Below are 72089 nucleotides of genomic sequence, written 5' to 3'. Positions count from 1 at the left end.
ATTACGTGGTGACTGTAGGCCTCAGTCATTCTCTTAATTGGTCATCTCTCCCTCCGTGTTATTACTCGTGTTTACCATCTTTTGTCCCTAGGATATTTCTCATATTTTCGGCAGATCATCATATTGGTACCCTGGTACTGTAGTCTGTCCCCAGGTCAAGTGCACCTAATCTTCTGCAATCTGACAGTAAGAGGATAAAGAGGGCCATAGTTCCTCTCGCACGAACTTTAGTTGCTGAATTGGGACCTCAGCAGCAGTTCTCGTCACCAGTTGACACCTCGCACTCCTACACGTCGGTCAGAGATGATGATATTTACATTGGAAGGGAATTAGCCTTCTTTTTCAGAGCACAAAAGTTCGCTAATTCTGTAAGTATCATATTAATTTCAGTGGGAAAAACTTGCTTATGTCCTATAGACTCGACAAGGTATGCCTACATTCTTGGACTACCAATTTTACTTTTGAGACAATTAACTGTTTCATTTGTTTTAGAAACTCAGTTTCGCTTGTTTAGTAGGATTTTCTTGCCCTTATCCTCTTACATGAGTACCGGGTACAAGATTTCCTGCGACCTTGATTTATTAATCATTTATCATCTTGAAATTAACATTAATTGTTAAAGATTCCACAGGATAGGTACCAGTTGCCACGTTGTCCTGTTTCTGACATTCACTATATCACAACAGTATATTCGTTGTGCATTTATTTGCTAATTTCACCATGTTTCGTCTCCAAGCTTTCCGTGCAGATCCAGCAGGTGAAATAGGGACCTTAAGTCGTGCCAAGAGGACTGAATTACAAACTCTTGCACATGAGTATCAACTAGATGTTCCCCATGGAGCCAACAAAAATGAACTGTATAACCTGTTACTGGATCATCTCTTAAAGGAAGGTAAGATAGACTCTGAAACTAACGAAACTTACTTTATTGCAGATAAAACTGATTTGGCAACGATGGAACTCAAAAGAGAGCTGGCCAAGATCGAACGCGAACCACAAAGAGAAGCCCTCGAGCAAGAAAGGGAAGCAGCTGCCATAAAAAAGGAAGAAAAGGAACGAGAAGCTGCCTTGAGGAAGGAAGAACAAGAACGTGAGATTGCAATACTCCGTGAGCGGGAACGAATACAGCTTGAAACAAAACAACGCCAATTGGAGATGCAACACGAAAATGACAAACAACAAGCAACTCTGGCTATGGAATGTCGTCAACGAAAATTCGCGTTGGAAACTTCACACCTCGCTCAACGCCAGCAAGCTACCGCCAATCTTCCCGTCTGTTTCAATATATCACATGCAAGTAAGTTAATGCCACCATTCGTAGAGACAGAAGTTGATGTATTTTTTACCACCTTTGAAACCCTTGCTACTCAACTTAGTTGGCCTGCCGACCAATGGGCAACCCTTCTCAGAGTACATCTTACAGGTAGAGCGGCAGTTACACTCAGTACTTTGGCGTCTGAGAATGACTACCAGACTCTGAAACAAGCAGTGTTGGACGCCTACCTTCTCTCCACCGAAAGTTATCGAAGGAAATTCCGTGACCACCTGAAGGCAAGTACCACTACCTTTCTCGAATTTGCTAATACCAAAAAGAGATATTTTATGAAATGGCTGGAAGCAGCACATGTCTCTACCTTTGCAGAACTCGTCAACCTCATGCTAGTTGAAGAATTCTTGAGGCGTGTGCCGCCTCCTGTCCGTCTATATTTAGCAGATAAAGAAGAAACCGACTACCTGAAGTGTGCTAAGTCGGCTGACACTTACAGCCTCATCCACCGGCTGACACCAGAACCATCCTCCAGTAAGAAGTCGTGGTACAGTGTTACGGCCCTCTCGGGACGCAACGGGGTTCTCACTCTGATGTTGTTAGAGGAAGATATATGTATCCGTTCCCAAGCCAGTAGTGGCTATCAAGGGATGAGATCCGTGACGCAAGTAACTTAAAAGGGAGTAGGGAAAGAAAGTTAAGAACTTAATATTATAATGTTCACCATCACCATTTAAATATATAAAAGTAAGACGTACACAAGGGGGAGGGGTATTAACACTTTACAAGGGGATAGTGCACAATCTAGTCTTCTGCTGAAGACTCTTGATCAAGAAGCTAGGTGCTGAGTCCGCGGTGCTTTCTTCGTGGCCTCAAGACGTGTCCTCTGAGAACGCCGAGCCTACCCTGGCCACAGGTCAGCCACAACACAGGTCCACTGGGGGCACCGTCGTGGAGGCCGTCAACCACACGTCCAGCAGGTCTGCTGGCAGGTACTGAGCCACCAAGGCGGGTACGGCCACTCCACGAACGATAAAAGGGGTACGCCCTAGACAGGAGTCTCGTGTGATATCACAAATCACCCTCCTGTCCTCAATACCCCAGTGGATGATCGTCTCCAACAGTCGGTCCCGGGTAAATCCTTTCACTGCCACTCCAATGGCAGGCTAACACACCACAGTGTTCTTCCGGGGGACGACGTCACAACAGCTGCAGCAAACTTCACAGTATGGAGACTGGCTGCCTCGGGTAGACTCACTCAACCTTCGACGCAGTGGTCCCAGGTCGACTCTGTAAACAGACACGTCGTCAATAACAGGGACACTAAAACACCACACTTACGGCCTCAGACACAAACACCTGACGTATCCAGTCCATAGATGGCGCTGTCGTCGGAGCACCACCTCACCAGAGGTCAGGAGCGGCGGTGTTGAACGCTGAACCAGACTGGAAACTGGTCCTCGAGGCCAGTACACGCTGTCCTCACTAGGTGTCGTCGTCCGTTTGGCGGGGGTTTCGGGAGCTGACCCACAGATGGCGTGTTTGTTACTGCTCCAGGCTCGGACGCTGGATCCGGGTTCGTAACACCTCCCCACCAAAAAGAATTTGGTTTGGGGTTCTATAAAAAGAAACACAAACCAAATTAGTACGACGACACAACTCCAAATGGACACGCATGCTTTATCATCTGGAATTACGAGGCTGTCACGTCTACTGAATTGTACTACTGGACAATTCTGGCACAAAGGGAACTCGAAGATCGAAGGCGATGTCTTGCCTGGCGTAACCTTCCACGTCTCCTCTGCGATGTCAAGCAGGGGCATCATCTCACACCTCTCTAGTAAGGATCCGTGTAGACACGATCTTGGGTGACTTGACACTTCTCTGCGTCGTGGCACCGTTGACGGCTGATCACTGACGGCATTTCTGGTGCCGGTCCGATGGTCCTTACTGAGAGCACAAACGAGAACACATACGAGAATCAAACAAAGTATCGCTAAGAAACATGAGGCCAATTGAGGGATAAGCTTCCCGAGCCAGTCATGTCCATAGCCGGCCACATCCACACGCCTGGCTTGGACCGAAGAGGGCACTAGACCTTTTGAACACACCGCACCTACCTCTGACGTCTGGGGAATCTCTGGCTGGTTCACTACACGCTGTAACTTGCCATACCGCAAGCACACATCCGCCTTCGCTCCAGACTCGTTGGTATCCGTGGGTGCCCGCACACAAGGCCTCTCTTCTTGCTCAGGTACCTCTGCCTTCTTAACCTCATGTTCCTCGTCGAGAGAATCAGGAGACACTGCTAGAATATCGTCGATCTGCGGGTGAGAGGACAAATTAAATATGTTTACATCCGGGTCTGTCCTTACCTGGACATTACCATTGCCTGTTACCTCAGACCGTGCTGTTCCGGTAGGCTCGTCCGCAACCTTGGGACTATTGGTGCTCCAATCGGTCACCAAGTCGTTGGCTAGTACCACGTCAATCCCAGCCACAGGGAGGGTATCGACTACTGCCAACGCACATGTGCCGCTGAAATAAGGCGAGTCGAGATGTACTGGCACTAAGGGGGCGATGTACTGCGTCCTAGAAAACCCAACCAGGACAACCTCTTGTCTCCCGTCCACACTTACTCCCTCGGGTAACGAGCTCTTCACGATCAGGGACTGGGCTGCTCCACTATCTCTGAGCACTACTGTTGATCTACCAGTATGATCACTCGTTACATACCCGGTTGAAGTGTGAGGGGCCAACAAACTTGGTCCTTCCTGCGTCGTCGTCGACTGGCTTCCTGCTGGTGGTGTAACACAGCTCATCATCATCACCTCCCTCCGTGCGCTGCCACCTCTTCTGCCTCGGCACCTAGCAGCTATGTGTCCCTTCTGCCCACAAGTCCAGCACACCATGTTCCTCCTCGGACTACGGTGTTTCGGACTACTAGGACTTGTTCTTCGAGGGCTACCTGGGGGCGTCTTCTTAGCACTTTGTGGGACGGGTCTTTCTTCTTCGTCGTGAGGTCTGTCAAACCGGCGCTGGTAATTCCTCGGGACGTACTTAGCAGACGGCCTATGAGTCAGGATATACTCTTCAGCCATGGTGGCTGCTGCACTCAAGGTCTCCACCTGCTGCTCTTCTAAGTATGTCTTGAGGTCTCCAGCCAAACAATCCTAGAAGTCCTCGAGCAGAATCAGCTGCTCGAGGTCTTCCTTGGTCTCCACCTTCCGAGAGGCGCACCATTCTTGAAAAAGTCGCTCCTTGATGGTGGCGAATTCGGTGAAAGTGTGCTCTGAGGTCTTCTTCAGGTTTCGGAACTTTTGCCTATATGCCTCAGGTACCAATTGGTACGCCATGAGCACCACTTTCTTCACCATATCGTAATCGCCGGAGTCGTCAAGGGATAATGTAGAGTAGGCGATTTGGGCCTTCCCAGTCAAAACTGACTGTATCATGATGGCCCAATTCTCCCTTGGCCACTCCAAAGAGGCAGCGACTTTCTCGAAGGCTGCGAAGAACTTCGAAACTTCTCTCTCGTTGAATTTGGGGACCATTTTGATATTCCTTACCGGATCGAAACCGCTTACTCCAGTTTGTCTCTGTCCAGCGCCTAGTCGTAATACTTCTAGTTCATGTTGTCTCTGTCTTTCTTTTTCTTCTCTTTCTCGTTCTTCTCTCTCTCGTCTCTCTTCTAATTCTAGACGCCTCATCGCCAATTCCTTTTCTTTCATCTCCATTTCTTTATTTTTCATCTCTACTTCTTTATCTTTTAATTCTCGTTCTAATTCTAACTTTTTCCACTCTATCTCGCGATTGATCTCTAGGGCGCGCATTTTGACTGTTAGGAAGCTGATATTAAGCTCACCTGCATCACTGTCAATGTCACTGCCCTTATCTTCCTTTTCTGTGGAAGCTATTTCCTCACCTTCCCTTGTACTAGGAGTCTCGCCTTCCTGTTTCTCTTCTGCTTTCAGGTGCCGGTGAACCTTGGACAAGATCTCCACACGGGAATCACTGGCACGGATCTTGATTTCCAGGTAGGCGCTCACTAGTACAAGTTCCGGTTTGCTCAGATACTTTAATCTGGCAAGACAGTCCACTCTGTTCAGTAAAGCCTGAACATCGTCCAGATCATCGATGGTAGCTTTGTCTGCCATAGTCACAGATGGAACACTTAGCACTTAACACACTGCTTACACGTTAGCACTTAACACACCGAGCACTGTTCTACGCCAATATTGCACCAAACACTGCACTTGCCAATATTGCACGTAATCACTCCGAGCACCGCACTACCCAATATTGCACTGAGTCCAAGCGAACACTTCGCTCTACAATATTGCACTAAATCACTGAGCACCGCACTAGTCAATATTGCACTTAATCGCTTAATCACAGCGAGCACCGCACTGCACAATATCGCACTTAGTCACTGAGCACCGCACAGGACGTATAACGTCACAATCGTCACACAGGGGGAATTATATACAGGGATTACGCCACTTCACCACCCCTGTCAAACATACTTAACAAGGGGACGGATCCCGCTGGGGATGCCAATTATGTTACGGCCCTCTCGGGACGCAACGGGGTTCTCACTCTGATGTTGTTAGAGGAAGATATATGTATCCGTTCCCAAGCCAGTAGTGGCTATCAAGGGATGAGATCCGTGACGCAAGTAACTTAAAAGGGAGTAGGGAAAGAAAGTTAAGAACTTAATATTATAATGTTCACCATCACCATTTAAATATATAAAAGTAAGACGTACACAAGGGGGAGGGGTATTAACACTTTACAAGGGGATAGTGCACAATCTAGTCTTCTGCTGAAGACTCTTGATCAAGAAGCTAGGTGCTGAGTCCGCGGTGCTTTCTTCGTGGCCTCAAGACGTGTCCTCTGAGAACGCCGAGCCTACCCTGGCCACAGGTCAGCCACAACACAGGTCCACTGGGGGCACCGTCGTGGAGGCCGTCAACCACACGTCCAGCAGGTCTGCTGGCAGGTACTGAGCCACCAAGGCGGGTACGGCCACTCCACGAACGATAAAAGGGGTACGCCCTAGACAGGAGTCTCGTGTGATATCACAAATCACCCTCCTGTCCTCAATACCCCAGTGGATGATCGTCTCCAACAGTCGGTCCCGGGTAAATCCTTTCACTGCCACTCCAATGGCAGGCTAACACACCACAGTGTTCTTCCGGGGGACGACGTCACAACAGCTGCAGCAAACTTCACAGTATGGAGACTGGCTGCCTCGGGTAGACTCACTCAACCTTCGACGCAGTGGTCCCAGGTCGACTCTGTAAACAGACACGTCGTCAATAACAGGGACACTAAAACACCACACTTACGGCCTCAGACACAAACACCTGACGTATCCAGTCCATAGATGGCGCTGTCGTCGGAGCACCACCTCACCAGAGGTCAGGAGCGGCGGTGTTGAACGCTGAACCAGACTGGAAACTGGTCCTCGAAGCCAGTACACGCTGTCCTCACTAGGTGTCGTCGTCCGTTTGGCGGGGGTTTCGGGAGCTGACCCACAGATGGCGTGTTTGTTACTGCTCCAGGCTCGGACGCTGGATCCGGGTTCGTAACATACAGTTACGAGAAAGTGAGTACCGATCAAGCTGGCTCGCAATTGTACTGTAAGTATTGTAGACTCTATGGACATACCATAGATAAATGTGGTAAGTCTCAATACAAAGGAAACACCGAATCACCTAAACCCAAACAGACTCCTCCTAAGTCAGGTAAGCCTGTGATGAATGTTGGTGTTCATGTTAATGATCTTTCTCTTTTCAGTAAACACCTGTATACTGGAACTGTCTCTACCAACTGCTCAAATCCGGAGGGACGTTTCAAATTGAAGATCTTGAGGGACACAGCGGCTCTACAATCGATTATTTTGAAGACAGCTGTGCTCAATATCACCTACACCGGAGAAACTGTCTTCATCACTGACCTCACTGCAACCACTCCTTATCCTCTCGCCAGAGTCCACCTGGATTGTCCATTCGTGACCGGAGAAGTCCAAGTCGCCATCAGGGAAAAGTCTTTTCCCATGCCTGGAGTGCAACTTCTCCTGGGCAACGACTTGGCAGAAGACCTGCAACCGACCAACCTGATCGTCATGGACAAACCCCAGGTGTGTACCTCTGCAAAGGATAATCCCATCTTTGAGTATGTTCCAGCAAAGGTTCAAGAGAGTGATGAAGTTTCTCCTCCGGTTTTAGTGACCACCCGTGCACAAGCTGCACGACCACAGCCAGCTGACTCTACTGCTACCGCTGTCCCTCAAGACCCTCAGAAACTACCCCCGAATCTGACCAAGTTGGAGTTCCGTAAGTTACAGAGGGAAGATCTTACCTTGACACCATTATTTTTCCAGGCTGAGACTCAACCTGACAGTATTCCTGGGTTCTTCCTAGAGAACGAGTTGCTCTACCGCAGATATAGACCCAGTAAACTGAAGGAGGAGGACGATTGGGCCAACGTCGAACAACTAGTGATTCCTGCCAGCCTGCGGCTCACTATTCTACACCTGGCCCACGGAGCACTCTCCCACTACGGATTTAACAAGACCTACCATGGAATCCGTCAAGACTACAACTGGCCAGGTATGGTAAATAGCGTCAAACAGTGTCATACATGTCAGATGGCAGGCAAACCGAACATCTCTATTCCCAGAGCACCACTGACTCCCATACAGGTGCCTGCGGAACCTTTCAACAGACTTATTATAGACTGTGTTGGTCCTTTACCTCGGACCAGTTCAGGTAACGCCTATATCTTAACCATCCTGTGTCCTACCACCAGATTCCCCATAGCAGTTCCAGTAAAGAACATTACGGCTGCTACGGTTGTGAAACACTTATTGAAGATCTTCACCCAGTATGGATTTCCAAGGGAGGTTCAGAGCGACTGTGGCACCAACTTCACCAGTGATCTCTTCAAGAGGACACTGGAAGAGTTCAACATCACACAGGTATTGTCCAGCCCCTATCATCCTGCTTCACAGGGTTCTCTTGAGCGTAGTCGTCAGACTATTAAAGCACTCCTGAAGAAGTTTTGTAATGAAACCTCTAAGGATTGGGATAAGCAAATCGACCTAATAATGTGTATCTTTAGAAGTCTTCCCAATGAGTCCCTAGGAGTATCTCCTTATGAGATGCTCTACGGACGTAAGTGCCGTACTCCTCTCAAGGCTTTCAAAGACTCTCTACGTGATGCCACCTTCAGTGAGCATCAGAATGTGCCCCAGTTTCTTCAAAACCTACAACACATTCTAGAGAGGGTCCACAGTTTTGTCCAAGATAATCTATTGAAAGCACAGGAGAGGATGAAGATTCATTACGACCAGACCAGCAAAGTAAGGAAATTTAAACCGGGAGACTTCGTACTTGCTTATTTCCCTATCCCAGGTTCTCCTTTACAAAACAGGTTTTCAGGACCCTACCGCATCAAGGAGTGCAGAAACAACCACAACTACGTTCTAGAGACTCCAGATAGGCGGCGGAAGACCCAGTTGTGCCACGTCAACCTCCTGAAGCTATATAACGGTACTCCTCCCACTGTCATGATTAATTACTCTTCCTTTAAAGAGCCATACATCCACAGTGAGACCTTCCCTGCTTCTCCTCCCGAAAGCACTGACAAGGAGTCAGCGCTTTCTAATTCGGAAATCCTAACTGATCTTCCCAATTATTTTCAGGACAATCATAGTGCACCTCTCGTCAAGATCTTCAAAGAACATCAGGAGTTGTTCCGAGATAACCCCTAAGAGTGTAATGTTACCCAGCACGACATCCAACTGCTCCCTGACACCCGGCTGATTCGTCAACCCTTCTACCGAATCAGCCCTAGCAAGAAGGAAGTCATGCGTGCTGAGGTGCAGTATGTCGGAAAATCCGACACCATTTAATATATCATACAGACAGATAATAGCTGTGTTGTATAAACAAGTTAACCATAGAAAACGTAACTTGTAGTGGAATTACCGTCTAAAGAAAACGGGATATCATCACCACACACTATTATAATTCACCACCTATTATGGTGGGAATTATTCTTAAATACATTAGTCTTTGGACTTTACCATCATAAGAACATCTTATATAAATTAACTTAATTATCAATATTAAAGTAGAGTAAATGTGACCCTTCTATCACTTTCTGAAATCTGGACAATGTAAGCCAGGCGTCAGTGGGGAAGGAGGGCAGCCATTGTTGTGTCACATCCGAGACGCGTGGAGCAAATTCGGCTCCTATCATATCTGGACAATGTCGGCCAGGCGTCAATAGTATGGAGTGTTAGACGCAGCTATTGTTTGTACTAGACCAGAGGCTCACGGGAGCAAATTCGGCTCCTGTTAATTTTACTTGGACGTAGTGTTATGGAAACCAGAAGTGTACCATTATCAACACGCTGTCTACAAATCAAGTTAAGTGTTCTTTCCGAAACCCATTATCTATCATTTGTGGCCATTAATGTCATTATATAGGGTGGACCGGTTAGAGCACGACATAGCCTCAAACTAAAGGTAATTAAGCCAGGTCTTTATTGTTCCATGTATAGTGTTTTCTCTGATATAGCTTGTCATATATAGGATTCTGGCTTCACAGCTAGCGCACTTTTGACAGGTCAAGACGAGGAAGCAAGATTTTGTGCACCAGTTACTGGGTGATGGAAGCTACCTCAAAGAGGATAATTTGGTGTCTACACCCTAGTTATACCTGGTGGACTAACCTGCTGTACTATAAGATAAGGAACCTTTTCAATGTATGTAGTCTAATTCTGTAGTTTGATTGGCTGCATATATATAAACTAATAAACCCCCCCCTAATGTGTAGAGGATCGATTTGTGAAATTAAGAGATTATTGCAGAAATACAGTCCACTTATCATTATACAAATTGCTATCGAAGTATATAAATTAACGTAAATATAAATTCATATAAATTAAATATATATAAATCTCACAGGTCGGTTCCCACATTATTTGGTCATCTTCGAACCGGATGACGGATTATTTGATCCTTTGAACCACATTTGGTCATCTTAGTACCGGATGAACCAATTAACCAGTGGATTCATTAAATAAACTAGTGCAGTGTGATTTAAACAAAGCCAGTCAAGACGGCGGCGTTGCCTCGAACGAGTTCACGAGCCCCGCTCAGTTCAGTTCAGCTTCGTCAGCGGTTTCATGTACACCCACAGATATTTGGTGGAGTGTTATTTCGTGAAATGACAGCGCTAATATTGAAGCCAGCCAAAGTAGTGGCTGTGGTGTCGCGTGATTGTTCACGGATTTCGTGGTGTTACATTTCGCGAGAGATTATCTACGAATTTTGTGGACTTTATTTCGCGAGGTCACTAATAATATTTAATACTTCTAGATAATATTAGAAGTTTCATACAGGCAATTAAGAGGCTATTATCAATAATTGTGTATATTATTTCTCCAAAATAGAGAATCATTTAATATATATTGCACTAGTGATCACAGTATAATATTTACTAATTGCCAACCCACAACAGGGTAGGATATGACTAGTTGAACTATTATTGCTATCCTAGTCCCATTATTACCATAGTCAGTTGTACTATATTCAACAACCTAACACCATTAATGAATGGTGCAGACCCTATTTTGGGTGTAATTTTTATCAACTCGAGTTGAGTTGTATATATAATAATTTACTTATGATCATTACACCTTTGAGTGATTAATTAGTGTCTCTACCATCCTAGGGTGATATAGAGGAGCTAACCTAAAGGTACTTCCAGTGACACTGGTTTATCACTCAAATCATTAGTGTGTATGATTGTATATATATATAATGTGTATTAATTTTAAGTGCTAACCTCTAGTAGAGGTAGGATTACAGCCTAGTGAGTGCAGAAATTATACCCTAGGCTACCATCAGTGCTTGTTCAGCATTATGAGCAGCCCCATTACAAGTCCCACAAGGCTTCACCAACTAGCCAGTATGGATAATGCAGGGAGAATGAAAAGAACCCTTGCAGGTCTTAAAGGCCACTTAACAAGACAGATCAAGAAATGTGAAGATTTGTTACAACAATCTCAAGTTGATTATGCTGACCTGGAAAGCTATTATCAAGCAGCTGCAGGTAAATTTGAGCAAATCAAATGCCAAATGGCTGTCCTTGTGGGGACAGACTACTACCATCAATTCATTGGTAGCCCTACTAAATATCAGGGTATAACCATGTTAAACTCTGCAGGAGGTAAATTACTCTCAGGCCCAGTATCAAGCCTGAGGAGACCTATGCCTGCAGATAAACAATACCAATAGAAATCTAAATTTGTCAGCTGATTATATTTCTCCAGTAGCATTATACTAAGGAGATTACAGCTGACTATAGTAACAGAGGGTGATGTTAGTATCATCATTTAAAGCTGAAGATGAGTTCATGAGGCCTCAGTGGCAAATCAGTGAACAGTAGCTTAAACAGCTACAAGTCACTGCGACCAATGTCACTGAACCCACTGCAGTCTCAGAACTATACTTTACTTTAATGATGAGCTATTCAATCTTCTGAATCAATTAACTAAATTAAAACCCCAATAAATCTGATGACTGATTTGATACATTTATTATTTAATCAAGATGTATTCCATGGGCCTCAGTGTTTATATATCAGTAACCAGTTACCTGAAGAAACTTCAAGTTATATCTAATGTCACTGATCTCACTGCAGTCCCTGAATCATACTTGACTGTAGTACTTGATCACATTCAGTCTTCTGGGTTAAATAATATGTAATAAGGCTTGAATATTAGCCTTTCAAGAGTTGACAGGGAAATGAAATCGCATTAGACTTCTAACCCCTGCAACTCTAGTACGGAACATCCGTCCTGTACGAACAGACACACAAATGTGCGATTACTAACTACTAACATCAAATTAATCTAATAATTCGAAGGAGGAGTATCGGTGTTCGTCTGTTCTAATAGGACTTCGACCCGTGAGCAGCCCCCTGGGGAATTATGTCGGAAAATCCGACACCATTTAATATATCATACAGACAGATAATAGCTGTGTTGTATAAACAAGTTAACCATAGAAAACGTAACTTGTAGTGGAATTACCGTCTAAAGAAAACGGGATATCATCACCACACACTATTATAATTCACCACCTATTATGGTGGGAATTATTCTTAAATACATTAGTCTTTGGACTTTACCATCATAAAAACATCTTATATAAATTAACTTAATTATCAATATTAAAGTAGAGTAAATGTGACCCTTCTATCACTTTCTGAAATCTGGACAATGTAAGCCAGGCGTCAGTGGGGAAGGAGGGCAGCCATTGCTGTGTCACATCCGAGACGCGTGGAGCAAATTCGGCTCCTATCATATCTGGACAATGTCGGCCAGGCGTCAATAGTATGGAGTGTTAGATGCAGCTATTGTTTGTACTAGACCAGAGGCTCACGGGAGCAAATTCGGCTCCTGTTAATTTTACTTGGACGTAGTGTTATGGAAACCAGAAGTGTACCATTATCAACACGCTGTCTACAAATCAAGTTAAGTGTTCTTTCCGAAACCCATTATCTATCATTAGTGGCCATTAATGTCATTATATAGGGTGGACCGGTTAGAGCACGACATAGCCTCAAACTAAAGGTAATTAAGCCAGGTCTTTATTGTTCCATGTATAGTGTTTTCTCTGATATAGCTTGTCATATATAGGATTCTGGCTTCACAGCTAGCGCACTTTTGACAGGTCAAGACGAGGAAGCATGATTTTGTGCACCAGTTACTGGGTGATGGAAGCTACCTCAAAGAGGATAATTTGGTGTCTACACCCTAGTTATACCTGGTGGACTAACCTGCTGTAGTATAAGATAAGGAACCTTTTCAATGTATGTAGTCTAATTCTGTAGTTTGATTGGCTGCATATATATAAACTAATAAACCCCCCCCCCTAATGTGTAGAGGATCGATTTGTGAGATTAAGAGATTATTGCAGAAATACAGTCCACTTATCATTATACAAATTGCTATCGAAGTATATAAATTAACGTAAATATAAATTCATATAAATTAAATAAATATAAATCTCACAGGTCGGTTCCCACACAGTACCTCTTGGATCATGGACTGGCTACACCTTGTGAGTCCCCCTGGGCCTCACCCTGTATCTTGGTGCCAAAACCCCAAGGTAAGGTGAGACTGTGTACGGATTACCGTAAATTAAATAATGTGACTGTCAAGGATGCATACCCCTTGCCAAGGATAGATGACATTCTTGACGCCATTGGTAATGCCCAGTACTTGTCCCAAGTGGACTTGCTTAAGGGGTATTACCAAGTGTGTCTAACTGAGCGAGCCAAAGAAATATCTGCCTTTATCACTCCCTTTGGACTTTTCAGATATGAACGCCTTCCTTTCGGACTATGTAATGCCCCGGCCACCTTTCAGAGAGCTGTCAACCGCGTCATCCAGGGCTTGGATAACACGTACCCCTATTTGGATGATATCGTCGTAGCTTCCAACACCTGGAGCGAACATCTGCTCCAGCTGGTTGATACCTGGTTGATGGGGTTCTGGGAGTTCTTCTACTCCCCAAGCCCGGCCCGAGGCCAGGCTTGACTTGTGAGAGTTTGGTCCACCAGGCTGTTGCTTGGAGCGGCCCGCAGGCCCACATACCCACCACAGCCCGGTTGGTCCGGCACTCCTTGGAGGAATAAATCTAGTTTCCTCTTGAAAATGTCCACGGTTGACCCGGCAATATTTCTTATGCTTGCCGGGAGGACGTTGAACAACCGCGGACCTCTGATGTTTATACAGTGTTCTCTGATTGTGCCTATGGCACCTCTGCTCTTCACTGGTTCTATTCTACATTTTCTTCCATATCGTTTACTCCAGTACGTTGTTATTTTACTGTGTAGATTTTGTACTTGGCCCTCCAGTATCTTCCAGGTGTATATTATTTGATATCTCTCTCGTCTTCTTTCTAGTGAGTACATTTGGAGGGCCTTGAGACGATCCCAATAATTTAGGTGCTTTATTGCATCTATGCGTGCCGTATATGTTCTCTGTATTCCCTCTATTTCAGCAATCTCTCCTGCTCTGAAGGGGGAAGTGAGTACTGAGCAGTACTCAAGACGGGACAACACAAGTGACTTGAAGAGTACAACCATTGTGATGGGATCCCTGGATTTGAAAGTTCTCGTAATCCATCCTATCATTTTTCTGGCTGTCGCAATATTTGCTTGGTTATGCTCCTTAAACGTTAGGTCGTCAGACATTATTATTCCCAAATCCTTTACATGCTGTTTTCCTACTATGGGTACATTTGATTGTGTTTTGTACTCTGTATTATGTTTAAGGTCCTCATTTTTACCGTACCTGAGTACCTGGAATTTATCACTGTTAAACATCATGTTATTTTCTGATGCCCAGTCGAAAACTTTATTAATATCAGCTTGAAGTTTTTCAATGTCCTCAGCCGATGTAATTTTCATACGGATTTTTGTGTCATTTGCAAAGGATGATACGAAGCTGTGACTTGTATTTTTGTGTATATCTGATATGAGAATAAGGAAAAGCAGCGGGGCAAGGACTGTACCCTGAGGTACAGAGCTTTTCACTGCACTTGGACTAGATTTTATATGGTTGACAGTTACTCGCTGAGTCCTGTTTGACAGAAAACTGAGTATCCAGCGTCCTACTCTACCGGTTATTCCCATTGACTTCATTTTGTGTGCTATCACGCCATGGTCACATTTATCGAAAGCCTTTGCGAAGTCCGTGTATATCACATCAGCATTCTGTTTCTCTTCTAATGCCTCAGTGACTTTGTCGTAGTGCTCAAGTAGCTGTGAGAGGCACGATCTTCCCGCTCGAAATCCATGTTGGCCTGGGTTGTGAAGGTCATTGATCTCCATGAAATTGGTGACCTGACTCCTAATCACTCTCTCAAATACTTTTATGATGTGCGATGTTAGTGCAACTGGTCTATAATTTTTTGCCAATGCTTTGCTCCCTCCCTTGTGTAGAGGGGCTATGTCTGCTACTTTAAGTGCATCTAGTATCTCCCCCGTGTCCAAGCTCTTCCTCCACACTATACTGAGTGCCTGTGCTACCGGCACTTTGCATTTCTTTATAAATATTGAATTCCATGAGTCTGGACCTGGGGCCGAGTGCATGGGCATGTTTTCAATTTCTTTTTCAAAATTTAGTGCGCTCGTGTTTATATCAGTTATATTTACAGGGGTTTGAATATCCCGCATAAAGAAATTGTCTGGATCTTCCACCTTCATGTTGTTTATTGGAGTGCTAAACATGTCCTCATACTGCTTTTTTAGGATTTCACTAATTTCTTTGTCATCCTCCGTGTATGAACCTTCACTTGTACGAATAGGTCCAATACTGGCAGTGGTTTTTGCTTTTGATTTCGCATATAAGAAGAAATATTTTGGATTTTTCTTTATTTCCTGAATGGCTTTCTGTTCTAACTGCCTTTCTTCAGTTTCATATGAGTGTTTCAATTTCCGCTCGATTTCTTCAATCTCCCTATTTAAATTATTCCTTCTTTGACGGGAAATTCGTGTCTGCATAAGCAGTTCCGTTATTATTTCCTGCGTTTATAGTGTCGTCTGCGTTCTCTTTCTACGTTAGATCTCTTTCTGGCTTTCCTCAAAGGAACATGTTTCAGACAGACTTGATACGCTTCTGAAGTCAGTTTTTCTATTCCTTCTGTAGGACTTGTATTACTTAGAACAGTTCCCCATGGAATGTTTGTAAGTTCCCTGTTTATTATCTCCCACTCTATCCTTTTATTATTAAAATTGAATTTACTGAATAGCCCCTCTCGCTTTATCAACGTTTTAGGTCTATTCTGAGTATTGATGGTCGTTTGCACTTCAATGAGCTTGTGATCTGAATATGTGGTATCTGATATCGTAATGTCTCTGATAATGTCTTCATTGTTCGTAAAGACCAGATCTAGAATATTTTCATTTCTCGTTGGCTCCGATATCTGCTGATTGAGTGAAAATTTGTCACAGAATCTAAGTAGTTCTCTAATCTGTGGTTGGTTAGGTCCTGATAGATTTCCTGGTATAATATTATTGTTTGCTATTTTCCACCTGAGACTAGGCAAGTTGAAGTCACCTAGGAAGATAATATCAGGTATCGGGTTCTCCAAATTATCAAGGCTATTCTCTATTTTGCTTATCTGTTCTGTGAATTCCTCAGCCGTTGCATCTGGAGGTTTGTATATTAGTATAATCACTAAATTTATTTTCTCTATTTTTAATCCCAGTACCTCTACCACCTCATTTGTAACGTTTAGGATCTCCGAGCATACAAGGTCTTCCCTAATATACAGACCCACTCCTCCATGTGACCTAATTTTCTTATCGCACCTGTATAGGTTATATCCTGGAATCCAGATCTCACTGTCCAACAATTCCCCTGCATGGGTTTCTGTGAAAGCTCCAAATACTGCATTTGACTCCGTGAGGAGGCCATTTATGAACTGTACTTTGTTGTTTGTTCTTGTTTTCAGTCCTTGTATGTTGGCAAAGATGAATGAGGTTACTCTATTAGTGATAGTTTGAATGGGAGACTTTTTCGGCAAGTCCATTATTCGTGGACATAATGAGTTTGTTCTGACCAGTACTGATTGTTGTAGGGCAGTTGTCTGTCGTAGTTGTAGTTCCCTTTCGGTGGGTAATTGTATCTGTAATTCTGGAATGCAAGTGGATCTGGCATCCAATTCCATACACTCTCCATGCTGCTCCTTTTGAATTCTCTGCCGGTCTGGTATAAAAAAATTATAGAGTTTCCTCCAAATTCATTATCTTGCTTGCCACTCTTTATGTAGCGTTCCGTGCCTTTCACGTGAAAGTGTGGGCAGCTGAGGTCATAGCATTTTCTGTCCTCCAGTGAGGTTTGGCACATGTCAGGATGGAAAAACCTACATGTTGATCCAAATCGACACTCACCTTTCCTAAGCATATTTAAAAAAATTTTGCAACGACTGTTCGCCAAGCTCCTGACTGCCGGCCTCACCATCAACAAGTCCACCTTCGCCAAAGGTAAAGTGCGTTATCTGGGTCATGTAATTGGGAGTGGCAGCCTAGCTCCGTTAGACACACACACCCAAGCCATCCAGCATTATCCACAGCCTACCACCAGGAAGCAGCTCCTGCGCTTCCTTGGTCTTGCCTCCTACTACCGTAGGTTTGTGAGAAATTTTAGTACAGTCGCCACACCATTAATCACTTTAACCAGTCCCAAGCAACGGTATAATTGGACCATGCAGCAAACCGTTGCTTTCGAACAACTCAAATTCCTCCTCTGTTCTAATCCCATTCTCGCCTCGCCAGATATCACCAAGCCTTTCGTCCTTCATGTCGACGCCAGTGGTACCGGCATCGGTGGTGTCCTGATGCAGCAACGAGGCGAGGAGGTTCTACCTGTCAGCTACTACAGCTACAAGTTGAAACCCCACCAGAGGAACTACAGCACTTTTGAAAAGGAGCTACTCTCCATCGTCCTGAATCTCCAGCACTTTGCTCCATACCTACAAGGTGCCAGGTCTACCACCATCTTCTCAGACCACAATCCTCTCCGCTTCTTACATCAAGCCCAATTCCATAACCAGCGTCTTCTACGATAGGCTTTATATCTGCAAGATTTCAACCTGGAGATCCGCTATATCAAGGGTTCTGACAACATCATAGCCGACGCTCTCTCCAGAGTCTATGAAGTAGAAGTAACTCCAACTATTACTCCACCACATGAAGACGTAACTTCTTCCAGAACCGCAGGCTTCGGGGGAGAGTTGTGACGATAATCTCTTTCAAGAGAGATTGAGCCTGCTCTTCCCTACATCATTACGTCAAAGTACAAGGTACTATATAGAAGATACGTCCTCCAGTATCGCCAAACGTTTTGCCCAGTGAGCAAATCATACCCTGCACACCCCAACACCTGGCCACAGCCCGCCGTAACCAGCAAACTGTTCATCCTCTGCCTGCCTGTTGCTGATTGGCTGGTGTCTCGTCGCACCTGCACTCCGCCACCACCACAAGTCGACGTCTGGGCTGCAGCGCGCCAGACTCGTCAGAATATCTTTGTGCTCCATGAAGTTGACATCTCTCGCTGGTAGACTAAGCCTTGGCTTTCGTGTACTAAGGGAGGTGGCAGCTTGAAGCCAGTATTCCAGCACCCATTACATATTTTATTTTGCTATCACTGTAACTTACTTGTCTTAGCGTAACTTTTCATTTGCCAGTGATTATTCATGTTATTTTGTTTGTAGACTTGTCCTACATTTTATGAGGTTGCCTTTATTCATATCTTGTTTTCTAGAGTAATTAAAATTTCATTGTTTATATACTTGTGTTTTGTGTGTCTTCCCATTACCTTACCACAGACGAAAGGACAAACTTTTCTCTTTTTTTTTGTGATGTGACGAGGCCCTGCCCCCAGCTTTTGAAACAGTCAAACACCAACACTTTACCGTCACAATATATATATATATATATATATATATATATATATATATATATATATATATATATATATATATATATATATATATATATATATATATATATATATGTCGTACCTAGTAGCCAGAATGCACTTCTTGGGTTACTATGCAAGGCCCGATTTGCCTAATAAGCCAAATTTTCCTGAATTAATATATTTTCTCTATTTTTTTCTTATGAAATGATAAAGCTACCCATTTCATTATGTATGAGGTCAATTTTTTTTTATTGGAGTTAAAATTAATATAGATATATGACCGAACCTAACCAACCCTACCTAACCTATCTTTATGGGTTAGGTTAGGTTAGGTAGCCGAAAAAGTTAGGTTAGGTTAGGTAGGTTAGCTAGTCGAAAAACAATTAATTCATGAAATCTTGGCTTATTAGGCAAATTGGGCCATGCATAGTAGGCTGAGAAGTGCGTTCTGGCTACTAGGTACGACATATATATATATATATATATATATATATATATATATATATATATATATATATATATATATATATATATATATATATATATATATGTATATATATATATATATATATATATGTATGTATATATATATATACTAGCAGTACCCGGCCACACGTTGCTGTGGCTTAGCAACGCATATGCATTGCTGACCCACAGCAACCTTCCCTGACCCCCAGTTCTCTCCACCATATCCCCCTCACCCGTCTCCTCGGCCTCCCAACCATTCCCCACTCCACCGTCTGCTCTTCTTTCCCACCATGCCCCACTCCACTGTCCCTTTGTCCTCCCCACCGTTCCCAAGTCCCTTTGTCCTCCCCACCATTCTCCATTCCTTCCTCCCCTCGTCCCCTCCATCCCAAACTCCCCTGTCCCCTCGTCCTTCCCAACCATTACCCCCTCCCTTGTCCGCTCGTCCTCCGCACCATCTCTCACTTCCGTCCTATCATCATCCTCACCATTCCCACACTCCCTCGTCCGATGCCTTCCCAAATGGTCTGATGTTCCCATCAAAAAATCGGGAACATCAAGTGATCTGATGTTCCTATCACTGAAATATAAGAAAAACGGTAAAAAAAATTAATGAAAATTTGAAAAAATAAAAAATCACACTATTCTCACAAATAAACGGTCTGGGAATCAACACAGGTCAATTCCAATGCAATTCACACAAAATAATTAAATCGAAATGAAAATAAATCAAAATCTAGGAAAATTCAATTTATCAATGCAATCAGAAACATTGAACTGGAATTGTAACATATCTAGTATAGCATGTGTGTTGCTCTTACATGCAACAGATGGCACTGCTTTTCAAGAAAAGCATAGTTTTAGCTGTCGCAGGTGTGGCATCTATACTTATACTTACGAAATGAACTGTATGGTAAACAACACAGCTCAATTCCAACACAATGTCACAAAATAATTCAAAAAAAAAAAAAATCGAAATCTATGAAAATACAATTTATCAATGCAATTGGAAACATTGAAATGGAATTCGTGATATATTTAGCATAGCGAGCATGTTGCCATTAAGTGCAACAGATGGCGCTGTTTTTCAAAAACGCATGTTTTTACCTGTCACAGGGGTGGCATCTCTATAGTAAGTATATAAAAAGATACGCCTATTCGAATTTAACGTTGTGATAAAATTTCAAAGCAATTGGCAAAGAACTTTCGGAGATTAGAGCGTGTGTTGGCCTTACGTCCAACAGATGGCGCTGTTTTAAAACAAATTGCATGTTTTTTTCTTGTCACAGGGAAGGCATGTATATAGTAGATATACAAAAATACGCGCCTATTCGAATGCAACGTTGTGTCAAAATTTCAAAGCATTCGATAAAGAAGTTTTGTAGATTTCCCTCACATAACAAACACAGTTTTTCAGAAAAAGCACGGTTTTTTTTTTACCGTCACAGACGTGACATCTATATACTATGTATATAAAAACCTGCTCGAATGCGAAGAGAACATTGTGTGAAAATTTCCAAGCAATCGGTGAAGTACTTTCGGAGATTAGCGATTTTGAACTAACGAACACTTCCATTTTTATTTATATAGATGTCAAACCTGTGCGCCCTGCGTTTCCACGTCTATTGTTACCTGGTAATTAGTTCAATAATTAATATTTCAAAAACAATATTAACCTATGTATTTACAGATTTAAAATTTATCCAGTTTAAATCAGTGACGATACGTGACTTAAAATTAGAAAGCATTAGTTAGGATTATTAAGTGGAGCATTATCATTTTCAGCCTTCATATATTACCTGATCTACTTTCCTGTTCCTCACTCAGTTACTATGTGTTCCTCTGTCATGTTCATCCACTATATATTACGAACATTACCATCCAGTTCATCCTTCAATCTTGACGTTTTCTAGTATTATTTTCTTCCTTCATATATTTCGTGCTCTTGAATAATATTAATTTTCGAATATTACCGGCACTAGCATCATGCTTATCCTTCACTTGTTACGTTTGAAAGGAAGCAATATATGACAGTATGTTGACTGTTAATAGCTGACCACAAGTGTCTAAGTTTGAGCCATATATGACAGTAATGTGACTTGTTGTTACTGGTTTGGAACTTTTGAGAGTCACAAGATAGTGTGGTGAAGAGTATTTGCTGGTAAGTATTCTTTGAGGAGTGTGAGGTTGGTTATTATTTTAGCTAGACGGTTATCTTTGCTCAATACTTGTTCACCAAACCCTTGTCGCTCTTACTGATCAGCAACAAACGACCAAAACTCGAACTGAGTCTTATTCAATTTGTGAGTTTCCGGACACACTTGTCTCCACCTGTTCCCCTCAGCAGAAAATAATAAAAATAAACAAAAAGCAGTTCTCTCAACTGACATCTTTCTGATGCCTATGGCACCTTATTAAGACACATAGCCACGTCTAATGTTTTAAAAGAAGGAATCATGTTGAATATGGGGAATTCACATCAGCCCCACCAAAGACACGACGAAACTACGACGTTACTACAACGTTCAAACAAATTTTGACTCCTAACCAGATGTAACAACTAATATAGCTAGTTGTAACAACGTTCTAATACTTTATAAAAATGTTTTAACAAGATGTATCAACATTATTACAAGATGTAACCAGCGGAAAATTGGGACAGTTAAGTTGTATGTTTGCTAGGGCAGAACCTGTTGCCATATACCACATGTACTGCATAACCTGTAAGGAAGTCCTCTCCCAGTTATATTTTCTTAGATGACCCACCACCAACTTTAGGTAACTAGCTTTGGAGAATTTCCTAGCAGGAACTTATTTGTTATATTGTTATTATAATATTTACTTCTAAATTTACATTAAATTTACATTAAATTTACATTAATATTTCTAGTGGACTGTATCTTTAAATAATTTCCTGCCAGGTTTTACCCAGTCCACACAATTTGGGGGGGTTTACATGTACATAGCCTATCTAACAATAAATCAATTGAATACCAATAGGTTACTAAGATATTATTAAGGGTTAGTCTACTGTTAAATGTGTTATTGAATACCAAATACAGCTTAGCTGTTAAAGGTGATTTATTGATTTTGCCGTCATACACCCGTCTAGAACATGTGAGCCACACTGAGTATCCTCGAATTAATATGGCATCCAGACAAATGTAGGTAGAGAATAGTTCGTTGTAGCCATCCCCTTCCCCACTCGATTTCTCATGCGAAATAAGTACATCGTAACACAAGTAAATTATTTGAGGGCTATATACATTGAAGGAAACGGTTGTTAATATAATGATGCTCACCCTTCTTGGGTGGGTAGCCTTCGTCCTAACTGTTTGACCTATAGCTCTAGTGATCACATAACTTATCTGTCAAACGAAAATGTTGCACTATATTTTATCTTGTGAAGATTTCTATAACTAACAGGAAACACTAACATCTCTCAGCTCGAATTTTCACAGGAAGATCAGTAGAACTTGCCCAAGCGTGTCTTCTGCTACCTGGTGTGTGCACAAACATGGCGCCACATTCTAATGAGTGTTAGTATGTCCGTACATCTCGACTGACATCTGCCTACTGCGTGGAGTTGTTCCAAGAGACATATTCCTTCCTGACACCGTCTTGAACGCGTCCAGATTTCTCTATGAGTCAAGTTTAATTTGATTAAACTCTCTCTCTCTCTCTCTTTCACCCATCCTACCCTACCCCCTCAGCCAGGGAAAATGATCGAGAGACATCACCACACATATGGACAGGGAAGAATGGTGGATACTACCTGTAAATGGATCAGCCAGGCATTAGGGAGATTCGGCAGAGAACTGCAGGAAATGCAAATGGGATTCAGCAGAAACCTACAGAAAATGAAAATGGGATTCAGCAGGGACCTGCAGGAAATGCATTCATTTTTACAGAGTCAAAGGAGTGAGCTGGAGGAAGCCAAGGAGGAAATAAAGAGACTCAGGGAAAATCAGAATTTGAACCAGTACAGGGTATGCAACCTCCTGGAAACTGGGGACGAAACTGATGGAGGGCTCCTTCCAAGGTGACTGTCGTTTGCAGAAATACTGCAAAACAACAAGTGTCAAAACCGCTTTAGAGGCAGCAGCTATGAAAGCAGGTACCTCACAGGAAGCTGCAAAATGCACTGAACAAATGTTGTAAAGGAAAAGAGCAAAAATAATTGAAGGAGTACAGGAACCAGTATGATCCAATTGGGAGGAGTGGAGAAGGAGGGACCGAACAACAATGCAACCCGCTCTTGCGCAAGACAGCACATATATGACTTAATGCTTATAGTCAGTATGTTACTTATCAATTAGTACATATGTGGTATATTCCCAGTTATTTTTTTTCAAGGCACTAACTCTTCCTCACGTACCAATTTACGTCTAATAGTACCCGTCCATCGCCTTAGACAACATAATATTAATGAGTGGTTCAATTCTAAGGAATATTGCAGTTTTCAGGTAGCACATGGGTTGTGAAATTTGCCTCCTGTAGTCTATGCTCTTGGAATATTACAGATTCAGCTACATCCTATTGAAGGCTCGTAGTTTTCGTTTGAGAAATATTAATTGTTCCCAGTAAATTATAATAAGCACTATAAATTGTTACATGTTCTGTTAGTAGGCCTGTTATCACTAGACCTACTAGAATCACTGATAGCACTGCCACGACTCTAGATCACATCTGGACCAACATAACCTCTCCCTTTCTTCAGGTATAATCATCGATAGCACTACAGACCATTACCCCACATTTCTCTTAACTAACATTAACAAACCACTTCTAGAGACAAGGGAGTTAAGCTTTAGGCTGCACAATGAAACTGCTACAGGCAATTTTATAGCTGCTGCTGCTAATGTCAACTGGGAGTCCGAGTTAGGTAACATAGGGGACATCAACCTAGCAGTGCAATCTTTTCTTCAAAAAGAACTCAGCCTTTATAACACCCACTGTCCTATGCTAACGAAACAAGTCCCAACCAAAAGGCAAAACAATCCTTGGCTTACAAAGATAATACCTAAATCCATTAATAAAAATACATGACCTTGAGAAGAAGTATAGGTTAGGAATCGTCTCCAAAGAATTTTCAAAGAATTGCTCGTTATTGCTATCTAAAATAATTAGAAGAGCCAAAACTAAATACTACGAAGATAAATTTACCCAAACAAAGGGCAACATTAAAAAAACATAGAGCACAATTTCACAAATATTGGGATCAAAGAAGATTTTATATAACAAACCAATCCTCCTGTCCAATAACGATGGTCAGCTTTCAGTCTCTGATACTGCTATTGAGTTCAATATGTTCTTCTCTTCCATTGGGTCATCCCTTGCAAATGATATTCCATCTTCCAGTACTGATGTTCAGGACTATCTTACAGGTAACTATCCACAGTCTCTGTACCTAAAGCCTACAAGTTCCACTGATGTTAATGAGTTAATCCTTTCCCTTAAAAACAAGTCTAGTGCCCTTGAGGAGATATCAAATTTAATTTACAAAAAAAAAATCCCGATCTTTAGCCCCTGCTATTGCATTGCTCTTCAACAAATCACTTGAACTCCAAACCTTCCCAGCTACTCTAAAAAAAAGCGAGAGTAACCCCTGTCCACAAATGTGGTGATCTCACTGATGTTAACAACTTCAGACCTATATCAATCCTGCCTAATTTGTCAAAAGTATTTGAAAAACCAATCTACAAGCAGCTTTACTCTTATCTAGCCAAACACAATATACTTAGCTCCTGTCAATATGGCTTCAGACCCAAAAAAAGCACTAACGATGCACTTATTAGTATGATAACTTGACACCCCGTAGAAGACCTTAAGCGGAAAGTAAACAAAACAATTACAGCAATCAACGCAAAGAAAGGTAGTGTGCATTTCAATAAACTTCAAGGCGACAATGGCTTAGGATATGCCTACGGCAATGTTAAGACGCATAAACCAGGTAACCCACTACGCCCTATAATCAGCCAAATACCAACCCCAACTTATCACCTGGCAAAGAAACTCAATGAACTCCTAACTCCATACACTCCAAGTAAGTTTAGTCTACAATCATCAGCAGATTTCCTAGAATTGATCAAATCTACCCAGCCCGATGGAATCATCGCTTCCCTGGACGTTGAATCCCTTTTTACCAACGTCCCAGTCGACACAACCATAGGAATGATACTGGACAGAGTATACAGAGACGAGAGCACCCCCAAATTAGACATACCTGAGCCACACTTGAAAAGTCTTCTCGAAGCATGTACAAAGGAAGCCCCTTTCATCAGTCCACAAGGAGACATGTATTTACAAATAGACGGAGTAGCAATGGGCTCCCCCTTAGGAGTTTTATTTGCTAATTTTTATATGGGAACCATCGAAGATAGGGTCTTCAGTAGCAGACAAAAACCAACTGTATACTGCCGTTATGTAGATGACATATTCGTAATAGTAAAAGACTCAGATGAACTAATTGATCTAAAAAGACACCTAGAGAGAGAGTCAGTACTCCGATTTACACATGAAAATAGTGAAAATAACAGTCTGCCATTATTGGATGTACTAATAACAAAAACAGGAACCTCTTTAAGCACCAACGTATATACCAAGCCCACCAACATAGGATTATGCCTGAACGGTAGAAGTGAGTGCCCCCCAAAGATACAAAGCCAGTGTTCTCAATGCTTATATTCGTCGAGCGCTTACCCACTGCTCTGAATGGAGCAACGTGAGTAGAGAGTTTGAAAGAGTAACTCAGGTATTGGTGAACAACGGATATAGCAACGCGGAAATAAACGCTGCTATAAGAAGACACTTGGACCGTTGGTATAATTCAGAACCTAGAACAGAAACCACAACACCCCCAATAAAATTATATTACAAATCAACCATGCACAGTGAACATATAAAAGAGGAAAGAATAATGAAAGAAATAATCCGTAAAGGAGTAAAAAGCACTACTCCTAACCAAAACATAAACCTGATAATATTCTACAAAACCAAGAAGACTTCCGAACTCCTTATCAAAAACAGCCCGAAGCCGACGGAGAACCCTCTACAGCAGTCAAGCGTTGTATACATGTACACTTGCCCCCACGAAGGATGTAACCTTCAATGTAAGTACATAGGTATGACGTCGACCAAGCTGACGAGGCGTTTGACATGCCATCTTCAATCTGGTGCCCCTAGGAATCACATGAGACAAGCCCATGACATTACTCTAACAAGAGAAATGTTGAACAAGAATACTTGCATAATAGACAAAACCCAAGATTCAAGAAGATTACAAATTCTTGAGGCAATTCACATAAGAATAGAGCGACCTACCATGAACACCCAAATCACGGAACTATTTACTCTACCCACCATGAGAGTAAGGACAAGACAAGAACATATCGATGCCAACACAGAAGACAATGTCCAACATAACAGGCCAATTACACTGGATTAATCTTTGTGTTTAGATAGGAGATGCCTCGTATGGGCAAATAAGCCTTCTGCAGCCCCTATGTTTATCCTTTATGTATCCCCCCATGTTTTCACCTTCATTATATTATCACCTGACCTAATGCGGGTATAAAATCAACTAGTATTGTAAGATCTGTTCACTTGAGAATGAACCATGGAGGTTCGAAACGTCGTGCAAATTATACAAATAAGTGTAATACACTCTATAGTAAATCACTTCTTTTCTTCACCTTAAAAGTACGAAAATGAGTTTTGGAGAACTCCTATTTCAATTAAGCCCTGATGCTAAGAAAATAGTTAGAGGGATAGAAGCCCTAAACCAGAAAATAATAAATACAGAATATGCGGTCATATTCAATGAAACATGTTTGAAAGAAAACCTGCTGCCAGTATACACCAATATATATATATATATATATATATATATATATATATATATATATATATATATATATATATATATATATATATATATATATATATATATATATATATATATATATATATATATAAAGTAAGATTAATAATTCTAACACGAATTTTCTCGATCTTTCGTACGTTTCTTTTCACTGTTGGAGGTAAATCAAAAATCAATTCTCCAAAATTCATTTTTATTTCTAGTCTGACGCGACACGAGCGCGTTTCGTAAAACTTATTACATTTTCAAAGACTTTAGTTTACAAATACACAACTGAATAGAACTTACGCTTCTCCGTTTTTATATCTACATTTGAGTGAGGTGGATGGGGTGAGGTGGCATTAATAGGGTATTAATTTCATCAACACAAGACAGAACAAGAGGTGGTATTAATAGGGTATTAATTTCATCAACACAAGACAGAACACGAAACAATTTGTATTGAATAGAAGTGTTTGTAGAAAGCCTATTAGTCCATATTTCTTGATGCTTCTATACTGGAGCGGAGTCTTGAGGTGGGTAGAATATAGTTGTGCATTAATTGGCTGTTGATTGCTGGTGTTGACTTCTTGATGTGTAGTGCCTCGCAAACGTCAAGCCGCCTGCTATCGCTGTATCTATCGATGATTTCTGTGTTGTTTACTAGGATTTCTCTGGCGATGGTTTGGTTGTGGGAAGAGATTATATGTTCCTTAATGGAGCCCTGTTGCTTATGCATCGTTAAACGCCTAGAAAGAGATGTTGTTGTCATGCCTATATACTGGGTTTTTTGGAGCTTACAGTCCCCAAGTGGGCATTTGAAGGCATAGACGACGTTAGTCTCTTTTAAAGCGTTCTGTTTTGTGCCTGGAGAGTTTCTCATGAGTAGGCTGACCGTTTTTCTGGTTTTATAGTAAATCGTCAGTTGTATCCTCTGATTATTGTCTGTAGGGATAACGTTTCTATTAACAATATCTTTCAGGGCCCTTTCCTCCGTTTTATGAGCTGTGGAAAAGAAGTTCCTGTAAAATAGTCTAATAGGGGGTATAGGTGTTGTGTTAGTTGTCTCTTCAGAGGTTGCATGGCGTTTCACTTTCCTTCTTATGATGTCTTCGACGAAACCATTGGAGACGCCGTTGTTGACTAGGACCTGCCTTACCCTACAGAGTTCTTCGTCGACTTGCTTCCATTCTGAGCTGTGGCTGAGAGCACGGTCGACATATGCGTTAACAACACTCCTCTTGTACCTGTCTGGGCAGTCGCTGTTGGCATTTAGGCACATTCCTATGTTCGTTTCCTTAGTGTAGACTGCAGTGTGGAAACCTCCGCTCTTTTCCATGACTGTTACATCTAGAAAGGGCAGCTTCCCATCCTTTTCCATCTCGTAAGTGAAACGCAACACGGAACTCTGCTCAAATGCCTCCTTCAGCTCCTGCAGATGTCTGACATCAGGTACCTGTGTAGAAATGTCGTCAACATACCTGCAGTATATGGCCGGTTTCAAGTTCATGTCGACTAAGACTTTTTGCTCGATGGTACCCATGTAGAAGTTTGCAAACAGGACACCTAGGGGAGAACCCATGCGACCCCATCTACTTGCTTATACATGTGCCCATCCGGGCTCAAGAAGGGTGCTTCTTTAGTACAAGCTTGGAGTAGTTTCCTCAGAATATTATCTGGTATGTCAAGAGGAGTACAGGCTGGATCATGATACACTCTGTCGGCTATCATCCCGATTGTCTCGTCCACAGGTACGTTGGTAAACAGCGATTCTCCGTCCAACGAGGCTCTTATCCCTGTGGCCCGTGTGCCCCGCAGTAAGTCAACAAATTCCTTTGGAGACTTCAGGCTGAAGGCGCAAGGAACATAAGGAGTCAGCAGGCCGTTGAGTCGCTTCGCCAGTCTGTACGTGGGTGTGGGTATCTGGCTAATGATTGGCCGAAGTGGGTTTCCAGGCTTGTGTGTCTTGACATTTCCATACGCATATCCAGGTTTATATTCCCCAATGATCTTTGGCAGGTGGAGTCCGGATTTCTTGGCGTTCACAGTTTCGATCAGTTTGTTGACCTTTGCTTTTAATTCGGCTGTAGTGTCCTACGTTACCCTTTGGAACTTTGTTTGGTCAGAGAGTATGATGTTCATTTTCGCCAGATATTCGTCTTTTTTAAGAATGACATATATTGGCGACTTGTCACCTCTCCTGACAACTATCTCCTTGTTCTCACGAAGGCTTTTAGCTGCCGCTTTGAGCTCGGGGGACAGTATGGTGCTTCTGTAATTGCCTCGATTCTTTCCTCCTTCTGCAATAAGTTCTGCTTGTAAGGTATCTTTGGTAGTGACCTTTTGTGTCTCGAGGTCGAATATGTCGTCTAACAGAATTTCCAACTCTACTTTCCGGGCCATCTCACTCGGTCTGGACATAACATGACAGTTTATGCCCAGATTTAGGAGAGTGACTTGGTCCTCAGTGAGGTTAATTCCTGCAAGGTTCAGGAATTGCTGAACCTTGCAGGAATTAACCTCACTGAGGACCAAGTCACTCTCCTAAATCTGGGCATAAACTGTCATGTTATGTCCAGACCGAGTGAGATGGCCCGGAAAGTAGAGTTGGAAATTCTGTTGGACGACATATTCGACCTCGAGACACAAAAGAAGGTCACTACCAAAGATACCTTACAAGCAGAACTTATTGCAGAAGGAGGAAAGAATCGAGGCAATTACAGAAGCACCATACTGTCCCCCGAGCTCAAAGCGGCAGCTAAAAGCCTTCGTGAGAACAAGGAGATAGTTGTCAGGAGAGGTGACAAGTCGCCAATATATGTCATTCTTAACAAAGACGAATATCTGGCGAAAATGAACATCATACTCTCTGACCAAACTAAGTTCCAAAGGGTAACGAAGGACACTACAGCCGAATTAAAAGCAAAGGTCAACAAACTGATCGAAACTGTGAACGCTAAGAAATCCGGACTCCACCTGCCAAAGATCATTGGGGAATATAAACCTGGATATGCGTATGGAAATGTCAAGACACACAAGCCTGGAAACCCACTTCGGCCAATCATTAGCCAGATACCCACACCCACGTACAGACTGGCGAAGCGACTCAACGGCCTGCTGACTCCTTATGTTCCTTGCGCCTTCAGCCTGAAGTCTCCAAAGGAATTTGTTGACTTACTGCGGGGCACACGGGCCACAGGGATAAGAGCCTCGTTGGACGTAGAATCGCTGTTTGCCAACGTACCTGTGGACGAGACAATCGGGATGATAGCCGACAGAGTGTATCATGATCCAGCCTGTACTCCTCTTGACATACCAGAAAATATTCTGAGGAAACTACTCCAAGCTTGTACTAAAGAGGCACCCTTCATGAGCCCGGATGGGCACATGTATAAGCAAGTAGATGGGGTCGCCATGGGTTCTCCCCTAGGTGTCCTGTTTGCAAACTTCTACATGGGTACCACCAAACAAAAAGTCTTAGTCGACATGAACTTGAAACCGGCCATATACTGCAGGTATGTTGACGACATTTTTACACAGGTACCTGATGTCAGACATCTGCAGGAGCTGAAGGAGGCATTTGAGCAGAGTTCCGTGTTGCGTTTCACTTACGAGATGGAAAAGGATGGGAAGCTGCCCTTTCTAGATGTAACAGTAATGGAAAAGAGCGAAGGTTTCCACACTGCAGTCTACACTAAGGAAACGAACATTTGAATGTGCCTAAATGCCAACAGCGACTGCCCAGACAGGTACAAGAGGAGTGTTGTTAACGCATATGTCTACCGTGCTCTCAGCCACAGCTCAGAATGGAAGCAAGTCGACGAAGAACTCTGTAGGGTAAGGCAGGTCCTAGTCAACAACGGCTTCTCCAATGGTTTCGTCGAAGACATCATAAGAAGGAAAGTGAAACGCCATGCAACGTCTGAAGAGACAACTAACACAACACCTATACCCCCTATTAGACTATTTTACAGGAACTTCTTTTCCACAGCTCATAAAACGGAGGAAAGGGTCCTGAAAGATATTGTTAATAGAAACGTTATCCCTACAGACAAAAATCAGAGGATAAAACTGACGATTTACTATAAAACCAGAAAAACGGCCAGCCTACTCATGAGAAACTCTCCAGACACAAAACTGAACGCTTTAAAAGAGACTAACGTCGTCTATGCCTTCAAATGCCCTCTTGGGGACTGTAAGCTCCAAAAAACCCAGTATATAGGCAAGACAACAACATCTCTTTCTAGGCGTTTAACGATGCATAAGCAACAGGGCTCCATTAAGGAACATATAATCTCTTCCCACAACCAAACCATCGCCAGAGAAATCCTAGTAAACAACACAGAAATCATCGATAGATACAGCGATAGCAGGCGGCTTGACGTTTGCGAGGCACTACACATCAAGAAGTCAACACCAGCAATCAACAGCCAATTAATGCACAACTATATTCTACCCACCTCAAGACTCCGCTGCAATATAGAAGCATCAAGAAATATGGACTAATAGGCTTTCTACAAACACTTCTATTCAATACCCATTGTTTCGTGTTCTGTCTTGTGTTGATGAAATTAATACCCTATTAATACCACCTCTTGTTCTGTCTTGTGTTGATGAAATTAATACCCTATTAATGCCACCTCACCCCATCCACCTCACTCAAATGTAGATATAAAAACGGAGATGCGTAAGTTCTATTCAGTTGTGTATTTGTAAACTAAAGTCTTTGAAAATGTAATAAGTTTTACGAAACGCGCTCGTGTCGCGTCAGACTAGAAATAAAAATGAATTTTGGAGAATTGATTTTTGATTTACCTCCAACAGTGAAAAGAAATGTACAAAAGATTGAGAAAATTCGTGTTAGAATTATTAATCTTACTTTTTCGGTCATATTTAATAATATATGTCTACAGGAAAGACTGCTACCAAAATATACTAATATTTATATTTATATATATATATATATATATTTTATTAAATATGACCGAAAAAGTAAGATTAATAATTCTAACACGAATTTTCTCAATCTTTCGTACATTATGCTTCACTGTTGGAGGTAAATCAAAAATCACTTCTCCAAAATTCATTTTTATTTCTAGTCTGACGCGACACGGGCGCGTTTCGTAAAACTTATTACATTTTCAAAGACTTCACAAATACACAACTGATTAGAACTTGCGTTTCCCTGATTTTATATCTACATTTGAGTGAGGTGGGAAGGGTGATGTGGCATTACATTTGAGTGAGGTGGGAAGGATGATGTGGCATTAGAGGATATTCATAGGGTATTAAAAGTATCAACACAAGACAGAACACGAAACAATGGATATTGAATAGAAGTGTTTGTAGAAAGCCTATTGGTCCATATTTCTTGATGCTTCTATATTGGAGCGGAGTCTTGAGGTGGGTAGAATATAGTTGTGCAATAATTGGCTGTTGATTGCTGGTGTTGACTTCTTGATGTGTAGTGCCTCGCAAACGTCAAGCCGCCTGCTATCGCTGTATCTATCGATGATTTCTGTGTTGTTTACTAGGATTTCTCTGGCGATGGTTTGGTTATGGGAAGAGATTATATGTTCCTTAATGGAGCCCTGTTGTTTATGCATCGTTAAACGCCTAGAAAGAGATGTTGTTGTCTTGCCTATATACTGGGTTTTTTGGAGCTTACAGTCCCCAAGTGGGCATTTGAAGGCATAGACGACGTTAGTCTCTTTTAAAACGTTCTGTTTCGTGTCTGGAGAGTTTCTCATGAGTAGGCTGGCCGTTTTTCTGGTTTTATAGTAAATCGTCAGTTGTATCCTCTGATTTTTGTCTGTAGGGATAACGTTTCTATTAACAATATCTTTCAGGACCCTTTCCTCTGTTTTATGAGCTGTGGAAAAGAAGTTCCTGTAAAATAGTCTAATAGGGGGTATAGGTGTTGTGTTAGTTGTCTCTTCGGAGGTTGCATGGCTTTTCACTTTCCTTCTTATGATGTCTTCGATGAAACCATTGGAGAAGCCGTTATTGACTAGAACCTGCCTTACCCTACAGAGTTCTTCGTCGACTTGCTTCCATTCTGAGCTGTGGCTGAGAGCACGGTCGACGTATGCGTTAACAACACTCCTCTTGTACCTGTCAGGGCAGTCGCTGTTGGCATTTAGGCACATTCCTATGTTTGTTTCCTTTGTGTAGACTGCAGTGTGGAAACCTCCGCCCTTTTCCATGACTGTTACATCTAGAAAAGGCAGCTTCCCATCCTTTTCCGTCTCGTAAGTGAAACGCAGCACGGAACTCTGCTCAAATGCCTCCTTCAGCTCCTGCAGATGTCTGACATCAGGTTCCTGTGTAAAAATGTCGTCAACATACCTGCAGTATATGGCCGGTTTCAAGTTCATGTCGACTAAGACTTTTTGCTCGATGGTACCCATGTAGAAGTTTGCAAACAGGACACCTAGGGGAGAACCCATAGCGACCCCATCTACTTGCTTATACATATGCCCATCTGGGCTCAAGAAGGGTGCCTCTTTAGTACAAGCTTGGAGTAGTTTCCTCAGAATACTTTCTGGCATGTCAAGAGGAGTACAGGCTGGATCACGATACACTCTGTCGGCTATCATTCCGATTGTCTCGTCCACAGGTACGTTGGTAAACAGCGATTCTACGTCCAACGAGGCTCTTATCCCTGTGGCCCGTGCGCCCCGCAGTAAGTCCACAAATTCCTTTGGAGACTTCAGGCTGAAGGCGCAAGGAACATAAGGAGTCAGCAGGCCGTTGAGTCGCTTTGCCAATCTGTACGTGGGTGTGGGTATCTGGCTAATGATTGGCCGAAGTGGGTTTCCAGGCTTGTGCGTCTTGACATTTCCATACGCATATCCAGGTTTATATTCCCCAATGATCTTTGGCAGGTGGAGTCCGGATTTGCCAAAGATCATTGGGGAATATAAACCTGGATATGCGTATGGAAATGTCAAGACGTACAAGCCTGGAAACCCACTTCGGCCAATCATTAGCCAGATACCCACACCCACGTACAGATTGGCAAAGCGACTCAACGGCCTGCTGACTCCTTATGTTCCTTGCGCCTTCAGCCTGAAGTCTCCAAAGGAATTTGTGGACTTACTGCGGGGCGCACGGGCCACAGGGATAAGAGCCTCGTTGGACGTAGAATCGCTGTTTACCAACGTACCTGTGGACGAGACAATCGGAATGATAGCCGACAGAGTGTATCGTGATCCAGCCTGTACTCCTCTTGACATGCCAGAAAGTATTCTGAGGAAACTACTCCAAGCTTGTACTAAAGAGGCACCCTTCTTGAGCCCGGATGGGCATATGTATAAGCAAGTAGATGGGGTCGCTATGGGTTCTCCCCTAGGTGTCCTGTTTGCAAACTTCTACATGGGTACCATCGAGCAAAAAGTCTTAGTCGACATGAACTTGAAACCGGCCATATACTGCAGGTATGTTGACGACATTTTTACACAGGTACCTGATGTCAGACATCTGCAGGAGCTGAAGGAGGCATTTGAGCAGAGTTCCGTGCTGCGTTTCACTTACGAGACGGAAAAGGATGGGAAGCTGCCTTTTCTAGATGTAACAGTCATGGAAAAGGGCGGAGGTTTCCACACTGCAGTCTACACAAAGGAAACAAACATAGGAATGTGCCTAAATGCCAACAGCGACTGCCCTGACAGGTACAAGAGGAGTGTTGTTAACGCATACGTCGACCGTGCTCTCAGCCACAGCTCAGAATGGAAGCAAGTCGACGAAGAACTCTGTAGGGTAAGGCAGGTTCTAGTCAATAACGGCTTCTCCAATGGTTTCATCGAAGACATCATAAGAAGGAAAGTGAAAAGCCATGCAACCTCCGAAGAGACAACTAACACAACACCTATACCCCCTATTAGACTATTTTACAGGAACTTCTTTTCCACAGCTCATAAAACAGAGGAAAGGGTCCTGAAAGATATTGTTAATAGAAACGTTATCCCTACAGACAAAAATCAGAGGATACAACTGACGATTTACTATAAAACCAGAAAAACGGCCAGCCTACTCATGAGAAACTCTCCAGACACGAAACAGAACGTTTTAAAAGAGACTAACGTCGTCTATGCCTTCAAATGCCCACTTGGGGACTGTAAGCTCCAAAAAACCCAGTATATAGGCAAGACAACAACATCTCTTTCTAGGCGTTTAACGATGCATAAACAACAGGGCTCCATTAAGGAACATATAATCTCTTCACATAACCAAACCATCGCCAGAGAAATCCTAGTAAACAACACAGAAATCATCGATAGATACAGCGATAGCAGGCGGCTTGACGTTTGCGAGGCACTACACATCAAGAAGTCAACACCAGCAATCAACAGCCAATTATTGCACAACTATATTCTACCCACCTCAAGACTCCGCTCCAATATAGAAGCATCAAGAAATATGGACCAATAGGCTTTCTACAAACACTTCTATTCAATATCCATTGTTTCGTGTTCTGTCTTGTGTTGATACTTTTAATACCCTATTAATATCCTCTAATGCCACATCATCCTTCCCACCTCACTCAAATGTAATGCCACATCACCCTTCCCACCTCACTCAAATGTAGATATAAAATCAGGGAAACGCAAGTTCTAATCAGTTGTGTATTTGTGAAGTCTTTGAAAATGTAATAAGTTTTACGAAACGCGCCCGTGTCGCGTCAGACTAGAAATAAAAATGAATTTTGGAGAAGTGATTTTTGATTTACCTCCAACAGTGAAGCATAATGTACGAAAGATTGAGAAAATTCGTGTTAGAATTATTAATCTTACTTTTTCGGTCATATTTAATAAAATATGTCTACAGGAAAGACTGCTACCAAAATATATATATATATATATATATATATATATATATATATATATATATATATATATATATATATATATATATATATATTCCAAGAGTATGACTTAATCAAAATAGAAATGCACTACAAATCAAGGGACCCAGAATGTGGAATGACCTTCCCAATCATGTTAAAGACTGTACCTCTCTCAACCAGTTTAAGATAAAAACTAAGCACTACCTAATAAATTCCCTGTAACCTACCCTACCCCTATATTGTCAACTTATGTCTGTTATTTTTTAAACAACGCTATTTGTCGACCTAATTGTATTGGTCGACAAACCAATATTGGTGTATATGGTGGTCTACAACCAACTGTAAGATGGGTATGCTGTTGTTGTTGATTTAGGGTCGACGACGATATAGGATGGGTATAGGGTCCACTACCACCTGTTTAGTGGGTAAGGGATCCATACCACTTGTAGGATGGGTTTAGGCCCACAACTCCCCATAGGAAGGGTATGGGGACCACTATCATCCAAAGGTTGGGTATGGGGCCCACTACCGCCTACCGGATGGGTATATGGTCCACTACCACCCACAGGATGAGTGTGACGTCCTCTACCGCCTGCAGGATGGGTATGGAGACTACTACTGCCCACTGGATGGGTATATGTTCCACTTCCACCCTCAGGATGCATGTGGCGTCCACTATACTGCCAACAGAATGGGTATGGGGGACCACAATCACCCACAGGATGACAATTTTGTCCACTACCGCCCACAGGATGGGTATGCCTCCATTGCCGCCCACATGATGAGTATAGGGTACAGTACCGCCACTGAATTAGTATATGGTTAACTACCACCTACATGATGAGTATATCGTCTACTACCACCCACAGGAGGGGTGGTAGGGGTGGAGGGGTGGTCTACTACCACCCACAGTATGGGGTTAACTACCACCCACAGGACGCGTATGGGGTTCACTACCGCCCACAGGGTGGGTATTGGGGCCACTACCGCCCACAGGATGGGTATGGCGTCCACTACTGCTCACATGATAAGTATGATCTACAGATTATTCTGATAGAATTTACCTACTTAAAATTATCTGTTAGATTAAGGACCTGCCCAAAACGCTGTGCGTACTAGTGGTTTTACAAGAGTGCAATTACTGTACTATGCTATGTATTCTCACAAACCCAATGTACCTTCTTGTATATAAATAAATAAATAAATAAGTAAATGATGTCCACTACCGCCCACAGGATGGGTATGTTATGATATCCTTAGCATTTTTATGCCAATTTGACAATTAATTTCAGTAACACGATCAACAACGCTCATTACTTTGTCATTAAAGTATTTATTTTGGAAACAGGTGTATTTTAGTTATCCTAATATAGAACACAAATGTCATAGACTCATTCTGTGAGTGATAGTTTATTGTGCACCCCATACTCATCCTGTGAGTCTTTGTTTACATGCACCTCATACTCACCCTCTGTGTGGTAATGTATTGTGCAACCCATACTCATCTTCTTACCAGTAGTTTTGCAATCCATACTCATCCAGTGAGTGGTAGTATATGTGAGAACCGACCTGTGAAATTTATATTTATTTAATTTATATGAATTTTTAGAATTTATATTTACATTAATTTATATATTTCGATAGCAATTTGTATGACGTTAAGTGGACTGTATTTCTGCAATAATCTCACAAATCGATCCACTACACATTAGGGGGGGGGGGGAGTTATATTGAATTTATATATATGCAGCCAATCAAACTACAGTATTAAACTACATATATTAGTATACATTGAGGAGGTTCCTTATCTTATTACACAGCAGGCTTAGTCCACCAGATATAACTACGATGTAGACACCAAATTTCCTCGTGTGAGGCAGCTTCTGTCACCCAGTAACTGATGCACAAAGTTTGCTTCCTCTTCTTGACCTGTCAAAAGGGCGCTAGCTAAAAGCCAGAATCCTAATATATGACAGCTATATCAGAGAAAACACTGTATAATGAATAATAAAGACCAAAGGCTTAATAATCACCTTTTTTTTAAGAGGCTGTTCGCATTCTAACCGGTTCGCCCTATCTACTGACATTTATGGCCATAAATGATTAGATAAATGGGTTTCGGCAGAACAGTTCCCTTGTGATTGTTGACAGCGTGTTGATGATGGCAGACCTTTGGTTTCCATAACACTTCGTCCAAGAGAAATTAACAGGAGCCGAATTTGCTCCCTGCCTCAGGTCTAACAACAATGGCTGACCACTCCCTCACCACTGACGCTACTGGCCTACATTGTCCAGATATCAGAAAGTGATAGAAGGGTCACATTTACTCTATTTTAATACTGATAGTTAAGTTAGTTAAAATAAGATGTTTTTAGGATGGTAAAGTCCAAAGACTAATGTATTTAAGAATAATTCCCAACAGAATAGCTGGTGAATTTATTATAGTATGTGGCAATGATATCCCGTTTTCTATAGACGGAAAATTCCACTACAAGCTACATTTTCTATGGGTTAACTTGTTTAAACAATGCAGCAAAATTATCTGCAATTGTATAATATTATTAAATGGCGTCGGATTTTCCGACATAATTCCTGGGGGCTGCTCATGGGGCTCTGCTCAGAACAGACGAACACCGATACTCCTCCTTCGAATTATTAGATTAATTTGATGTTAGTAGTTAGTAATCACACATTTGTGTGTCTGTTCGTACAGGACGGATGTCCCGTACTAGAGTTGCAGGGGTTAGAAGTCTATGGCAATTTTATTTTCCTGTTAACTGTTGATAGCCTAAAATTCAAGCCTAATTACATATTATTTAACCCAAAAGACTGAATGTGATCAAGTACAACAGTCAAGTATGATTCAGGGACTGTAGTGAGATCAGTGACATTAGATATAACTTGAAGCTTGTTCAGGTAACTGGTCACTGATATATAAACACTGAGGCACATGGAATACAACTTGATTAAATAATAAATGTATCAAAATCAGTCATCAGATTTATGGGGGTTAATTTAGTTAATTGATTCAGAGGATTGAATAGCCCATCATTAAACTCAAGTATGGTTCTGAGACGGCAGTGGGTTCAGTGACATTGGTCACAGTGACTTGTAGCTCTTTAGGCTACTGTTCACTGATTTGCCACTGAAGGCCTCATGAACTCATCTTCAGCTTTAAATAATGATATTAATAACATCAACCTCTGTTACTATAGTCAACTGTAATCTCCTTAGTATAATGCTACTGGAGAAATATAATCAGCTGACAAATTTAGATTTCTACTGGTATTGTTTATCTGCAGCCATAGGTCTCCTCAGGCTTAATACTGGGCCTGAGAGTAATTTACCTCCTGCAGAATTTAACATGGTAATGCCCTGATATTTAGTAGGGCTACCGATGAATCCATGGCAATAGCCTGTCCCTACAAGGAGACCGAAGTCGGTGAGGTGATCAAACTTAATATTATCTGCCAATTTTATTCCTCTGTTTCTCAGGAATTTGGCTGTTGCTCTCAGACCTTGAACTTGTAGGTCTACTGGTATTTTATCCACCACAATGCCTTTTGCTCCACAGACGTACCTGCCTAAACTTACTGATGGTTGTACCACCAGGTAGACTTGAGGTCCTGCATCTGTTACAAAACCCTGAGATATTGAATGACGTCTGGGCTACAGGCCTTAATTGTAGTTCATCTTCCATCTTTTTAGTGACATGTTCTCTGGGACCCTTGGTCAAAAAACCCACGGGTATGGATGGACCTTGGCCCTCTTATTCAGGATGGTAATTTGGGCAGTAGGCAAAGTCGTATTACCTTTAGACTTCGCTGATTGGACACTCGTTGTTTGTTGCACCTTGCAGTACTGTACTGTGGTGGGAATGCTATCTTCCACCTTGGGGTTTGGAGACGTTGTTTTGATGTCTCTGCACAATGCTGCATGGTGCTGACCTTTTTTACAACCTATTACAGGTGTGTAATTGGGTCTCACAGTCCTTCATGTAATGTTTCCTGAGGCACCTCGTGAAATGTTGCAAATCTTTGAGTCGCTCAACACGGGCGTAACTATCAGGAAAATTAGGGCAGTGGTACATTGAATGTTTCTCATTGCAAAACAAACATGTTCTATAGCTTCCAGTACCCTTTGGTGTCACGTTCTTGGGTGACACAGTAACTATAGGCTTGGAGGGTCCCACTGCATATACGCCCACACTGCCACTGTTCCACTTTGGTGATGAATTATATTGTCTAGATTGATTTGGAGTACCTTTGGTACTCTGTGGTTTACTATTATTGGTTTCTGAGGGTTTACTTGGTGGCTTTAATTTGTCATGTGTTCGTAACTGATGAACTACTGACTTTAAACCCTCAGATATTTCATTCATGGAAAAGATGCTTTTATTGTAATGCGCACTCATTTGTCTCAATACGTCCCTAGGTATTTTCTCCAGGACAATTATTTTTAAGACCCACTTAGCCCCGTTTGTATCTGCTGTCAGGCTGAGGGCCTTGATCAGTGACTCTACCTCCAGCTTGAAGACTTGGAGTGAATCAGCTGAAGCCACCGGTGGGGGTAAATGTAACAGCTCATGAACTACATGTGATGTTCCTACTTCTGGATCAGCATAATTATCCTTGAGGAGTTTTATTGCCAGATCATAGCCGTCATTAGTTAATCTCAGATGGGATACTACTGTTTTAGCCTCACCTGATAATCGGCCTTGCAAATAAGAGAATTTACTACTCTTTGGTAAAGATTGTTTTGAGTCCACAAGGTCAACGAATTTGTTCCAAAATTCGTCCCAATCTTCCTCGTCTTTTCCTGAGAAAGTGGGTAAATTAATTGGAGGGAGTTGAGCTTCTGCTTGACTCGTATTAGATGCACCTGTTGTTATTGTTGCTGTTGCCTTGTTCTAGGCAATTAATTTGACGTAAGGCTGTAACGTGGCCTGAGTGTGATCTTCATAACTCGCTAGATCAACCATAATGTCGTCTATTTCTGTTTCTGATAAATTGGTGTTGGCAAGTTAAGCCACATATGTTGCTATTTGGCATTTGATTTGCTCAGATTTACCTGCAGCTGCTTGATAATAGCTTTCCAGGTCAGCATAATCAACTGGTGATTGTTGTGACAAATCTTCACATTTCTTGATCTGTCTTGTTAAGTGGCCTTTAAGACCTGCAAGGGTTCTTTTCATTCTCCCTGCATTATCCATATTGGCTAGTTGGTAAAGCATTGTGGGGCTTGTACTTGGGTCGCTCATAATACTGAACAAGTACTGATGGTAGCCTAGGGTAAAATTTCTGCGCTCACTAGGCTGTAATCCTACCTCTACCAGAGGTTAGCACTTAAAATTAATACACATTATATATAAAAACAATCATACACACTAATGATTTGAGTGATAAACCAGTGTCACTGGAAGTACCTTTAGGTTAGCTCTTCTATATCACCCTAGGATGGTATAGACACTAATTAATCATTCAAAGGTGTAATGATCATAAGTAAATTATTATATATACACAACTCAACTCGAGTTGATAAAAATTACACCCAAAATAGGGTCTGCACCTTTCATTAATGGCGCTAGGTTGTTCAATATAGTACAATTAGACTATAGTAATAATGAGACTAGGATGAACAATAAATAGTTCAACTAGTCAATGGCAATAGGGGACTAGGTTATCTATAAACACTGGTCAATGTATATCCTACCCTATTGTGGGTTGGCAATTGGTAAATATTATATTGAGAACACTAGTGCAATATATATTAAATAATTTTCTATTTTGGAGAAATAATATACACAATTATTGATAATAGCCTCTTAATTAGCCTCTATGAAACTTCTAATATTATCAAGAAGTATTAAATATTATTAGTGACCTCACGAAATAAACTCCACAAAATTCGTGGATAATCTCTCGCGAAATTAGCACCACGAAATCTGTGAACAATCTCGCGAAGACTCAGCCACTAATTTGGCTGGCTTCAATATTAGCGCTATCATTTCACGGAATAACACGCCACCAAATATCTGTGGGTGACCCTGAAACCGCTGATGAAGCTGGACTGATCTGTGGAGTTCCTGAGGTCGCTCGAGGGAGGCTAAGCCGCCGGTCATTGACTGGCTTTGTTGGTCACTAATTTATTACACTAGTTTATTTAATGAATCCACTGGTTAACTGGTTCATCCGGTACTAAGATGACCAAATAATGTGGGTTCAAAGGACCAAATAATCCGGTTCCGAAGGTCCTAAATAATGTGGGAACCGACCTGTGAGATTTATATTTATTTAATTTATATGAATTTATAGAATTTATATTTATGTTAATTTATATATTTCGATAGTAATTTGTATGATGTTAAGTGGACTGTATTTCTGCAATAATCTCACAAATCGATCCACTACACATTAGAGGGGGTTTATATTGAATTTATATATATATGCAGCCAATCAAACTATTGTATTAAACTACATATATTAGTATACATTGAGGAGGTTCCTTATCTTATTACACAGCAGGCTTAGTCCACCAGATATAACTAGGATGTAGGCATTGTGTTGTGGGGCCCTCTCAACCTCGTGGCCCCAACCCAGGGAACCAGGGGTATTCTCTTGCACCATCGGTCTGTGTCAGGTTCGGTTAAAGGCAGTGTGTCCTGTGGAGGCAGGAATGTACTAGATGATCCTTAAGTGACTTTCCTCGTCTCCAGGCCAGCATTGGAGGTGTCTGGGCAAACCTAGGCCAGGTGAGGTCTCGTTTTGCCCTCCTCCATAGTTCCACCCGGTGCCGTTTCCTGCGCCCTGTGTGGACACTCTGTTCCTGCCCCTGCCCCTGCTCCTCCCAGGTTTGCCCCTCCCAGGTCTGCCCCTGTGGGGGGGTCTGGGCGGACCTTGAAAATTTTGGTTAGAGTATGGCCCGGGTTGTTGGGCATAGGGTTGAAAGTAGGGGTTGTAGGCATAGGGTAGGAACCCTGCTGGGGGTTGAGCATAAGGCCAGGGTGGAGGCTGCTGGGGGGCCTGGGCTGCCACCTCGGTTTGTACTTGGGGTTGAGTAACTTTTGTCTGTAGTTGGGGTTGAGCTACCTGAGTCTGGGATTGAGATGTCGTTCTGCCAGGCTGTGTAGACTGCTGCCCCGGGTTTTTAGGTGGGGCCAAGGACTGTACCTGGGTTTGTTGGCTTGTACCAATCTCGTCGTCAGGGAGCGGCCGTAAGACTGAGCGGGGTGTAGCTAGTTGTTGCCCCTGGGTCTGGGCCTGTGGTTTTAGGATGTTCATTACCTTCTGCCGTAGTTCCTTCCAGGTCCCTTCGGATGGCGTTGTCTGAAAGTTTGAATATTTTGTCGTGGACTGACCTGACCGTACAGAAAGTTCCCCTGAGTAAGTCGCTGGAGGTGGAGAGTGTTTCGGATGAGTTTTTCGTCTGTAACCCTCCCATAAAGTTGCGCCTATTCTCAGCGGGGGCCAGGCTCCATCCATTAGTCCTTCTGTGATTGTCTCGAGCTTTGTGTTCTCTCTTGCCAAGGAGGCTTTCAGCAGCAAGGTGTAGATCCCCATCAGGTTCCTTGCGTGTGCTGTGTTCAGCTCCGTGATAAACTTATCTAGGGCTGGAAAGAGAGGGAGATCTGTGGAAAAGAAAGGAACTGTGGTTTTAAGACCCAGATATTCTGGTACTGTGCCTTGAATAGAAGCGCGCTGTATGTGTTTAAGCTTATCTTTAAGGTACTCAATAGTTGAGAAGACTGGTTTCATCAGATCCGCCAGTTCGAGTTCCTCCGGGCCTAGAACTATGCCGTCGTACTTACTCTCTTCTGAAAAAACCTGATCGATGAGGGCCGTTTTTTTATTTTCGTTATACAGTCCTGTTTCGGGGACTGCAAAGGGCAGGGACTTCAGGGCCGTTCCGCCTGAACCTGTCCACACTCTCTTCTCTCTCCAGATCCCTGGTAGGGAGCCTGGTTCTGGCGCAGGTTTATGGAGGTCACGGCTTCTGAGGTTTGCCAATAGCGAGGTGTCCCAGTCATCTCTGCTGCTGGAGCTGAAGGCCTCGAGGAGGCCCGTCTCTGTGGTCGCATCGTCCTGGGTTGTTCTGGCACGTTGTGGCTGTGGGTCTAAGAGAACAGAAATAGGATCATGGTTGAGTACAGGGGATTTTTGGGCGAGGGGTATTGGACTCTCAGAGGAGCTTCGTTCTGGTGTAGTAGAAGCGCTCCTGTGAGAGGGGTGTTTCTTTGACTCGTTTTTTTTGGGTAGAGTTTTTTCACAGGGGGAGTATTGTTTGGACTTCTTCCCTTGGCCGCTGCGGGTGCTATCTGCCGGCATTTTATGTTTTCTTTGTGAACAGGAGTATAAGTTGGAATTTGTTTGAAACCCCCCAGACATATAGTATCACAAATCACACGTATGGAGAAAAAAACACTTTGTTGTAGTATCTCAGGTCCTCCCGTTTGAATGGCTTTTTTTGTTTTTTTTTAAGAAATTCTGGGTGGAAGATTTGTGCGAAAAAATAGCGTCAACCGGGGTTACCCGGGAGCTTGTATGATGTCTACTCTAATATTACTTAGAGGGGGGGGGGGGTTCTATTACGTTAACCCGGTATTGTATCTCAGGTGGATAGGCTTGCCCTCTGTTTTTCAAGATCGTAGGCTGCCCTTCCAGAGGAGATAGCAAGACTTCGGGGACAATTAATTGTTTCGTGGGGCTGGTAAAGCCCACTACTCATCAGTCCGAATGTCTGCTGAGTTTGTGTTAAGGCCAACGGTAGAGGTTTATTATATAGTGCAGAGGAAGGCTACAGGTGAGGGGTTTCCTCGAGAAATAACCACTAGCATGTGGGGTTCCTAATACATGGAGAGCTAAAAGCATAAGGTTACAAGCAAAAGGTTACAGTTCAATTTCTAAACTACGGGCTGTCTAGTGATTTTACTCTACTGCTTCGAGTTAGTGGATTGGCGTAGGATCTCGGTGCTTTGGTTGTTTTCTTGCATTCCAGTTTGTGTTTGTTGCCGCCTTTTTGTTGGTCTGGTACTCCTGTTTGATCTGTTCCTGGAAGCTGATCCTCTAATCCATATGCCTCTCATTAACTTCTCGTTAAGGGTCGTTAAATTGAGAGGTGAATGATGCCTGTTCCTAGAAGCTGACCCTCTGGGAGAGCTAATCCGTGTGCTTCTCATTAATTCCTCGTTTAAGGGTCGTTAAAGTGAAAGGGTGGATGTTATTCCACTCTTTTATCAAGTAGTTTAGAGAGATAACAAACTTTTGACTAGGACTGTCTAGGTGTTGTGAGAAGGGGTATGGTCCCAGGTCAGAGCCCGTAGGGGTGATCCGTCGTTTGGGAAGATCCTCATTACTGAGAGGGCCATTTTCGACTCGAGGCATTGTGTTGTGGGGCCCTCTCAACCTCGTGGCCCCAACCCAGGGAACCAGGGGTATTCTCTTGCACCATCGGTCTGTGTCAGGTTCGGTTAAAGGCAGTGTGTCCTGTGGAGGCAGGAATGTACTAGATGATCCTTAAGTGACTTTCCTCGTCTCCAGGCCAGCATTGGAGGTGTCTGGGCAAACCTAGGCCAGGTGAGGTCTCGTTTTGCCCTCCTCCATAGTTCCACCCGGTGCCGTTTCCTGCGCCCTGTGTGGACACTCTGTTCCTGCCCCTGCCCCTGCTCCTCCCAGGTTTGCCCCTCCCAGGTCTGCCCCTGTGGGGGGGTCTGGGCGGACCTTGAAAATTTTGGTTAGAGTATGGCCCGGGTTGTTGGGCATAGGGTTGAAAGTAGGGGTTGTAGGCATAGGGTAGGAACCCTGCTGGGGGTTGAGCATAAGGCCAGGGTGGAGGCTGCTGGGGGGCCTGGGCTGCCACCTCGGTTTGTACTTGGGGTTGAGTAACTTTTGTCTGTAGTTGGGGTTGAGCTACCTGAGTCTGGGATTGAGATGTCGTTCTGCCAGGCTGTGTAGACTGCTGCCCCGGGTTTTTAGGTGGGGCCAAGGACTGTACCTGGGTTTGTTGGCTTGTACCAATCTCGTCGTCAGGGAGCGGCCGTAAGACTGAGCGGGGTGTAGCTAGTTGTTGCCCCTGGGTCTGGGCCTGTGGTTTTAGGATGTTCATTACCTTCTGCCGTAGTTCCTTCCAGGTCCCTTCGGATGGCGTTGTCTGAAAGTTTGAATATTTTGTCGTGGACTGACCTGACCGTACAGAAAGTTCCCCTGAGTAAGTCGCTGGAGGTGGAGAGTGTTTCGGATGAGTTTTTCGTCTGTAACCCTCCCATAAAGTTGCGCCTATTCTCAGCGGGGGCCAGGCTCCATCCATTAGTCCTTCTGTGATTGTCTCGAGCTTTGTGTTCTCTCTTGCCAAGGAGGCTTTCAGCAGCAAGGTGTAGATCCCCATCAGGTTCCTTGCGTGTGCTGTGTTCAGCTCCGTGATAAACTTATCTAGGGCTGGAAAGAGAGGGAGATCTGTGGAAAAGAAAGGAACTGTGGTTTTAAGACCCAGATATTCTGGTACTGTGCCTTGAATAGAAGCGCGCTGTATGTGTTTAAGCTTATCTTTAAGGTACTCAATAGTTGAGAAGACTGGTTTCATCAGATCCGCCAGTTCGAGTTCCTCCGGGCCTAGAACTATGCCGTCGTACTTACTCTCTTCTGAAAAAACCTGATCGATGAGGGCCGTTTTTTTATTTTCGTTATACAGTCCTGTTTCGGGGACTGCAAAGGGCAGGGACTTCAGGGCCGTTCCGCCTGAACCTGTCCACACTCTCTTCTCTCTCCAGATCCCTGGTAGGGAGCCTGGTTCTGGCGCAGGTTTATGGAGGTCACGGCTTCTGAGGTTTGCCAATAGCGAGGTGTCCCAGTCATCTCTGCTGCTGGAGCTGAAGGCCTCGAGGAGGCCCGTCTCTGTGGTCGCATCGTCCTGGGTTGTTCTGGCACGTTGTGGCTGTGGGTCTAAGAGAACAGAAATAGGATCATGGTTGAGTACAGGGGATTTTTGGGCGAGGGGTATTGGACTCTCAGAGGAGCTTCGTTCTGGTGTAGTAGAAGCGCTCCTGTGAGAGGGGTGTTTCTTTGACTCGTTTTTTTTGGGTAGAGTTTTTTCACAGGGGGAGTATTGTTTGGACTTCTTCCCTTGGCCGCTGCGGGTGCTATCTGCCGGCATTTTATGTTTTCTTTGTGAACAGGAGTATAAGTTGGAATTTGTTTGAAACCCCCCAGACATATAGTATCACAAATCACACGTATGGAGAAAAAAACACTTTGTTGTAGTATCTCAGGTCCTCCCGTTTGAATGGCTTTTTTTGTTTTTTTTTAAGAAATTCTGGGTGGAAGATTTGTGCGAAAAAATAGCGTCAACCGGGGTTACCCGGGAGCTTGTATGATGTCTACTCTAATATTACTTAGAGGGGGGGGGGGTTCTATTACGTTAACCCGGTATTGTATCTCAGGTGGATAGGCTTGCCCTCTGTTTTTCAAGATCGTAGGCTGCCCTTCCAGAGGAGATAGCAAGACTTCGGGGACAATTAATTGTTTCGTGGGGCTGGTAAAGCCCACTACTCATCAGTCCGAATGTCTGCTGAGTTTGTGTTAAGGCCAACGGTAGAGGTTTATTATATAGTGCAGAGGAAGGCTACAGGTGAGGGGTTTCCTCGAGAAATAACCACTAGCATGTGGGGTTCCTAATACATGGAGAGCTAAAAGCATAAGGTTACAAGCAAAAGGTTACAGTTCAATTTCTAAACTACGGGCTGTCTAGTGATTTTACTCTACTGCTTCGAGTTAGTGGATTGGCGTAGGATCTCGGTGCTTTGGTTGTTTTCTTGCATTCCAGTTTGTGTTTGTTGCCGCCTTTTTGTTGGTCTGGTACTCCTGTTTGATCTGTTCCTGGAAGCTGATCCTCTAATCCATATGCCTCTCATTAACTTCTCGTTAAGGGTCGTTAAATTGAGAGGTGAATGATGCCTGTTCCTAGAAGCTGACCCTCTGGGAGAGCTGAACACAGCACACGCAAGGAACATGATGGGGATCTACACCTTGCTGCTGAAAGCCTCCTTGGCAAGAGAGAACACAAAGCTCGAGACAATCACAGAAGGACTAATGGATGGAGCCTGGCCCCCGCTGAGAATAGGCGCAACTTTATGGGAGGGTTACAGACGAAAAACCCATCCGAAACACTCTCCACCTCCAGCGACTTACTCAGGGGAACTTACTGTACGGTCAGGTCAGTCCACGACAAAATATTCAAACTTTCAGACAACGCCATCCGAAGGGACCTGGAAGGAACTACGGCAGAAGGTAATGAACATCCTAAAACCACAGGCCCAGACCCAGGGGCAACAACTAGCTACACCCCGCTCAGTCTTACGGCCGCTCCCTGACGACGAGATTGGTACAAGCCAACAAACCCAAGGTACAGTCCTTAGGCCCCACCTAAAAACCCGGGGCAGCAGTCTACACAGCCTGGCAGAACGACATCTCAATCCCAGACTCAGGTAGCTCAACCCCAACTACAGACAAAAGTTACTCAACCCCAAGTACAAACCGAGGTGGCAGCCCAGGCCCCCCAGCAGCCTCCACCCTGGCCTTATGCTCAACCCCCAGCAGGGTTCCTACCCTATGCCTACAACCCCTACTTTCAACCCTATGCCCAACAACCCGGGCCATACTCTAACCAGAATTTTCAAGGTCCGCCCAGACCCCCCCACAGGGGCAGACCTGGGAGGGGCAAACCTGGGAGGAGCAGGGGCAGGGGCAGGAACAGAGTGTCCACACAGGGCGCAGGAAACGGCACCGGGTGGAACTATGGAGGAGGGCAAAACGAGACCTCACCTGGCCTAGGTTTGCCCAGACACCTCCAATGCTGGCCTGGAGACGAGGAAAGTCACTTAAGGATCATCTAGTACATTCCTGCCTCCACAGGACACACTGCCTTTAACCGAACCTGACACAGACCGATGGTGCAAGAGAATACCCCTGGTTCCCTGGGTTGGGGCCACGAGGTTGAGAGGGCCCCACAACACAATGCCTAGAGTCGAAAATGGCCCTCTCAGTAATGAGGATCTTCCCAAACGACGGATCACCCCTACGGGCTCTGACCTGGGACCATACCCCTTCTCACAACACCTAGACAGTCCTAGTCAAAAGTTTGTTATCTCTCTAAACTACTTGATAAAAGAGTGGAATAACATCCACCCTTTCACTTTAACGACCCTTAAACGAGGAATTAATGAGAAGCACACGGATTAGCTCTCCCAGAGGGTCAGCTTCTAGGAACAGGCATCATTCACCTCTCAATTTAACGACCCTTAACGAGAAGTTAATGAGAGGCATATGGATTAGAGGATCAGCTTCCAGGAACAGATCAAACAGGAGTACCAGACCAACAAAAATGGCGGCAACAAACACAAACTGGAATGCAAGAAAACAACCAAAGCACCGAGATCCTACGCCAATCCACTAACTCGAAGCAGTAGAGTAAAATCACTAGACAGCCCGTAGTTTAGAAATTGAACTGTAACCTTTTGCTTGTTTTAACGGTAACCTTATGCTTTTAGCTCTCCATGTATTAGGAACCCCACATGCTAGTGGTTATTTCTCGAGGAAACCCCTCACCTGTAGCCTTCCTCTGCACTATATAATAAACCTCTACCGTTGGCCTTAACACAAACTCAGCAGACATTCGGACTGATGAGTAGTGGGCTTTACCAGCCCCACGAAACAATTAATTGTCCCCGAAGTCTTGCTATCTCCTCTGGAAGGGCAGCCTACGATCTGGAAAAACAGAGGGCAAGCCTATCCACCTGAGATACAATACCGGGTTAACGTAATAGAACCCCCCCCCCCCTCTAAGTAATATTAGAGTAGACATCATACAAGCTCCCGGGTAACCCCGGTTGACGCTATTTTCTCGCACAAATCTTCCACCCAGAATTTCTTAAAAAACAAAAAAAGCCATTCAAACGGGAGGACCTGAGATACTACAACAAAGTGTTTTTTTCTCCATACGTGTGATTTGTGATACTATATGTCTGGGGGGTTTCAAACAAATTCCAACTTATACTCTTGTTCACAAAGAAAACATAAAAATGCCGGCAGATAGCACCCGCAGCGGCCAAGGGAAGAAGTCCAAACCATACTCCCCCTGTGAAAAAACTCTACCCTAAAAAAAACGAGTCAAAGAAACACCCCTCTCACAGGAGCGCTTCTACTACACCAGAACGAAGCTCCTCTGAGAGTCCAATACCCCTCGCCCAAAAATCCCCTGTACTCAACCATGATCCTATTTCTGTTCTCTTAGACCCACAGCCACAACGTGCCAGAACAACCCAGGACGATGCGACCACAGAGACAGGGCCTCCTCGAGGCCTTCAGCTCCAGCAGCAGAGATGACTGGGACACCTCGCTATTGGCAAACCTCAGAAGCCGTGACCTCCATAAACCTGCGCCAGAACCAGGCTCCCTACCAGGGATCTGGAGAGAGAAGAGAGTGTGGACAGGTTCAGGCGGAACGGCCCTGAAGTCCCTGCCCTTTGCAGTCCCCGAAACAGGACTGTATAACGAAAATAAAAAAACGGCCCTCATCGATCAGGTTTTTTCAGAAGAGAGTAAGTACGACGGCATAGTTCTAGGCCCGGAGGAACTCGAACTGGCGGATCTGATGAAACCAGTCTTCTCAACTATTGAGTACCTTAAAGATAAGCTTAAACACATACAGCGCGCTTCTATTCAAGGCACAGTACCAGAATATCTGGGTCTTAAAACCACAGTTCCTTTCTTTTCCACAGATCTCCCTCTCTTTCCAGCCCTAGATAAGTTTATCACGGAGCTGAACACAGCACACGCAAGGAACCTGATGGGGATCTACACCTTGCTGCTGAAAGCCTCCTTGGCAAGAGAGAACACAAAGCTCGAGACAATCACAGAAGGACTAATGGATGGAGCCTGGCCCCCGCTGAGAATAGGCGCAACTTTATGGGAGGGTTACAGACGAAAAACTCATCCGAAACACTCTCCACCTCCAGCGACTTACTCAGGGGAACTTACTGTACGGTCAGGTCAGTCCACGACAAAATATTCAAACTTTCAGACAACGCCATCCGAAGGGACCTGGAAGGAACTACGGCAGAAGGTAATGAACATCCTAAGACCACAGGCCCAGACCCAGGGGCAACAACTAGCTACACCCCGCTCAGTCTTACGGCCGCTCCCTGACGACGAGATTGGTACAAGCCAACAAACCCAGGTACAGTCCTTAGCCCCACCTAAAAACCCGGGGCAGCAGTCTACACAGCCTGGCAGAACGACATCTCAATCCCAGACTCAGGTAGCTCAACCCCAACTACAGACAAAAGTTACTCAACCCCAAGTACAAACCGAGGTGGCAGCCCAGGCCCCCCAGCAGCCTCCACCCTGGCCTTATGCTCAACCCCCAGCAGGGTTCCTACCCTATGCCTACAACCCCTACTTTCAACCCTATGCCCAACAACCCGGGCCATACTCTAACCAGAATTTTCAAGGTCCGCCCAGACCCCCCCACAGGGGCAGACCTGGGAGGGGCAAACCTGGGAGGAGCAGGGGCAGGGGTAGGAACAGAGTGTCCACACAGGGCGCAGGAAACGGCACCGGGTGGAACTATGGAGGAGGGCAAAACGAGACCTCACCTGGCCTAGGTTTGCCCAAACACCTCCAATGCTGGCCTGGAGACGAGGAAAGTCACTTAAGGATCATCTAGTACATTCCTGCCTCCACAGGACACACTGCCTTTAACCGAACCTGACACAGACCGATGGTGCAAGAGAATACCCCTGGTTCCCTGGGTTGGGGCCACGAGGTTGAGAGGGCCCCACAACACAATGCCTAGAGTCGAAAATGGCCCTCTCAGTAATGAGGATCTTCCCAAACGACGGATCACCCCTACGGGCTCCGACCTGGGACCATACCCCTTCTCACAACACCTAGACAGTCCTAGTCAAAAGTTTGTTATCTCTCTAAACTACTTGATAAAAGAGTGGAATAACACCCACCCTTTCACTTTAACGACCCTTAAACGAGGAATTAATGAGAAGCACACGGATTAGCTCTCCCAGAGGGTCAGCTTCTAGGAACAGGCATCATTCACCTCTCAATTTAACGACCCTTAACGAGAAGTTAATGAGAGGCATATGGATTAGAGGATCAGCTTCCAGGAACAGATCAAACAGGAGTACCAGACCAACAAAATGGCGGCAACAAACACAAACTGGAATGCAAGAAAACAACCAAAGCACCGAGATCCTACGCCAATCCACTAACTCGAAGCAGTAGAGTAAAATCACTAGACAGCCCGTAGTTTAGAAATTGAACTGTAACCTTTTGCTTGTTTTAACGGTAACCTTATGCTTTTAGCTCTCCATGTATTAGGAACCCCACATGCTAGTGGTTATTTCTCGAGGAAACCCCTCACCTGTAGCCTTCCTCTGCACTATATAATAAACCTCTACCGTTGGCCTTAACACAAACTCAGCAGACATTCGGACTGATGAGTAGTGGGCTTTACCAGCCCCACGAAACAATTAATTGTCCCCGAAGTCTTGCTATCTCCTCTGGAAGGGCAGCCTACGATCTTGAAAAACAGAGGGCAAGCCTATCCACCTGAGATACAATACCGGGTTAACGTAATAGAACCCCCCCCCCCCTCTAAGTAATATTAGAGTAGACATCATACAAGCTCCCGGGTAACCCCGGTTGACGCTATTTTTCTCGCACAAATCTTCCACCCAGAATTTCTTAAAAAAACAAAAAAAGCCATTCAAACGGGAGGACCTGAGATACTACAACAAAGTGTTTTTTTCTCCATACGTGTGATTTGTGATACTATATGTCTGGGGGGTTTCAAACAAATTCCAACTTATACTCCTTGTTCACAAAGAAAACATAAAAATGCCGGCAGATAGCACCCGCAGCGGCCAAGGGAAGAAGTCCAAACAATACTCCCCCTGTGAAAAAACTCTACCTAAAAAAAACGAGTCAAAGAAACACCCCTCTCACAGGAGCGCTTCTACTACACCAGAACGAAGCTCCTCTGAGAGTCCAATACCCCTCGCCCAAAAATCCCCTGTACTCAACCATGATCCTATTTCTGTTCTCTTAGACCCACAGCCACAACGTGCCAGAACAACCCAGGACGATGCGACCACAGAGACAGGGCCTCCTCGAGGCCTTCAGCTCCAGCAGCAGAGATGAACTGGGACACCTCGCTATTGGCAAACCTCAGAAGCCGTGACCTCCATAAACCTGCGCCAGAACCAGGCTCCCTACCAGGGATCTGGAGAGAGAAGAGAGTGTGGACAGGTTCAGGCGGAACGGCCCTGAAGTCCCTGCCCTTTGCAGTCCCCGAAACAGGACTGTATAACGAAAATAAAAAAACGGCCCTCATCGATCAGGTTTTTTCAGAAGAGAGTAAGTACGACGGCATAGTTCTAGGCCCGGAGGAACTCGAACTGGCGGATCTGATGAAACCAGTCTTCTCAACTATTGAGTACCTTAAAGATAAGCTTAAACACATACAGCGCGCTTCTATTCAAGGCACAGTACCAGAATATCTGGGTCTTAAAACCACAGTTCCTTTCTTTTCCACAGATCTCCCTCTCTTTCCAGCCCTAGATAAGCTTATCACGGAGCTGAACACAGCACACGCAAGGAACCTGATGGGGATCTACACCTTGCTGCTGAAAGCCTCCTTGGCAAGAGAGAACACAAAGCTCGAGACAATCACAGAAGGACTAATGGATGGAGCCTGGCCCCCGCTGAGAATAGGCGCAACTTTATGGGAGGGTTACAGACGAAAAACCCATCCGAAACACTCTCCACCTCCAGCGACTTACTCAGGGGAACTTACTGTACGGTCAGGTCAGTCCACGACAAAATATTCAAACTTTCAGACAACGCCATCCGAAGGGACCTGGAAGGAACTACGGCAGAAGGTAATGAACATCCTAAGACCACAGGCCCAGACCCAGGGGCAACAACTAGCTACACCCCGCTCAGTCTTACGGCCGCTCCCTGACGACGAGATTGGTACAAGCCAACAAACCCAGGTACAGTCCTTAGGCCCCACCTAAAAACCCGGGGCAGCAGTCTACACAGCCTGGCAGAACGACATCTGAATCCCAGACTCAGGTAGCTCAACCCCAACTACAGACAAAAGTTACTCAACCCCAAGTACAAACCGAGGTGGCAGCCCAGGCCCCCCAGCAGCCTCCACCCTGGCCTTATGCTCAACCCCCAGCAGGGTTCCTACCCTATGCCTACAACCCCTACTTTCAACCCTATGCCCAACAACCCGGGCCATACTCTAACCAGAATTTTCAAGGTCCGCCCAGACCCCCCCACAGGGGCAGACCTGGGAGGGGCAAACCTGGGAGGAGCAGGGGCAGGGGTAGGAACAGAGTGTCCACACAGGGCGCAGGAAACGGCACCGGGTGGAACTATGGAGGAGGGCAAAACGAGACCTCACCTGGCCTAGGTTTGCCCAAACACCTCCAATGCTGGCCTGGAGACGAGGAAAGTCACTTAAGGATCATCTAGTACATTCCTGCCTCCACAGGACACACTGCCTTTAACCGAACCTGACACAGACCGATGGTGCAAGAGAATACCCCTGGTTCCCTGGGTTGGGGCCACGAGGTTGAGAGGGCCCCACAACACAATGACTAGCATCTTTACAGCGGAGCTTTATGTTATTCTCTATGCTCTTCGTCTCCTGCTTTCTCGTTGTCAGTCTTCCTTTGTAGTTGTTGTTGACTCTCGTAGTGCCCTCATGGCTCTCGGGTCCTTTAATCCGGTTCATCCAGTAGTTGTCGAGATCCAGCATTGGCTGTTTCTTGTTCACAGTAAATTTAAGTCGGTTGAGTTTTGTTGGGTTCCCAGCCATATTGGTGTGTCTTTAAATGAGCGTGCGGATGCTGCCGCCAAGGAAGCTGTCCGCTCTTGTCCCATCTCTCGTAAAGGTATTCCGTCTTCCGACTTTTTCCCGGTTATCCATTCCTCCGTCCTTACCCGTTGGCAGGCTTCTTGGTTGTCTGTTACTGGTAACAAACTACGTGCTCTTAAATGTTTTGTTTCCTCGTGGCCGTCCTCCTTCCACCGTAACCGGCGGTGGGAAACAGCTCTGGCAAGGTTGCGTATTGGCCATACTCGCTTAACCCATGGTCACTTGATGGAACGCCGCCCTGCTCCTTATTGTCCTAGTTGCATTGTCCCTCTTACGGTCGTGCATGTCCTTCTTGAATGTCCTGACTTCCAGGACGAGCGTGTGTCTTGCTTTCCGACCGCCCCTCACGGTCACCTGTCCCTCAATAAAATTCTTGGTGACTCGGATACTTTTGATATCATTCGCCTTATGCGTTTTTGTTCTCGTATTGGCATCCTTGGTGATATTTAGCGCCCTCTGATTATTTTGCGCATTTGATGGTGCTACATAGCCTTCCCGGTTTGGTGCCTTCTTTTGATAATTACTTACTTACTTGCACATAGCCCTAGCTCATCTCGAAAAGCTGAATTATATGATGTCAGCAGAAAGATGCCAGGTAAAAACTTTGTAAGTTGGCTCCTCCAGAGTAGGAGCTTAGCGACCTGAGGATTGCCGTCCGGGCCTTCGTTCTCTCTCTCAAGTAAGTGACCTCAGCATTCAAATTTATGCGCCCAGGATTATTCCAAGATAACATTAGTTAACACTAATTCGTGATGTTAACTTAGTCAGTTTTACGCATTCCACGTTCTATAGTATGGTGACCAAAACTGAACATCATATAATCTAAATGAGTCCAAAATGAGCAAGATACAGCTGAAGAAAAGCAGGAGTTTAATTGTTTTATTGCTTAATACATATATATAAATATATTCATACATACATACATGTAGTAGGCATCCTTCAGTCTAAGACTATGGAGTCTGGGTAGGTAGCCTGGGTAGGTAGATATGGAGGAGAAGCTGTTACCCATGCAGCAGGTCCCCCTCTCCACGTTGCTGAAATTATCCAATAGAAAGGCAAATGCCAATACACATGGTTCCAGCAACATACATACATACATACATACATACATACATACATACATACATACATACATACATGACTAGACAATAGCCTGTTTTTTGCCAGCATTACCCCATTTTATCAGTTATAATTTATACCATAATAATCTCTAAACTGTATTAAGAGCAAGATTTCAAAATCCCAACAGCTTATTCAATCCAATAGATCTTTCATTTTTGTTCTGTTGATTTATACTGATGCATAACGTTTAGGATTAAGGTATTTTGAAGGTTTAAGTACTACATAAGTGTATCATGATTTGAGCAGATACTCGTTTGTTTATAAGCATTATAAAACGTAAGTCATTTAACATATACCGGTGATGTTATTGTTATTGTTGGAAGAAAACCATGTGGAGAACACCTTTGTTTCTCTTCCTTCTTCAAACATTACAGTGGCGACGAGGATTAGAAACACCTAAGCTACGGGTACAATATGAATTTTATCATATCATATATCACATCTGATATATATCATATCTGATATATATCATATCTGATATATATCATATCTGATATATATCATATCTGATATATATCATATCTGATATATATCATATCTGATATATATCATATCTGATATATATCATATCAGATATGAGAATATCTGATATGATATTCTCATATCAGATATTGATAAAAATACAAGGCACAGCTTCGTGTCATCCTTTGCAGATGACACAAAAATCAGCATGAAAATTGCCTCTGCTGAAGACATGGAAAAATTACAAGCAGATATCAACAAAGTTTTCGATTGGGCAGCAGAAAATAACATGATGTGTAACAGCGATAAATTCCAGGTACTCAGGAACCACAAAAATGAGGACCTGAAACATAATACAGGGTACACAACACAATCGAATCTGCCCCTAATAGGTAAACAGCATGTCAAGGATTTGGGAATAATGATGTCCGACGATTTAAAGTTTAGGGAGCATAACCAAGCAAATAATGCGTCAGCCAAAAAAATGATAGGATGGATTACGAGAACTTTAAAATCCAGAGATCCCATCACGATGGTTGAACTCTTCAAGTCACTGGTTTTGTCCCGTCTCGAGTATTGCTCAGTACTCACTTCCCCCTTCAGAGCAGGAGATTGCTGAAATAGAGGGAATACAGAGAACGTATACGGCACGCATAGATGCGATAAAGCACCTAAATTATTGGGATCGTGTCAGAGCTCTCCAAATGTACTCACTAGAAATAGACGAGAGAGATACCAAATAATATACACATGGAAAATACTTTTAAGGCCAAATCCCTAATCTACACAGTAAAATAACAACGTACTGGAGTGGACGATATGGAAGAAAATGCAGAATAGAAACAGTGAAGAGCAGAGGTGCCATAGGCACAATCAGAGAACACTGTATAAACATCAGAGGTCCGAGGCTGTTCAACGTCCTCCCAGCTACTATAAGAAATATTGCCGGAACAACCGTGGACGTCTACAAGAGAAAACTAAACTGTTTTCTAAAAGACGTTCCGGACAAACCGGGCTGTGGTGGGTATGTGAGCCTGCGGACCGCTCCAAGCAACAGCCTGGTGGACCAAACTCTCACAAGTTAAGCCTGGTCTCGGGCCGGGTTTGGGGAGTAGAAGAACACCAAGAACCCCATCAAGCAGGTGATGTTGAGAGGCGGGCAAGATGGTAGCGGGGGTGTGGAGAGGCGGGCAAGATGGTGGCGGTGGTGTGGAGAGGCGGGCAAGATGGTGGCGGTGGTGTGGAGAGGCGGGCAAGATGGTGGCGGTGGTGTGGAGAGGCGGGCAAGATGGTGGCGGTGGTGTGGAGAGGCGGGCAAGACGGTGGCGGTGGTGTGGAGAGGCGGGCAAGTAAGTAAGTAATTATCAAAAGAAGGCACCAAACCGGGAAGGCTATGTAGCACCATCAAATGTGCGGAATAATCAGAGGGCGCTAAATATCACCAAGGATGCCAATACGAGAACAAAAACGCATAAGGAGAACGATATCAAAAGTATTCGAGTCACCAAGAATTCTATTGAGGGATAGGTGACCGTGAGGGGCGGTCAGAGAGCAAGACACACGCTCGTCCTGGAAGTCAGGACATTCAAGAAGGACATGCATGAAAGTAAGAGGGAAAATGCAATTAGGACAATAAGGAGCAGGGAAGCGCTCCATCAAGTGACCATGGGTTAAGTGAGTATGGCCAATACGCAACCTCGCCAGAGCTGTTTCCCATCGCTGGTTACGGTGGTAGGAGGACGGCCACGAGGAAACACAACATTTAAGAGCACGTAGTTTGTTGCCAGTAACAGACAACCAAGAAGCCTGCCAACGGGTAAGGGCGGAGGAATGGATAACTGGGTAAAAGTCGGAATATGGAATACTTTTACGAGAGATGGGACAATAGCGGACAGCTTCCTTGGCGGCAGCATCCGCACGCTCATTTAAAGACACATTAATATGGCTGGGAACCCAACAAAACTCAACTGACTTAAATTTACTGTGAACAAGAAACAGCCAATGTTGGATCTCGACAAATACTGGATGAACCGGATTAAAGGACCCGAGAGCCATGAGGGCACTATGAGAGTCAACAACCACTACAAAGGAAGACTGACAACGAGAAAGCAGGAGACGAAGAGCATAGAGAATAGCATAAAGCAGGAGTCCCCGTGGTGTAGTGGTAAGACACTCGTCTGGCGTTCCGCGAGCGGTATGTCATGGGTTCGTATCCTGGCCGGGGAGGATTTACTGGGCGCAAATCCTTAACTGTAGCCTCTGTTTAACGCAACAGTAAAATGTGTACTTGGATGAAAAAACGATTCTTCGCGGCAGGGAATCGTATTCCAGGGACCTGCCCGAAACGCTACGCGTACTAGTGGCTGTACAAGAATGTAAAAACTCTTGTATATATCTTAAAAAAAAAAAAAAAAAAAAAAAAAAGCTCCGCCGTAAAGATGCTTGTCTCCGGAGGTAAGCGACACATAGAAGTGCGATCAGGAAAAACAATAGAGTAGCCAACACCGTCTGCAGACTTAGACACATCGGTGAAAACAGAAACGGAGCGGGAGTGAGAAGAAAAGTGCTCAAGGAAAAGGCGTTTTAGAACCGTAGGAGGAGTAAAAGCTTTAGTGATGCGGGTCAAGGAAGTACAAAACTGCGGAAGGGGGACTCTCCTCGGGGAGCAAAGAAGGAACAACACGAGGAGAAACATTAGAAATACGAACGGAAAGGGAATCCTGTAGGCGAGATAACCTGACAGAAAGAGGGCGGTGGTGAAGAGGAACTTGGAACCACAGGAGGGGTAAAAGTTAAAGCACGACAGAGGCGAGAGGAAGGATGTTGTAAGGACCGTGCAAGATAGCGAAGACAGTAGCGATCACGGCGGTCTTGGAGAGAAAGGAAGCCAGTGTCAACATATAAGCTAAGGACGGGAGTCAAACGAAAAGCACTAGAACTGAGGCGCAACCCAGTATGGTGCAAAGCATCAGGACAGCGAAGAGTAGAAGGAAAAGCAGACGAGTAAGCAGGGCAACCATAATCGAGTTTAGACAGGACAAGAGAGGAATGTAAAGCAAGGAGAGTGCGCCTATCCGCCCCCCCCCCCAAAAAAAGTATGGGACAATACCCGAAGGAGGGTATTGAACGACCCGTTTCCGAGTAAAAGTCATGGCACAAGTCTTAGAAGTAGGGAACTTGAAGCCATGATCGGTGGCCCAAGACGACACGGCATCAATTGCAAGTTGAAACCGGCGCTGAAGGAGAGGCGAATCATCACCCTGACAGCAAAGGGTAAGATCATCGACATCGTACCCTGGGGCACACCTTCGTATTGCTGAAAAGAGGCAGAGAGAGCGGTACCAAGTCGCACCCAAATGGAACGACGCGAGAGGAAGCTGCGGAGATAGAGAGGGAGATGACCACGAAGGCCAAAAGAATGAAGTAGGGATAGAATATGATATTGTAAAGTGGTGTCGTAAGCCTTTTCCAGGTCAAAAAGGACGGCAACAACGGAGGTCTTCGCAGCAAAAGCAGTACGAATATAGACCTCCAAGTTCACCAGGACATCTGTCATGCTGCGGCACTTGCGGAAACAAAATTGAGAAGGGGAGAGGAGGTGATTGTGTTCCAGGAACCACATCAGACGAACATTAACCATACGTTCAAAGAGTTTGCAGACAGAACTTGTGAGGGCAATAGGGCGAAAGTCCTTAGGGGAAGTACCCAGAGACCCAGGTTTCCGAACAGGGAGGGCAACGGCATCGAGCCAGTCCTCATGGACAGACGACGACTCCCAGATCCAATTATACAGACTCAGTAAATACTGAGACGTGCACGGAGGGAGATGGCGAAGCATCTCATAATGAATACCATCGGAGCCCGGCGCCGTAGAACCGCAGAGGGCGTGGGCAGAACGAAGTTCAGAGAGAGAGAGAGAAGGGATCATTATAGGGAAGCCGAAGATGAGTGCAGAAATCTAAAGGACGAAACTCAAGGACAGGTTTGCGAAGAAGGAAAGATTGGGGAAGATGAAAACCAGAGCTAACAGAAGAAAAGTGGGAACCCAGTTCGGAAGCGACCTGCAACGGGTCTGCCACAAGAGTACCATGGAGGTGAACGACCGGTGAAACATCGGGAACGAACTTTCCCGCTATCTTGCGGATACGCTTCCAGATCTGTGGCAGAGGAGTTTCGGACGTAATTGTGGAGACATAAGATGCCCAACATTTACGCTTAGCCATATGGATGGCCCTACAGGCCACCACACTCGCTTTCCGAAAGAAAAGAAAAGAATCGGCCGTCTGCCGACGACGGTGTCTCTTCCAGGCTGCACGCTTACAGCGGACAGCCTGAGCACAGTCTGCATTCCACCTGGGAACGCACTTTCGTGAACCCTGAGAGGAAGAGCGAGGAATAGAGCGGAGGGCGACATCGAAGACAGTGTCATGAAAAAGGCGAAGAGCACGAGGGAGAGGTCAGGGAGAGCAGCACTCAATGTAAATACGTTCCAGTCCGCCTTAGCAAACTGCAACCTAGGGAAGGAGAGGGAAGGGCGAAAAGAGAAAAAGGAAACAGGGATGGGGAAATGGTCACTGCCATGGAGGTCATCAAGAACCTGCCATGTGAAATCTAAGGAAAGAGAAGAGCAGAGAGAGAGATCAAGACTGGAAAGGGTGCGAGTCCGAGAGTCCAAATGAGTGGGCTCACCAGAATTCAGAAGAGACATGTAAGAAGAAAGAATAAACGGCACAAGAAGGCGACCTCAGGTATTCGTCAGAACATCACCCCAAAGAGAATGACGACAATTGAAATCACCCAGCTAGAGCACAGGCTCCGGCAAGGAGTCCAGGAGGTGTTTCAAATCAGGAAGAGAATGCAGGACACTCGGGGGTTAGATAAATGGAACAAACTGTGTACCATTTCCCCACAAAGATACGAGCAGCAGAACAATGGAGAGGCAAAGGAAAAAGTAAGGGGACGATGGGAACATCAGCGCGAATCAAGAGAGCAGAAGAATTAGGAGCCCCAGCAACGGCTGGGGAAGGGGAGGGAAAGGAATAGCCACGAAAACGACCAGGACGAGCACCAAGCATCGTTCCATTGAAAAATAGACATCGACGAGAAGAGAAAGGACAACAACAGAGAACAAGGAAGAAACAAATGCGAAAGAGCAACATAGCACGTTAAAGAATATCAGGGTCGGGATCAGGGTCAGCAAAGTCAGGGTTAGGGGGCATGGTTAAACTGAGTAAAGACGGAGGGAAGGAAGCGGGAGAACAGACCAGAGGTGGGCGGGCGGGGTCCGGAGGAGGAGGAAGAGGAGGAGACAACGGAGAGGAGCAGTCAAGGACAGCAGCAGGAAGAGGGGGAGTAGAAAGAGGGGAGCGCTATTGTGATTTCTGTGTGTAATGAGATAATATTGGTTCAGTAACATGGGTTGAAAATGTGGGGAACTAATTACCGCGTAACATTAGCAGTGGGGTATCTTACTGTTTCAAGCGTAGGTTCGACACATATATGGATGAGATTGGGGGGATATAAACAAAAGCTATCTCGTTTGGGCCTATAAACTTTCATTCTTATGCTCCTAATTATTAAAATGGAGTTTAAAGTGCAATGAAGCTAAATTTGTGACTGATTGTGGGGAGACATATTAAGTGCTACGAAATGGACGAGGATTAATTGAACATTCACGAAACCTGTACATCTTTCCTCAATTATGGCCCCCTCCCCGTTCAGCTCATTGATGCCGTGACATAGGCTTAGTGAACGGCTGCCGGAGTGTGATGCTCCTTAGGACAGTCCTCTGTCCTTTTGTAGCCTTGTGCTCCTGCTGCTGTTATCTAAAATTTTGCTGAACAACTTTTCCTTTTCCTTCTGTTTTGTTTTTCTCCCCCCTCTTCTCCTATTTGCTTGTCGCTTCCTCCCGACCTTTTGCGTGTTTTTGTTTTGCCTCCTTTGTACTTCTTCTATTTTGACGCCCGGGTGCTTGAGGAGGCATACTCTTGCACCCGTAGAACTGTAGTACCCAACGTAGAGAGCAAGGGGAACCTTTTATTGTCAATCCCCCTTTCGTCACTTAACCCGATCTCGACGGACTGAAGGTTCTTAAGGTGGCGTTTGTGGGGCGTATACTCACGACGCACCCCTAGGAGGTCCCGGCATGATCGGCGATAGATTCCTGTTGGGTGTCCTGTCTCTAATTGTGGCTCCATGGTGGGTGTGGGGGCACATTCGTGAATGAATGTTTATCGTTCGTACCTATGTTGTGTTCTGTTCCTCCTTTACCTTCTCATGCTTGTGGGGTGGGCGACCAAGCCCCGGATCGGTCTGTGTTGGAAGACCGGGCTCTGTAGCCTCTGCTGCATTGGGCCCCGACCTTGCTCCTCCTTAGGCCACTCTGACTACTCCCCTCCCTCCTCTGTGGTTGGGTCGAGCATCAAGCACCCAGTGGTGACTACCTCGTCCCCTGGCACGGCTCCATCTCTAGTTGTAACTGCTGCGCCTTTTAACCCCTCTCTCTCTGGGGGTTCTCAACGCCGTCCTCGACACGGCCGCACTCGCTCGATTCCTTCCCGTTCTGATGCCTATCAAGCCTTGTTTGGTCCCTCTTCATGGGCCAAATATTTTGTTATCCTCCCTCTTGATTCTGCGCCTCCTGACGATTTCTCCCTCCATTGACATCTTGTTGATTCCGTGGATGCCACTGTTACCTTCAATCTTACTCGTCTCGGTCCACGTGTCGTTGCTGCTCCTTCTCAGGATGCAGCTTCCCGCTTGGCTGCCTTATCCTGCCTTTGCGAGACCCCTGTTCGGGTCTCAAAGAATGCTCAGTTGAATACCAGTGTTGGCACTATTCTCCTACCGCCCCATGTTGCGACCGGTGTTCGGAATCTGCAGGACTGCCACGATTATATTCGGCATATCCTCGATGCCCAGGGCCATTCTGTCCTCCGGGTTGACACGTTTACTTGTCCCCCTCGTGGTCGTCGCTGTCAACCCCTTCGGGTTGTGAAGATTACCTTTGATGGTAGGACCCTTCCACCCTCTGTCATTCTTGCTGGTGCCAGGTGCTCTGTCCAGGAGTACATTCCTTCTCCTAGGCTCCGTAACAAGTGCTGGAGGTTTGGGCATGGTGCCCTCTGCTGCTCTGGGATTTTCTCTCTCTGTCCTTTGTGTGGGGGCGAAGGTCACTAAGTCGGAGTGCTCTTCTCCCCAGGTTCGCTGCCTCAACTGCAGTGAGGCCCATCCTACCTTCTCCCGTGCCTGTGTCCATTACAAGCTTGAGGCAGCCGTCCTCACCTTGAAGCACCGGGAGCGTTTATCTTTTTTTGAGGCGAGGCGCCAGGTTCGCCGGCTACCGCCTTATGCTAACGTCTCTTATGCTCGCGTGTTGCGCTCTTCCTCTCCTCGTCCATCCCACCTTCCTCACTCACAACCGTTTCCGGGCCTTGGACCCTGATACGCCCACTGCCCCCTCCTCTGTTCGTTTGAGTTCTGTCCCGAAGGGTCCTCCTCCTGGTCCTCTGTCTGGGGTTCCCCTTCTCTCTACCCGGTCTGTCATGTCTCCTGTGTCTTCTTCCTAGTCTCCCTCTGATCCTCCTTCCCATCCTTTTCCTCCATCTATTGACTCTCCCCGCTGTCTGTCGGTGCAGGCTAATGTCCATCGCTCTCCTAACAGCCGTCGTGTGTGCTTTCGTTCAGCTTCTCCTGTTGAGATGCTGGAATCCGTTGCCCGGTACGTAGTTGCTGGGACACCGATCTCTAAGTCAGAAGGGTAAGCCTGGCTCCTCTCCTTCCTCCTCCCCGTCGGGTAAGAAGGCTTTGCTCTCTTCCTCAGCCCCTACTACTGACTCTATTGCTCCTTCCCCTCCCGCATCGCTGATTACGCCCCCTGTTCCTGCTATGGAGGTTCCTTTGGCCCCCGCTTCCCACTCGTTTGCTGCCCTTGCAGAGGTGCACTCCCCTCTTTCTACTCCCCCTCTTCCTGGTGCTGTCTTTGACTGCTCCTCTCCGTTGTCTCCTCCTCTTCCTCCTCCTCCTCCGGACCCCGCCGGCCCACCTCTGGTCTGTTCTCCCGCTTCCTTCCCTCTGTCTTTGCTCAGTTTACCCATGCCCCCTAACCCTGACTTTCCTGACCCTGATCCCGACCCTGATATTCTTTAACGTGCTATATTGCTCTTTCGCCTTTGTTTCTTCCTTGTTGTCTGTTGTCCACCTTGATGTCTATTCTTCAATGGAATGTTCGAGGTTATTACGCCAATTTCCTCGAACTCCAACTTCTGATTTTGCGGTTTGCACCCCTTTGTGTCTGTCTCCAGAAGCCGATGTATGCTGCTCGTCTTGATCGGTTTCGTGGCTATTCCTTTCTCATCTCCCCCCCCCCCCAGCTTTTGCTGGGGCTCCTAACTCTTCTGCTCTCTTGATTAGCTCTGATGTTCCCTTTGTCCCCTTACTTTTTCCTTCGCCTCTCCATTGTTCTGCTGCTCGTATCTTTGTGGGGAAATGGTACACTGTGTGTTCCATTTATCTCCCCCCGAGTGTCCCACTTTCTCTTCCTGATCTGAAACATTTACTGGACTCCTTGCCGGAGCCTGTACTCCTGCTATGAAATTTCAATTGTCGTCATTCCCTTTGGGGTGATGTTCTGACTAACACCCGAGGTCGCCTTCTTGAGCCGTTTATCTTCTCTTCTTCCCTGTTTCTTCTGAATTCTGGTGAGCCCACGCATTTGATCTCTCGGACTCGCACCCTTTCCTGTCTTGATCTTTCTCTCTGCTCTTCTTCTCTTTACTTAGATTTCACGTGGCAGGTTCTTGATGACCTCCATAGCAGTGACCAATTCTCTATCCTTGTTACCTTTTTCTCTTTTCGCCCTCCCCTCTCCTTCCCTAGGTGGCAGTTTGCGAAAGCCGACTAGGACCTCTTTACCCTCAGCGCTGTTCTCTCTGACCTCTCCCTTCTACCTCTCCCTCACTCTCTCCTCCTTATTCATTACACTGTCTTTGACACTGCCCTTCGCTCTATTCCTCGCTCTTCCTATCGGAGTTCGCGGATGTGCGTTCCCTGGTGGAATGCAGACTGTGCTCGGGCTGTCCGCTGTAAGCGTTCAGCCTGGAAGAGACACCGCCGTCGGCAGACGGCCGATTCTTTTCTTTTCTTTTGGAATGAGACTGTAGTGAATGTTGGGCATCTTATGTCTCCACCATTACGTCCGAAACTCCTCTGCCACAGATCTGGAAGCGTATCCGCAAGACAGCGGGAAAGTTCGTTCCCGATATTTCACCGGTCCTTCACCTCCATGGTACTCTTGTGGCGGACCCATTGCAGGTCGCTACCGAACTGGGTTCCCACTTTTCTTCTGTTAGCTCTGGTCTTTATCTTTCCCAATCTTTCCTTCTTCGTAAACCTGTCCTTGAGTCTAGTCCTTTAGATTTTTGCACTCGTCTTCGACTTCCTAATAACGATCCCTTCTCTCTCTCTGAACTTCGTTCTGCACTGGCCCTCTGCGGTTCTACGGCGGCGGACTCCGATGGTATTCATTATGAGATGCTTCGCCATCTCCCTCCGTTCACGTCTCAGTATTTACTGAGTCTGTATAATCGGATCTGGGAGTCGTCGTCAGTCCCTGAGGACTGGCTTGATGCCGTTGTCCTCCCTATTCGCAAACCAGGGTCTCTGGGAACATCTAATAAGGATTTTCGCCCTATTGCCCTCACAAGTTGTGTCTGCAAACTCTTTTTACGTATGGTTAACGTTCGTCTGATTTGGTTCCTGGAACACCGTCACCTCCTCTCCCCCTTCACAATTTGGTTTCCGCAAGTGCTGCAGCACAACAGATGTCCTGGTGAACTTAGAGGTCTATATTCGTACTGCGTTTGCTGCGAAAGCCTCCGTTGTTGCCGTCCTTTTTGACCTGGAAAAGGCTTACGACACCACTTGGCGATATCATATTCTATCCCAGCTTCATTCTTTTGGCCTTCGTGGTCATCTCCCTCTCTTTCTTCACAGCTTCCTCTCTCGTCATTCCTTTAGGGTGCTGCTTGGTACCGCTCTCTCTGCCTCTTTTCAGCAATACGATGGTGTGCCCCAGGGTAGTGTTCTGAGCACTACTCTTTTTTCTGGTTGCCCTCAATGGTCTTCTTTCCTCTCTTCCTTCAGGCGTCTTCATCGCTCTCTATGTCTTACTTACCCTTTGCTATCAGGGTGATGGTTCGCCTCTCCTTCAACGCCGGCTTCAACTTGCGATTGATGCCGTGTCGTCTTGGGCCACCGATCATGGCTTCAAGTTCTCTACTTCCAAGACTTGTGCCATGTCTTTTACTCGGAAACGGGTCGTTCTTCGTCCTCTTTGTCCCTTTATGGTCATCCCCTTGAGTACAAAGATTCCACAAAGCTTTTGGGGTTATTCCTTGACACTCGATTGTCTTGGTCTCCGCATATGTCTTATCTCCGTGTTGAGTGCTCTAAGGCCCTTACCCTCCTTTGGGTAGTGTCCCATACTTCTTGGGGAGCGGATATGCGCACTCTCCTTGCTTTACATTCCTCTCTCGTCCTGTCTATGCTCGATTACGGTGGCCCTGCTTACGCGTCTGCATCTCCTTCTATTCTACACCGTCCTGATGCTTTGCACCACACTGGGTTGCTCCTCAGTTCTGGTGCCATCCGTTCGACTCCCGTCCTTAGCTTGTATGTTGTCACTGGCTTCCTGTCTCTCCAGGACCGCCGTGATCGCTATTGTCTTCGCTATTTTGCGCGGTCCTTACAACATCCTTCCTCTCGCCTCTGTCGTGCTTTAACTTTTACCTCTCCTGCGGTTCCTGTTCCTCTTCACCACCTCCCTCTTTCTGTCCTGTTATCTCGCTTACAGGATTCTCTTTCCGTTCGTATTTCTAATGTTTCTCCTCGTGTTGTTCCTTCTTTGCCCCCGTGGAGAGTCCCCCTTCCGCAGTTTTGTACATCCTTGACCCACATCACTAAAGTAAGTAATTATCAAAAGAAGGCACCAAACTGGGAAGGCTGTGTAGCACCATCATATGTGCGGAATAATCAGAGGGCGCTAAATATCACCAAGGATGCCAATACGAGAACAAAAATGCATAAGGCGAATGATATCAAAAGTATCCGAATCACCAAGAATTCTATTGAGGGACAGGCGACCGCGAGGGGCGGTCGGAAAGCAAGACACACGCTCGTCCTGGAAGTCAGGACATTCAAGAAGGAAATGCACGACTGTAAGAGTGACAATGCAATTAGGACAATAAGGAGCAGGACGGCGCTCCATAAAGTGACCATGGGTTAAGCGAGTATGGCCAATACGCTACCTCACCAGAGCTGCTTCCCATCGCCAGTTACAGTGGTTGGAGGAAGGCCACGAGGAGACACAACATTTAAGAGTATTTAGTTTGTTACCAGTAACAGACGACCAAGAAGCCTACCAACGAGTAAGGATGGAGGAATGGATAAAGGGGTAAAAGTCGGAATATGGAATACCTTTACGAGAGATGGGACAAGAGCGGACAGCTTCCACACCAATATGGCTGGGAACCCAACAAAACTCAACCGACTTAAGTTTACTGTGAACAAGAAACAGCCAATGCTGGATCTTGAATCTTACCGGATGAACCAAATTAAAGGACCTGAGGGCCATGAGGGCACTACGAGAGTCAACAACAACTACAAAGGAAGACTGACAACGAGAAAGCAGAAGACGAAGAGCATGGAGAATAGCATAAAGCTCCGCTATAAAGATGCTAGTCTCCTGAGGTAAGCGACACATACAAGTGCGATCAGGAAAAACAACAGAGTAGCCAACATCGTCCGCAGACTTAGACCCATCGGTGAAGACAGAAACGGAGCAGGAGTGAGAAGAAAAGTTCTCAAGGAAAAGGCAGTTTAGAACCATAGGAGGGGTAAAAGCTTTAGTGATCCAGGTCAAGGATGTTCAAAACTGCGGAAGGGGACTCTCCACGGGGGCAAAGAAGGAACAACACAAGGAGAAACATTGGAAACACGAACGGAAAGAGAATCCTGTAAGCGAGATAACCGGACAGAAAGAGGGAGGCGGTGAAGAGGAACAGGAACTGCAGGAGGGGTAAAAGTTAAAGCACGACAGAGACGAGAGGAAGGATGTTGTAAGCACTGCGCAAGATAGCGAAGACAATAGCGATCACAGCGGTCCTGGAGAGACAGGAAGCCAGTGTCAACTGTTATGATCGCAGGTAGCCGAAAAACGAGTCTCCCCTTTGAGAATTATTCTATCAAGCCTGACCTAACCAGAAGGTCTAAGAAATATAGAGGTGATAACACATAAGTAAAATAGCTGGTTGGATATGATGAACAATTTAAGATTATGGGCAGTGAAGAAGAAAACAGATAAATGACTGGCTAGGAGATGTGGACATTTTGCTGGAGGCGTGAGGCTCGCTTCTGGAGGGCTTTGACCTCACTTGAGGCCAGACATCGCAGGGGGAAAGCCGCGCTCCATTGAGCTCCCGTCAGAAGGGAACCCCTAGTGATATATCTCGAAGAGAAGAGAAGTTTGCAGACGTACCAGCTGTGGAATCGAGCTGGGGGGTTGTGTGGTCTCAAGTCCTGGTCGACGAGGAGAGTATTAAACCGCCCAGAGGCATTATCGTGGGCCGTGGCAGCGCCCTGACCAAGCTTCGTCAGAGGGAGGAGCGCCCTCGACAAGACAATCTGTGGTTTGTCTTTGGGGAAGAAGTTGCTGAGAACTTCGAAGCCAGCACAGAGGGAGTAGTTGATGAGACTCCAAGGTAGTGGAGCAGAGGACCTCGAGCTGTGAGGAGAAGCAGTGAAGAGGAGTGTCACGTGCTTCTGTAGAGGTGGTGAAGCACCATAGTTGCTCGAGGAAACTTCATGGTGTAGCAGCCAGGAGAGCTGTGGAGGACCCTAGCAGAAGGGTGAAGCACCGTAGTTGCTCAAGAAAACTTCATGGTAGCAGCCTGGAGGAGCTGCAGAGGATCCTGGTAGTGAAGCCCGGAAGAACCTGAAGATATCAGGGTAGTGAACTTCCAGAGGTGGAAAGGAAGTTCTGGTGGATTACTTGTAGGGAGTTGATAGTGTTTGGTCGTCATTAGCGTGCAAGACGCAGTGAGAGGTGAGTGATTGTTGGCATTCTTATGCCAAGGAGTGTTTTATACTGAAGTTTAGAGTTACAATCGTCGGCTGGATTACCTACAGATGTATGTGTTCTAGGACTGATAGAGTGATCGATTGATCATTGTTGTGTATCAAGGAACATTTATACTGATATATGTTATTGCATTCACATGCTGATTTTCCTTGTACACGTTTATATATATATATATACATTATATATATATATATATATATATATATATATATATATATATATATATATATATACATATAAATATGTACATATACATATATATATATATACATATACATATACATATATATATATATATATATATATATATATATATATATATATATATATATATATATATATATATATATATATATATATATATATATGTCGTACCTAATAGCCAGAACGCACTTCTCGGCCTACTATGCAAGGCCCGATTTGCCTAATAAGCCAAGTTTTCCTGAATTAATATATTTTCTCTAATCTTTTTCTTATGAAATGATAAAGCTATCCATTTCATTATGTATGAGGTCAATTTTTTTTTATTGGAGTTAAAATTAACGTAGATATATGACCGAACCTAACCAACCCTACCTAACCTAACCTATCTCTATAGGTTATGTTAGGTTAGGTAGCCGAAAAAGTTAGGTTAGGTTAGGTTAGGTAGTCGAAAAACAATTATATCATGAAAACTTGGCTTAGTAGGCAAATCGGGCCTTGCATAGTAGGCTGAGAAGTGCGTTCTGGCTACTAGGTACGACATATATATATATATATATATATATATATATATATATATATATATATATATATATATATATATATATATATATATATATATGTCGTACCTAGTAGCCAGAACGCACTTCTCAGACTACTATGCAAGGCCCAATTTGCCTAATAAGCCAAGTTTTCATGAATTAATTGTTTTTCGACTACCTAACCTACCTAACCTAACCTAACCTAACTTTTTCCGCTACCTAACCTAACCTATAAAGATAGGTTAGGTTAGGTTAGGTAGGGTTGGTTAGGTTCGGTCATATATCTACGTTAATTTTAACTCCAATAAAAAAAATTGACCTCATACATAATGAAATGGGTAGCTTTATCATTTCATAAGAAAAAAATTAGAGAAAATATAATAATTCTTGAAAACTTGGTTTATTAGGCAAATCGGGCCTTGCATAGTAGGCCGAGAAGTGCATTCTGGCTACTAGGTACGACATATATATATATATATATATATATATATATATATATATATATATATATATATATATATATATATATATATATATATTTTCTTGTTGATAATGCAACAGTGTAGTATAAGACTTGATCTACTTGAAGAGGTAGATAGTATCAGGTGGGGAATCAGAAGATAGGATACCACTTGATAAGCTGATGATAGAGTTTTGATGGGGTTGGAGTGCAACCTGATTGTAATAATGTAGAGTATAGGATTCATTTTTATTATGTGTATGTATTGTGTATGTGCTTTGTAAATGTATTCCAAGTTGCTGGTGTTTGCCCTTGTCGTTGTGAGGCTTCCCAGGAAATAGTAAAGGAAGAGAGAGAAAGAACCAAGAACCACTGCTGTGGACAGGGTAGAAAGTAATACTAATAAGTCAAAGGGGGATTGAGGAGATCATATCACCTAAGGAGAGAGTGGCGAGTCACAGCGGCTCGAGCGGGTGTGTGCACGTGACAACGAGGCTAAGTGGTGAAGCCGCATCTCCTAAACGTGTGACGTTGAGCCCCTCTCCAAGAGCCAGAAGCGCCAAGGGTGATCTCCTAGTGAAGTATAAGCACTCTACCGAGTTGTGGGTTGGGTTGTCCGTTAAGGACGAACACGACAAAACCACCAACCCAAACTATAATACAACATACAAGCTAAGGACGGGAGGCGAACAAAAGGCGCTAGAATTGAGGCGCAACCCAGTATGGTGCAAAGCATCAAGACGGCGAAGAGTAGAAGGAGAAGCAGACGAGTAAGCAGGGCAACCATAATCGAGCTTAGACAGGACGAGAGAGGAATGTAAAGCAAGGAGAGTGCGCCTATCCGCTCCACAAGAAGTATGGGACAATACCTGAAGGAGGGTAAGGGCCTTAGAGCACTCAACACGGAGGTAAGAGATATGGGGAGACCAAGACAAACGAGTGTCAAGGAATAACCCCAAAAGTTTCGCGGAATCTTTGTACTCAAGGGGATGACCATAAAGTGACAAAGAGGGACGAAGAACGACCCGTTTCCGAGTAAAGGACATGGCACAAGTCTTGGAAGTAGAGAACTTGAAGCCATGATCGGTGGCCCAAGACGACACGGCATCAATCGTAAGTTGAAGCCGGCGTTGAAGGAGAGGTGAATCATCAACCTGACAGCATAGGGTAAGATCATCGACATAGAGAGCGGTGAAGACGCCTGAAGGAAGAGAGGAAAGAAGACCATTGAGGGCAACCAGAAAAAAG

Source organism: Procambarus clarkii, chromosome 44 (assembly GCF_040958095.1).
Source record: "Procambarus clarkii isolate CNS0578487 chromosome 44, FALCON_Pclarkii_2.0, whole genome shotgun sequence".
In the NCBI taxonomy this organism is placed as follows: domain Eukaryota; kingdom Metazoa; phylum Arthropoda; class Malacostraca; order Decapoda; family Cambaridae; genus Procambarus; species Procambarus clarkii.
The sequence above is the reverse complement of the archived record's forward strand: the minus strand, read 5'-3'. Positions refer to the sequence as shown.